We start from the raw sequence: 69,747 nt of genomic DNA on the forward strand, positions 1-69,747 counted from the left end.
GGCAAGGCCTGGTCCTCGGGTTTCTCCTCCTCTCTCCAGGCCACCAGCCACCCTGTCCAGGCAGGGCCCACGCAGACAGGTGTGTGGGGAGACACAGTACCCCTGCATGTGATCGCCTGCCCTGCCCACCGTGGACCACACGATGAGGCTCAGTCTGAAGGGATGATGGAGGGAAAGCCTGCAGAGCTGGGCTATGTGTGAAGTCCCTGACCAGACAGGCAGGCAGGTGCCTGGGCTCTGCACTAGACAGAATCCTCAGGAGCGTGGAGAGCCCCAGGCATCCAGGGTGTGCCAGGGTGGCTGCTCACTCCTCCTTGTGTGCCAGGCCTTTGTGCCAGCTGGCCTTTGTTGTGTGCCCAGTCCGGGCCAGGAAGGCCACTCAGCCTTGTGGCCACAGTGGCACACAGGCTGTCCACTGAGGGCTGCTGGCAGCATTTGGGAAGAGGGAATTTAAGACTGGAATTGAGGCTGCTCTCATGGTGATTAGTGTCCTCACTGGGCACCAAGTAAAGTAGCTAGCCCTGGCTTGTATTCACCACCCATGTATGCACTTAGCTGTTCAGCTTTGGGTACACCTGCACAGGCCAGAGTTTTCTTGATGATTTTGTAGAGAGGCTTCAGTTCCCAGCATGAGGACTGGGGCAAGCTGTCATATTCCCTGCAAGGAGGCACTGGCTTGTGACATCTAAGCTGAGCCCAGGACCCGTGAACAGAGGTGGCTGGCTCTCAAAGGGCCACCCAGGCCTTCCCTTCTCGCCTGCTCTGTGCCAGGCATCAGGCAAGGTTCTGGGAATGCAGCAGTGAACAGGACAGGCCCGGGCTGGCTTTGTGGGTCTTTCCAGTCCAGCTTTCTTCCCACATCTTATGTGGGTCAAACCTGGCAAAGCTGCTTCATTTGGAAGCCTCTGGATGCCTAGCAGAGTGATGATGGTGGCGATGGTTGGAGGGTGGAGTGATGGTGGGTGGTGATGGTGTAGGCATGGTCAGCAGTAGTGGTGAAGCTGGTGGGTGAAGGTGTGAGGTGATGGTTGTGGGGAGGGTGGTGATGGTGTCAGTAGTGGTTAGGGTGTGGGGATGATAATATAGTGGGGGGCTGGAGTTCAGGTGAAGTTAGTGATGGTGGTAGTGATGCTGTGTAGGTGAGGGGGGTGAAGGTGATGGTGCTTGTGGGGAGAGTGGTGATCATGGTAGTGGTAATGGTGTAGCTGGGGGTGGTGATTGTGGTTGGGTAATGGTGGTGATGGTGGTGATGGTTTTATGGCCACACACAGGAGGTACTGAGCATACCATCAGCCCCATTTATGGCCAAAGTGGGGCTGGCCTGCAGGGCCCTCTCTGCGCTCATAGGCACTGGTTCTCCTGACCTGTGCTTTTTTCCTAAAAAGCCAAAATTACATTACAATCCCTTGCAAAACCAGCCTCCATCTGGGACAAAAAATGGAGATCGTGGGGTGTGTGGAGCATCCTACAGGGTGACCCTGCCTGAGAGTGCACATGTGTGTGTGTGCATGTGTATGTCATTCTGCCTAATGTCTCCCAGTTGGCAGTGTTCCTCAGTTACCAGGCCATCATTTCCTGAGCCGTGGTCAGTGATTTTGTTCTTAGGTGTCCTCAGGGTTTCTTTGCTCAATGCCAACTCTGGCCTCACCCAGGCAGGTCGTGCACTAGAGAGTGCTGTGTGCCCCACGTGAGCCTCATGGGGTGGGGAGGGGCATCCGTGAGGCTCCATTGCACTCATCCTGCCACTGGCCACCCACCTGTGGCTCCCTGTGCCTGTCAGACCAAGCCAGGGGGTCTTGACCAAGGTGATATCACCCATCTCTCTGATACCCTGCCCCCTCTCCTATCCCAAAGTCTCACTGTTTTCCAAATGTGCCCAGCTGTTAACCTCCCGCCCACCTTCCCCCCGCCACTCTGTGCTTAAAACCATTTATGTATTAGTTTGTTCCTTCCTGGATTCCTTTGTTGTTTCACTCACTAGTTTGTTGTTTCAGACAGATTGTGACATGATCTGACTGACCCTGGCTGCTCTGGGGCAAGTGGCCTATGGGGTCAAGAGTGGTCTCAAGGAGGGACTTCCCTGGTGGTCCAGTGACTAAGACTCTGTGCTCCCAAAGCAGGGGGCCTGGCTTCAGTCCTGGTCCAGGAACTTAAATCTTGCATGCCACAACTAAGATCCAGTACAGCCAAAAAAAAAAAAAAGAGTGGGCTCAGGGAGGCTAGGTGGTCCTCTAAGCTGAACTGAGATGAGGGAGAGGATGGAGCGAGTTGGTACGGATGTCTCTGGTACTTGGGTGGAGGTCAGGGCTGGTGAACGTGGCATTCCTTGGCCCAGAGGCAGCCATTCGAGCTGTGGGACTGGCTGCCATTTGCTTAAGGACGCTCTGGAGAGAACACCTAGAAGATAAGCTGAGACGGAGGAAACCCACATGGGGGTGAGCAGGCTGGCTCATCAGAATGAAATAGGAAAGCACCAAACACAGGAGGTCCTGAAGCAACCAGAGAGAAGAGAGAACCAAGAAGGGAATCATCAGAATTGAGTACAGACCTCTCAGAAGCAGGACAGCAGAATCACGCTTTTGAAGGACAGAATAACTGTCCTGTAGAAGTCTCAGGGCTTCCCAAGTGGGCTTCCCAGTTGGCACAGTTGATAAAGGGTCTGCTTGCCAATGCAGGAGATGCAGATTCAATCCCTGGGTCGGGAAAATCCCCTGGAGGAGAAAATGGCAACTCCCTCCAGATATTCTTGCCTGGAAAATTCCATGGACAGAGGAGCCTGGCAGGCTACAGTCCATGGGGTCACAAAAGAGTTGGACATGACTGAACACTCACACACACAGAATTCTCTGCCCAGCAGAAGTGCCTTTCAAGAATAAGGTAAAAGTGTTTTAAAAAGAGGGGCAAGGGAAACAAAGACCCAGATTCATGTTTCTGTGAGTGTATGAGGTGGAAGGGGCGTGTGGGAGGGGCAGCACTGTTGCTAAACGTCCAGTTAAGTTGGCCACAGGTTCATGAGTGTTTGTTGCAGAACACTATTTTGACATAAATGTTCTGCAAAATATACTGCTTGTACATGTCAAATATTCAACTAGAATAAAGAGAAAATGTGAACAGGATATGAGAGGAGGGGCATGGGGTGGACGAGGAGAGGATAATGGTGCCAAAAGTTGCTGTCTGGGCGGTGGGGCTAGGGGGACCCTCCACAGGGACAGCTGGCCCTCAGGGAGAGGGGCAGTCCCTGGGGAGGAGTCCATGAGGTCTGCTTCCTGTTCCTGCAGAAGTGATGGCATTAGGAAACCACCGTCTGTTAAGGAGATTGTGCTGGGCCATAATAAAGCTGTCATCTGCAGGATCTGGTGCTCGTCACAGGCAGGAGCAGGGCTGCCCGGTGAGTGGATTCTGCGGGAAGGTACTGCCTTGCACACACATGTGGGCACTATTGTCACCCCACTCAGTTCTTAGATCAGACCATCTTGCCATGTGTTTTTTTCTTGAGAGCCCCAAATTCTGGCTTTTACATTGCAGTCCTAGGACATTGGTTGTCTGGGGCCTTGTGTGGGATGACCACGGTGACTGCCACTCACTCTAGTCAAGGGTGCCCAGTTAGGAAGCACCTGCCTGGATCTGGGTTGGTATGGTCAGACTGGCAGCACATCCTCAGTCGAGGGTAGCAAGGAGGTCAAAGGAACCTCAGGGGAGTTGTGCATGGCCTCTCATGGCCAGGGCTGACCAGGGGGCACTGGTGAGGTGAGCCTGCAGTTAGGACTGGGTAGGCTCGGTATGTCTCACTAAATGAGCAAGAAGATGGGGGAGGTGGGGGTGGGTCTGCAACAGTGTGAGAGAATGTGCATGTGACATGCTAAGTGTAAGAGAGATGTGTGTATCAGTCTGGGTCCAATCCAGAGACACCCACACAGCGACTGGACCAGAGGAGGTTAACATAAGAGTTGATCGGCAGTGATGAGTGTAAGAGAGCTGTGGGCCACCCTGAGGCAGAGGGCAGGAGCTTGGGGAAGGGGCTCCCTCCCCAGAGTGGGGTCACAGCTCACTGCATATTGAGAAGTTGGCTGGGTTGCAGGGGCCAGGACTGGTCTGCAGCCTCGGGGGCCAGCGGGAGGTGACCCTCCAGTACACGGGGGAGCTGAGGCTGGTGCACAAAGGCTGGTGATGGGTGCATCTGGGGGCTATGGGAGGTGATCGCGGGGCAAGGGCGTGGGCTACATTGGCGCCAAGGGGCTGCGTGCATTTGGCATGGACTGAGGCAGAGCATGCAGGATGTCCCCACAATGTGCTGCAGAAGTGAGGGATGACAACCAGAAACCCTCGTCCACCTGTGTGGTTCTCCACCGCACAGGAGGGCACTCACAGCTTCTGTGTGGGTCTGAGAATGTGTACGAGTATGACCAGTGTTCATGTGTGAGTGTTCACACAGGGCTGAGCTTGTGGACAGTTGAATGAGTGAAAGTGAAGTAGAGACTTGGGCCTGCTTCTCTCTGCATACAAATGTGAGTAAATGACACATCCAGCCAGGTGTGGAGCATTGAAGACTGCCTTTCCAGGATACAAAAAGGCTGGTGACTGCGTGTGCCGAATGAGACCATCCATGCCTGGTGGCTCTGCTTGTAAAGATGCTGGAGGAGGCCCTCCTTGGAACAGGACAGCCCGCTGTCCCCACTGAGTGTTAGTTGCACATCTTCTCCTGCAGGGGTGGGGCAGGGTGGGAGCATATGGGGCCTTGGGCCCACATGCCTGTCTCTGTTTCCATCTGCTGCATACCTGTGCATACACATTCATGCATATACACACACATGCCATGAAGGGGGCCTGGGGTCTCTGCAAATGCGAGCAGCAGCCAGGACCTTTGGCAGGTATGTCATGAGCAGTGTGGGACCCATCCCCACTCCTGTGAGAGCAAAGCCCAGCTCCTCACCCTCTGGTGTGATGCCAGGGCAACTTGAGGGGCCAGAACCCCACGTGGTGCTGGCAATATCTGTCGAGGCAGAAACGTGGGACTAGGTGTTGGGGGAGGACCCTGTCACCCAGCAGCATTCGGGGTGGAAGGTGTGGGTGGGGCAGGTTTTACAAGTCCTGCTGTGTCGACCTGCCCCAAGTTCCAGGGGAGACTCTCATCAGAGGTTGGTCAAAAAGCCCTTCCTGGCAAAACGGTGCCAGCAGGGAGGGGTGGTCAGCTGGCAAGGCCTGGGGCTTCCTGGTGGGGCCAGCATCTGCCTTGCTCCTGAGTCCCATCGCCGCTTTGTTAGTCATCGTCCAAACCCCAAGATGCCCACCCTCCAGCTGTTTGACCATGGGAAGTCTTCTCACCTCCCAGCCTCCGTGTTCTTACCTATTTAATGGGGCAGTGAAGAGGTTTGCCCAGTGATTATAAATCGGAAGTGTGAACTTCATACCGCGTGTACCTGTGCAAAGGTGAGGCCTATACCAGCTCCTCCTCTCCCCAGCCTGCCCTACTCTTGTTCACAGTCAGAGAAAGTGAGGCCCAGAGGAGGCTAGAACTTTACAGAGGCTGCACAGCCCCAGGAAACTGGACACCTCTGATGGCCCTTTCCGGGCTCTTCTCCTTCACCCTCTGGGGTTGGCCCCATCATCTGTAGGGCCCACCATAGAATGCAGATTGTTCTAGAATTATGAATTATTTTAGGACAATGACAGGAGAGCATTAAACCAAGTATGGGGAACTGTGGTCTCCCCAGGCTACACCCCCCTGAGGCCAGCCCTGCACCCACACCCTCGTTCCCTACCTTGGACCATGTGTTTTTCCATCTAAACGTGTCTGTGACAAGGAGGAGCATTAAGGCGGCCATGCCCTGAGTAGGGACCACCTGGGAAGCATTTTAAGTGCATTTAAGACTGTTTCTGCTCACAATCATCGCCCAACCCACAAATCACTTTTGGCAGCAACAGACCAGGCCCCACATGGATCCTGTAGGACCTGGCTCGGAGATGAGAGCAGGCAGTGCTCTCATCCTGCACGTGAAGTCTGTGTGGTGGTGACTGGACCAGCTCGGAGGTGGGGGCTCCCTGGAGGTCAAGGCACCTCCCAGCCCCTGGACCATTGAATGTACATGTGCTCAAGGGGGCCCCAGGGGAGGAGCCCTATTCTGGATCTGCTCCTCACTACCTGGTAGGTGGAGTGAGCATCTCGCCCCCGCTTAGAAGACCGATCTGCAAGCCCTACCCCCCATGGGTGGCTCCCAGGGCTGCCAGTTCTTGCACAGCTGACCGAGGCCACAGGGATTATATCCTGAGAGAATAAGAAGGCAAAAGTCGCGATATTCTGCTGATGTGGGTGCAGGCGTCCCACACCATCCTTGACAGTACTCCGGAGACCAGAATGCAGACCTCACTTCTCCACGGAGAGCTCTGGCACACCAAGGAGAGCTGGTGGCCAGGCAGGCTGGCAGACACAGGCTGCCCTTGGCTGTGTGCCATCTGGGGGACCCACCCACACCCACCCTGGGCTTTCCCCCTCCCCACCAACTGAGTCTCCTGCAGCTCTGGGGTTGGGGCCCTGAAGGCAGCATCTCAGATCGCTAGTGGTTGGCGCTCACCTTTCTGCCAGGATGAGAAGGAGGCTGGCAGCACAGAGCCCCCTTCCCATCCAGCATGGTGTCACAAGCCTGGACTGCCACCAGGTCACCACCCTGTCAAGCCACTGGGAAATCTCTCATTCTCTTTGTGGCCAGAAAGTCAACCTTCCCGAAAGATGGTGCACCCTCCGGGGCTGCTTTCTACTGCAGGCCAGTGTCCCTGACTTGCGGTCACTGCCCAGGACTTGGGGGGGGGGTGGAGGGTGGGCACAGTAACCGTGGGTTCTGGACCATGTGACATGGGGTTGAGCAGGCCGGTGAGGGCTATGCTGCTGGAAAGACAGCCCTCCAAATCCCAATCCCCTGGCTGGCTGCACATGTGCCCTCGAGCATACAAACAACTTTCTTTCTGTCCTGCCCAGGTGTCTGTTTGCAAAGCAGTGATCCCATCAGCAGCTCCATCTGGGGCTGCGAAGAAAATGCAGGGTCACCATGTGCCACGGGGCCTGGCCTCGTGCTGTGTGAGTCCACCTGGCCGTGCTCACCCCACTCTGCACCTTTGAGAGGCGGGGTGGGTGAATGCGGTGGGCCAGGTCCTCTGGAGAAGGTGGCAGTGGAGGGAAAAGCAAGCCACTCCTCTTGCTGTCCGCAGGGCTGTGAGCATCAGCTTCTGCGCTCCTTCCCCAGCCCCCCACAGCCCACCCCAGAGCTCCCCCTAGACTCTTTGACTTGCAACCTTCATGGAGTGTTGGAGGGAAAGGAAGCTGGGCTGCTGCTTATGAATCAGGCACTTGTTTTGGGGCAGCAGGGCTGTGTCTGGTGTTGACCCCCACTTTGAATCTGCCTTCCCAGACCCGGCCTTACTGGGGCAGGACAGGGGGCCACCGTGGGCTCGGAGCCCTTCTGATTTCTGTGAGGAGTGCAGACCCAGGTTTATTACTCTGCCAGGCAGTGCAGTGGGGCTTCAGTGCACTACAGGTGGGGAGCAGCTGCCCCTTCCCTCTCGTTGGCTGAGGAAACACCACAGGAACCCTCCTGCCTTTGTCACAAGAGCAGTATGAGCAGTGCTGTAGGGTCCTCTTTGGGACCCCGAACTGTGTACTTCTCAGGAAGCGTGAGCCAGTGGAGTGCATCCTAGCTGTGCAGGAGGATCTGTCAGCTGTGGCCTGTCACTCTGCCCAGCTTGTAAAAGGCCTGCTCCGAGCTAGTGCCATTGGCTGCCTTTTCACAGAAGCATCAAGGCCAGTCTTGAGGCCATTTGGGGCTGACACAGTTCTCTGAGCTGCCACCCATCCCTGCTAGGGTTGGCTACTAAATCCCGAAGAAATGAACACTCTGAGTGTATCTGAGAGGCAGTCCATGTCCTCGTGGCCAGTTGGGAGGCTGTGGGACAGGAGGGTGGCATCCAGCCATGTGTGGGTGGCTCCTGTCGTGGTCTCTACCAGTGAGACCCCCGGCAAGGGAAGTCAGGTCTCAGTGCTCCCTCCCCAGAGTTCCCCAGAGTGACTTCTTCCTAGGGCTCCTGGAGCTGCCACCCCCTTGGATGGCAGGCAGCATGATGCTCTGGGTGGATCCCTTCCCCCAAGAGGTGGCAGGGCAGGAAGGCCACACGCAGAGCCTGACTTGGGCACAGGGCCAGCTCCTTGGAGTTCAGCTGCCCTTCCCAGTACCTCACCTGCAGAGACCCAGTGATTCTGGGTCCCACTCCAGGGACAGCACTCCTAGGGAGCAGTTTTCCGAAGGTCTAATAAGTCAGCTCCGTACCTGCAGCCCCCTCCTTCCATCTCTGTCTTTAGTGCCGGGTGTGCAGTAGCCTTTGACTACTGGCCAGAGCATCTCTCCCCTCCATCCTCTCTGCCTTACTTACCTTTGTCCTTAGCCCCATTTGTCTTTTCCCTCCTTCCCTCTCTCTCCCTCTGTTTCTCTTCCTGTTCCCTCCCTCTCCTGCTGGCTCCGTGGTCCAGCCTGTTTGGCAGGGCAGCACCCACACTGGGTGGGTGGGACCCAATCAATGCACACTTCAAGTTGGCATTCCCAGCCGGGTTGCCTTTGAAGTCATCCTTGGGAAGCCTGGCACAGTGCTGGCAACCTTCCAGTTTTCTTCTGTTTCACCACTTTGGGATCCAAAAGGTCTTCACCAGTTCTCCTCACCTGACTCTAGTTGGCTCTTGATTGTTTCCCACACACAAGTGTGTCTTCAAGGACCCAGGCAGCCCCAGGGTATCTTCCACTGGTGTGGAGTGGACCAACCACTCATCTTGGTGGCTGCAAGAGAAGCAGAATGTAGGTGGAAACAAATTGATTGAAAAGAGAAATCGCTCACACACAAGTACAATGTTTCTCATGTTTGCTTTGTGTGTTAGTATTTTTTATGCTTTGTAGAGAATATTGGCAGGTTTTCAGTTTTTTTTTAAAGCATCACCTGCCCATTTATCCATCTTTTTAAAATTTCTTACTATTTAAAAATAACTGTTTATGATGCAAAATGTTGAACATACACCAAGTCAAGAGAGTAGTAGGATGAGTGCCCCATTGGTTCACCCAGCGTGGCCATGGTCAGCATCCCTCTTCCTCATGGCATTTACAGCTCTACCCACAGCCTCTCAGTGATAAATTTAGGCCACAATTACATACGTTGAAATGCACAAATCTTGGCTGTATGTTGTTGACAAATGGATGTCCCTGTGTGACCCACACCCCATCAAGATATGAAACATGTATGTTTCCCAGAATATGCCCCCTGCTTTTCCAGTCTATTACCTCCCCTACCCCCAGCTGGTACCCAGTTTGATTTCTGTCACCTAAAATCAGTCTGGAATGGTGCCATGTGATTCTTTTGTGCTGCTTCTTCCACTTAGCAGGATGTCTATGAGATGTGTCCAGGCTGTCGTGTGTATCAATAGTTTGTGCCCCATCCTAACTGCATAGGGTTCCATGGTGTGATGGACTGAGGTTTGTTATCTGATAACCTGCTGGAACACATCTGGGTTCTTCCCAGTTCTTGGCTCTGTGAATAACCCCAGCATTTGTGAACAAGTCACTAGACGGACATATGTTTTCATTTTTCTCAGATAAATGGAGTGGAATTTTTCGGTACTATGGTAGGAGCATGTTTGACTTTAGATGAAGATTTTGTTACTTACAGGGGCTTCCCAGGTGGAACTAGTGGTAAAGAACCCACCTGCCAATGCAGGAGGTGTAAGTGATGCAGGTTCAATCCTTGAGTCGGTAAGATCTCTTAGAGGAGGGCATGGCAACCCACTCCAGTATTCTTGTCTGGAGGATTCCAAGGACAGAGGAGACTGGAGGGCTATAGTGCATAGGGTTACAAAGAGTTGGACACGACTGAAGTGACTTAGCATGCACGAATGTTGTTACTTATAAAGTGCTCTAGTTCATCTTTGGGGACCCCTGCCTGCTCTGCTTGTCTGGCAGCGTCTTGTACACTTCAAAACTCTGGCTCCAGGTGATTTGCTCAGAAGCTTGGGTGAAAGCCGAGTGGTTTACGTGCTTATCTATCTCAGGTAATCGAGGATGATATTGCAACTGTTTATGCTTCCTCACTTCCTCCTCTTTCTGTTTTAAAGCAGTGTATTTGCAGCTAGTGTTTAGCTATACAGATAACTGTGTGTTGATGTTCTTAGGAATACAGATGAGAAAGACCTAAGTTTTCTTTTTTGGCCCACAAGGAAGCTATTACTAAAATGTGAAGTTAGGCCGCTGGGAAAGGTGATCTGCCTGGGAGGGCTGCTGGGCTCTGCACCGTGGTCGTCCCTCAGTCCCTCCTTCCCTCACGTGTTTCCCTGCCTCCCACAGCCCCGCTGGGACTCTACTTCTCCAGGGACGCTTACTGGGAGAAGCTATACGTGGACCAGCCGGCCGGCACGCCCCTGCTCTATGTCCATGCCCTGCAGGACGTGCCAGAGGAGATGCCCAGCTTCCGCCTGGGCTAGCACCTCTACAGCGCCTACCACACGCGGCTGCACGAGAATGACTGGGTCCGCATCCAGGAGGACACGGGGCTTCTCTACCTTAACCAGAGCCTGGACCACAGCTCCTGGGAGAAGCTCAACATCCGCAGTAAGGGGGCGGCCCTGACCCCACCCCCACATGCCTCATTACCCACCCCGCCCTGCCCTCACCTGGTCCTTCCTTAGAGCCCATCACACAGCTCCTACGACTCCTGCTGTGTAAGAGTGGAGCAAGTGAGATGGGGCTGGCCTGTCCTCTTTGTCCAGCCCGTGAGGGAGCCAGGATGAGCTTGAGGACCACTGATGACCCTCAGGCCTCCTGAGGCTGTTGGGATTTTGGAGAACTTATGTGGAGGACTTGAGGGGCTCTCTCCATGCTGGCTCCAAATGTCTTCCAGTTGGATTAACAGAGATGTGGGGTTGTGAGAGAAGAGTTAAGAAAGGCTAGAGACATCCCAAGATCTTGATTTAGTGGATGATCTGGAACTTGGTGGAGAAGCAGCTGTTTGCACAGAAAGCCCACCTTACCATCAGCAGCAGGCTGCTCTTGGCACCTGGTGAGGACTGGGGCCTGGTGCCGGGGAGGAAAGTGGAGCAGGAGGAAGGCCTGGACGGCTTCTCAGAGCAGGGGTCCAAGCTGGAGTGAAGGCCATGTGTGACCCTGGTACTGGGAGGAGGTTGTTTGTGGAGCAGAGTTCTGCCTTGTGGCACCAAATGGTGATCACAACCCCACCTCTTGCTCTATAGACATGGCCTCCCTGGGCCCTCACGCCAGCTCTGAGCTCCTGTGAGTGCTGAGAGGCAGACACTCTGCTGTGAACAGTACTGCCAGAGTGAAATTTGCCAAGGGTCTGAGTTTCATAGGAGGCCTGTTCTGTTCGTGATTGGAGAGCAGCCTCATGCACCTGCCAGCTCTAGTCAGGAGAGAAATCACAGTAATTAGAACAGAGAAAGTTTATACGGAGAATTATTAACCACAGCAGGGGACTGGAGCAACAGAGGACAGGCTAGTAAGAAGCAGAGAACTGATGAATATGGGAGGAGTAGATGTAGCAGGGGGACACTTACCTAGAGCTAAGATAGAAGGCCCAGGAAGAGCCCCCGCCCCAGCTGAGATCCAGATGGGTTGGACGGGGGTTGCTATGGTGCCTCCATGATGGAATTTGCCAGAAATCCCCTCTCTAGGTGCTGGGGAAGTCTGTGTCTCTGCAGGGGTGGCATGGAATTCCCTGGGGGTCCCGTGGTTAGGACTCTGAGCTTTCATTGTTGAGGTCTTGGGTTCAGTCCCTGGTCAGGGAACTAAGATCCCACAAGCAGCAACACTGGCAAAAATAGAATAGAATAAGTGTTTTATTTATTTTTAATTGAGGGATAATTACAGTATTGTGTTGGCTTCTGCCATACATCACAATGAATCAGCCATAGGTATACATATGTCCCCTCCCTCTTGAACCTCTCTCCCCCCTCCCACCCAATTCCACCCCTGTAGTGTTTTTAAAAGTGAGAAAAGAAAGAAAGTGGTTGGGGTAGTGGGTGAGGGAGGGAAGGGAGGTCACCTGAGGTGCCAAGAGCCTGCCTTGGGGAAGCACTCCATCTTAGACCCAGGGTTCAGCGCACCTCTCTGAGGAAGGGTATTTGAACTGAGATTTGGAATAATCAGAGAGATGGACCTGTGAGGCACCCCCCAGGATGAGGGAGCAGAGCCATAGGGCCCTGAGGCTGCCAGATCCCAAGTCCAGGGCCGTAGGGGGCAAGCAGGAGGTAGGGGGCAGGGCGGGGTTCCCAGCAGAGCCCTGCTAGCCTTGGTGAGGACTAGGCTTTGCACCAGCCCGGAGCTCCTGCCCTCTCCCCATTCAGATCCCAGCTGGGCAGGTGTGGCTGACACCCTGGCGGGGCCTGACTTGTCTCTGCAGAGGGCGGCTTCCCGCTGCTTACCATCTACCTGCGGGTCTTCCTGTCACCCACATCCCTACGTGAGGGCGAGTGCCAGTGGCCAGGCTGTGCCCGAGTGTACTTCTCCATCATCAATGCCTCCTTCCCAGCTTGCGGCACCCTCAAGCCCCGGGAGCTCTGCTTCCCTGAGTCAGGCCTGTCCTTCCGCATCCGGGAGAACAGGCCCCCTGGCACCTTCCACCAGTTCTGCCTGCTGCCCGTGCAGTTCCTCTGCCCCAACGTCAGTGTGGCCTACAGGCTCCTGGGAGGTGAGTGCCAGGCGCATGGAGCCTTCCTCGATGCCTGCCGAGTGCCAGGCATGGCCCTGCAGTTCCTCTACATGAGCCGTCCAAGTTGACTACACCACCCCATCATCCATTCATTCAGAGGTCCACGTGTATCTCATGTATGCTGGCCACAGGCCAGGCATGGTTCTAGGGACCAGGGATGAAACAGTGAACAAGTTCAGGCCCAAATCCTGCCTGTCTGGACCTTCAATGCCTGGGGCAGGTGGAGACCACACAGGCGCTAAGGACGTTGGGTGGCCTCTGAAGGGACCAGGTGGGAGGTAATGCTGAGAAGGCACGGACTGGTGGAGACCACTGTCCTAAATCAGGTGGCTGGAGCAAGGTAAAGGAGGGTGCCCAGCAAGCAGGGCGAGCTCATTCAAAAGTGCGGAGGGGGAGGTGCGGCTGGAGGGGAGGGCAGAGGCTGCTGAGGGCAGAAAAATGCAAGGGAGGGGGCAGGACTTCCTGATGAGGGGACTAGGGAGCCATAGAAGGTGTTTTCAGGAGTGGGGGGAGGGTGTCATTGACAGGATATAACTTACTTTAAAAGGTTAGTCGGGCTGATGTGTTCGAAATGATTTGGGGCGAGTGGTTTGGAGGAAGCAGGAAAACTATGAAGAGGCAGGAGACATCCTTGAGTGAGAGGATGAGGACTGGGGTTGAGGGTGAAAGCCTTTAGGCCACAAGAAGCAGGCAGATTCTGGGCATGTTTTTGCAGGAAGATCCAGCAAGATTTTCTGGGGAGTTGAATGTGGGGTGTTGAGAGATTCACAAGGGGACCAAGCATGGTTCCAGGATTCCGCCTGAGCCACTGTAAGGACAGTGGACCTTGTCACAAGATAGTCCTACCACACGATGGCCCTGGGGAAGCCACATGGATATGGGGTAGGGGAAGGGCACTGGATCCGAGTGGAGATGAGAGAAGGCAACTGAGCCGCTGTGTGTGAGGTGCCATTGGACAGTTTAAAGGGGACTTAAAGGGGACACTTTTATGCTGGATGGCTGGTAAGTGAAGCCTGGATTCCCCCCAGGTTGATGGCACCCACACATGGTCATAACGTTAAAGGAGCACTCAGTAGTGTAAGGAAAGTAGTCACTCACACTTCCACATCCCTTCATTTATCCTGCCACAGGGATGGATGTCTTTGTACAAAATTGTCCCCAAAGCATATGGTTTAGTGTGCTGCCTTTTTCGCTTAAAAAGAAAAGCCATTTTTGTAACCATAAGCAATACAGGGAAATGTGTAGTTCACATGTAATATGTGGCTCTGATGTGATTTTCCACCAAGTGGAGTTGACAGCCCTCCTGAGGTTGGCTATGGGGTGGTCACTGTTGACCTTCAAGCGTTCAGCTTTTCCCCCTTTCTGGGTCCTTTCTGGAGGATGAATTCGAGGACAGGCTTGGGTTGAAGAGTATATTGTTATTACTGGTCCTCCCCTCACCAGGTTGCAGTTAGTCATTGAACTTACAGCAGTGTCTGGCGATGAACACACACAGCATCTCATCTTCTGGGGCTTCCCTGGTGGCTCAGCTGATAGAAAATCTACCTGCAGTGTGGGAGACCTGGGTTCAATCCCTGGGTTGGGAAGACCCCCTTGGAAAAGGGAACGGCTACCCACTCCAATATTCTGGCCTACAGAATTCCATGAACTGTATAGTCCATGGGGTCGCAGAGTCAGACATGACTGAGCAACTCTCACTTCACTTCATCTTCTGGCGAGGAAGCTGAAGAACAGAGACAGAACCATCAGCCTCAGGCCACGCAGCCTGCAGGTGTATAGGGCAGGGATCCAAACCAGGCAGTCAGAAATATTTGTGTGTTAACATGAAATTACACCAGATGTCCCCAATGTTGGTTTTCAAGTGGTGGAATTGTGGCTTTTTTCTCACATTCTCTAAAATGAGCATGTCTTGCTTCCACAGTTAAGAAAATTCCTGACAGTTTTTCAGATACCAGCAAACGCTAGGAGCTGGATCTCTGGGCCTGCAGCGTGACTGGTGCCAGCCCTCGCCACAGAGGAGGCAGGCAGGGTGTGTGAAGGGGTGTGCCCTCCTAGGTGATTGGGTTGAGGACCTGAGGCAGACCTCCTGGTCCCTGCTCTTCCCTATCAGCACCAGTGCAGGCTGCAGGCACAGTGATGCTCAGAGCATAATCTCCACTGCAAACTCTGCTTGGAGGCTGTGCTCCACTGTGGAAGCTGAAGAGGGGCCATGGCCCAGGCCCAGCATGCACCCCAGCTCTGTCTCCTCTTGCACACTGCTCCCTGTGGGGCCCTGAGGAAGGCAGCTCACCCTCCCCTCAGCTCAGGGTCATCCTGGGGTTGCTGGTCTGTTTGGTGCTCAGGTGAGAGTCTGCCTTTCCGCTGCGATCTGGACAGCCTGGAGGTGAGCACGCGCTGGACCCTGGACCGTGAGCAGCGGGAGAAGTATGAGCTGGTGGCCGCGTGCACGGTTCGCATGGGCATGCGCGAGGAGGAGGTGATGGTGCCCTTCCCTGTGACCGTGTACGACGAGGACGACTCTGCGCCCACCTTCTTCGGGGGCGTCGACAGTGCCAGCGCGGTGGTGGAGTTCAAGCGGAAGGAGGTGCCTATGCGTTTGTCTGGTGCTTCTCTAGTGTCTGTCATCTCTTTGTTGTGCATCTGGGTCTCTCCATTCGTCATTTGTTCCTCGGTCTATTCAGCTGTCCATCTAGCCATCCAGACATGTGGCTGACCATCACTGTGGTTATTCGTCTTTCATTTGTCCATCAGTCTGTCTGTTGGGGTTTTGTTGGTTTCCAGGACAGCTGAGGAGGAGAGAGGACCAGCCCCGCTGGCCCCGAGCTGACCTCTGCCCTGGGAAGCGGGTGAGGGGAGGGGTTGGGGTGCCGGTGGGGTTGAGGGTAAGGGTGCCCAGCCTCTGACTCAACCATCAGGGCTCGCATCAGAGGGGCACAACTGTGGTACTGCAGAGGCGGGGCACACTGCCCCAAGGAGACGGAGAGGACATCTGCCAGGAGGGTGTTCCCTTCTTCGGGCTGTCAGCCCCTCAAGGGAGGGCCAGTGAGTTCAGGGAGGGTACCCCGGAGTGGAGGAAGACAGGCCAGTGGATCCGGCAGGGGTGTCCCTGCGCCGCCCCTCCCATCGGGGCCCCGCCTTCCTCTTGCCTGTGCAGGCGGAGCGTGACTGCCACCTGCTGGGCCCTGGGCTGTCCTGCAGCCGGCAGGCTGGCGGGAGCAAGGGGAGGGTCGGGGTCGGATATGCTGTGGTTGCCTGCTTCTCTGGACACCCAGGGAGCAGGTTTGGTGGATGGATGGGCAAGAGGAAAGCACATGGAGTAGGGAAGTGTCCCATGAGCCTGGCGGGGCAGCTCCATGGTAACACTGTGGAGCTTGGCCAGGAGTGAGAGCAGAGATGACATGTGGCTTTACTCAGAACCCCCCTCATGACCCCATCTAGCCTGGGGTACAGAAGAAGCTGTAGGAGAGCATTCTGGTGGACACTGTGCTTAGGTCCCAGCTCTGTCATCTGTCACTGCATGACATTGAGCTAACTTCTCCACTGTGCGGGGCCCAGCTTCCTGGAAGGAGAGTGGGGGTGCCCACTCTGCACTGTGGGGACCTGAATGAGGTCTTCCACAGAGCACCAGGGCATCTGTTCTAACCCATAATCATGGGAAGTCTGGAGATGCCATTGCACCTGTTGCAGAGGTGAGGTGCAGTGGCCCAGGAAGGGTGACAAGCAGGCTGGCTGGGGGCCCCTTGCAGCTTGAACCCTGGTCAGGCTGTCCCTGGAGCCAGCTCTGACCGCACACACCTGATCCACCTGCAGGGCACATGCCCTCCTATGGGCTCTGGCTTTCGGGGCCCTGACTGGCCCCCATATTCTTTGCAGGGCACAGTGGTAGCCACGTTACGTGTCTTCGATGCAGACGTGGTGCCAGCCTCTGGGGAGCTCCTGAGACGGTACACGAACACGCTGCTCTCTGGGGATGCCAAGGCCCTCCGGACCTTCCGAGTGGAGCACATGCCCAATGAGACCTTGGCCCAGGCCAACGGCAGCTTTGTGCGGGCAACCGTGCATGACTACAGTAAGAGGGGACCAGTGTGGCCTGACAGGGCCCCCTGGGGAACTGGCGACCTGCTTTCCTTGGGCAGGGCAGCACCCTGCACAAGTAGACACCTGTCCTGGCCCTCTCAGCCCCAGGTGGCCACCCCTTCCAACCCTCTTCCCAGCCTTTGTCTCTGCTGGGCTCACCTTGGCCACCTTGGTGGGTGTTTACAGGCTGTCCTTTCTCGCTGAACTGCCCCAAGGCCAAGGCTGACCCTGGCAGGACCCCCACCACACTACCCTGTGCTGACCACGCCAGGGCTCACCGCAACCTCCTAGGTGCCCAAGTGCCCAGGGATCCTTAACCACCCCCCCCCAGCAACTCTCCACTAACAGGAGTTGATGTCCAGTAGCAGCTCTGTGCCCTCAAATTGGAGGGTTCTGGGATGACTGTCCTGTCTGACTTCTGAAATGTGCCCACCCTCAGGGCTAAGCACCACGTGCCCCCAGGGCTCACCTGCAGGATTGGGTGTCCTCATCAGTTGCCAAACCTCCCCACCTCCCTCACCTGCTCTCCTGCCTATGTTTTGTAGGATCACCTTTCAAATATGCCACTTGTGCTTGGATCCTTGTTTGGAGGCCTGCTTCTGGGGAACCCAGGATCACTGGTGCCTTTACCCCTTTCTGCCTGACCTAATCCTATTTCCTGTCTTCTTCCTCACCAAGCTCTGATGACCTCTATTCTGTGCAAGGGAAAATGTCATCCTTGCCCCTGCACACTCACTCTGTATGCCATGTGCACCCAGAGATCCTCGCCTCCTTTGTACTCCACTAAATGGGGATCTTAGCCTTGGCACACGGTGACTGCTCAGGAGTGTGGAAGCTCCTGGGTGCTTGAGGCCTGTGGAATCTGAGGGTCCATAGGAGGCTGGTACTGTTGCGAGAAGTTCTCAGGGGCCAGGACGGTCTTTCTGGGACCTTGCTGGTGGTGGTGGTGGGTCTTTACCTGTGTGTCCTTGCCCTGACATGCATCTTTCTTATACACATGCACACACACACACCTCACTGAGGTTGCCTCCCAGCTGAGGAGGGTCTTCTGGGCTCAGCTCAGCACAGTGACTCACATTTAAAATATTTCAACCTTAGTGCCTACAGCCAGGTCTGTTGTCTGTGTACCGTGTGGGTAGAAGTACCTGTTGTCACACGTATGCCCATGTGTCCAGGGAATGCTTTGCAGGGGAGATGTGCAGCATCGTGGGGCAGTGGTCTCCACCCTGGGCAGGGCCCCTACCTATCATCACATGCCTCCACCTGCAGGGCTGGTTCTCAACCAGAGCCTCCCCATCTCGGAGAGCTGGGCTGTGCAGCTGGCCGTGCTGGTCAACGACTCAGACTTCCAGGGCCTGGGGGAGGGTGTCGTCCTCCTCCACTTCAATGTGTCCGTGCTGCCCATCAGCCTGAGCCTGCCCAGTGCCTACTCCTTCTCCGTGAGCCGGCGGGCCCACCGCTTTGCCCAGGTGAGCTCCTGGCCTCTTGCCAGCCTGGGGAGGGGAATGGAGGAGCAGGGACTCCCAGGATGGGGTCACATGGGGGACACCACCTCCCTGAGCACACAGAGTGGCCCTGGGGAGCAACAGGCACAAAGCCAAGGAGGCTAAGGCCGTGGGAGAAAGGAGTGGGGCTGGTGGGCTTTGTGGGCCCCTCTTTGCCCTCTCCCTTCTCAGCATGTTTACATTTTTTACTAATGAAAGAGCAGTGCCAGTTAAATCTATGCTGACTTGGAAAGACATTCCTGGTGAATGAAGTGGGAAAAGTAGTTTGCAGAAGTATTGGTCTTAGGTGGCTCCATATGTTCAAAACCAAGTCTTCATTGCCAGAAATTTCCAAGTGTGCAAACATAGGCATTAGTGGAGACCTCTGCAAGGAAAGACAGGAAGTGCTTCTATTTCCTACTTTCCTGCAAGTCTGTTTGCTAGAGCTTATTTTGCATTTGTCATCAGAAAATAGTGATTAGAAGTAGAAAAAAAGGGAAGTGGTAAGAATTCATCAAAAGGATATAAGGGATAGATAAGAGTGATCTCTTTTCCTCATATCAGCCAGTGTTTAACGTTTTGGTGCAATTCTTTCTAGAATGTTTCTCTGAAGCACTTTTTAAAGTTTACTTGCAGTTATGGCAGGCATGACTTAACATACTGCATTCTCCTAATGGCATAGCTGTGGCCATGTGCCCTTTAGAATATCCCATTTAGGGTCATCTCCTAATTAGGACAGTGGCTTTGCCAGTTTCTGTGGTTGGTTCCCATGCCACCTCCGCTCCTGGCAGCCACTTAGGACCCAGCACAAGAAGAGCCACATCCTTGGACGTGGCCAGGCCACCCCACTTGCCACCCCCGCCAGGCCTTTCCTGGAAGCAGAGGGCAAGGCTGGTGAGAGGTGACGAAGCAGGGGGCCCTGAGGGGTGTCCAGGGGGGCTGAGGCAGGCATAGGCATTGCCAGGGGTGTGTCAGCAGAGCCAGGCAGTGGGGAGGGTGATGAGGGCTGAGTGGGAGTGGGGTCTGAGAGGGCGGGCCCTGCCAGCCTCTGCAACACCGCCCACCCCTGACGACTAAGTCTTTCCCTGTGCCTGGACTCACGAGGGTGCAGAGACCCGAGTCTTGGCCCAGCCTTACACACACTGCTGTCTCTCACCAGCCCCCCCTTAGTATTCATGATTATAAATTGAAGGTGGTGATCTCAGGCAATTTTGAGGATCACAGGAGAAAGTGGAAGTGAACCTGCTCTGTACAAGGAAGTGCTCGGAGCCTAGGAGGTGGTTTTGTTGTGGTATGAGGAGTGGGCTTGGTGGAGCCTGGCTCTGCCCTGGGCCTGAGCAAGGCTGAGCAAGGGCCTGGCCTGTGGCTGCAAGCAGGGGGCCCTGTGCCATCACTGCCGCCAGGCCCGCAGCCCTCGACCTTGACTGGTCAGAGCTTCTGATCTCAAGCCCCAGCAGCCCTAACTCCACCTTGGGTGGTGAGGGAGGGAAAAGGAGAGTTCAGGCCCCAGTGACCACTGTGGCCATGAGGCATCCCTGGAGAAGTATCCCTTCTCTCCCAGGGGTTCCGGCCCAAGTCTCGGAGGAGGCTCCAGGACCTGGGTGGGACAGCAACCCTGCTGTGTGAATTATGGCCCGGGTGCTGTGCTCTGGCTGACCAGGCAGGTGACCCAGGCAGGACACTGAGGATGGACCCTAGTGGTGCCCAGAGCACGACGGCCCCTGCCCAGAGGGGAGGGAGGTGTGTGGGAGGCATCCAGGCTGCCTCTGTGCCCAAATGAGGGAGCAAGTGAGGGGTGAGCCGGGCAAGCCAGCAAGCGCCTCCCTGGAGGGCCAGTCCCTAAACCAAAGCCCGGCACCGTGTGTTCTTTTCACCTCCGGCTCCCAGGAGCAGGGATGAAGGGTGGTGTCACGGTCTGCGCAGGGCCAGGCCAGGCCAGGCAGGCAGATGGGTCTGCAGATTCCAGGGGCATGGAGGATGGGGAGATTGGGGGCCACCATCTCTGGGCTGAGTGGGAAACTGTCCTGGGACTCAGCTGGCATGGAGCCCCTCCAGCCACTGTCCCAGGTGGTCTACTCACCTGGCTAAGGGTTCCGTGATCCCATGCCTAGATTGGGAAAGTCTGCGTGGAAAACTGCCAGGAGTTCAGCGGCATCCAAGTGCAGTACAGGCTGCAGCCCTCCAGCGCCAACTGCAGCGCCCTGGGGATGGTCACCTCAGCTGAGGACACCTCGGGGACCCTGTTCGTGAATGACACGGAGGCCTTGCAGCGGCCCGAGTGTTCCCAGCTCCAGTACACAGTGGTGGCCACCGAGAAACCAACCCACCAGCAAGCCCAGGCCCTGCTGCTCGTTACCGTGGAAGGGATGTGTGAGTGCCCGGCTGCGGGAAGGGTCAGGGTGGATGGGGCGTGGCAGAGCCTCGGGCTGTTCCTGCAGAAGGGTGCCGTCCTATACCCCGTCACTGACCAGTGGGCTTTCTTGAGCCTCCTTCTCTGTAAGATGAGAAAACAGCGCACAGCTGCACTGGAAGGATGATGGGGGAGGTATGACACAGTTTAGTCCAGTGTGACAGCATTGTGGGTGGCCGCTGCTGCCCATCGCCTCTGTCAGCAGGACCTACCTGTGCACTTGTTTTAGGGCTGCCAGGTACAATATAGGACCCAGGTTGAGTGTGAATTTCAGGTAAACAACAAGCAATTATTGTGGTGTAAGTACATCTCGTGCAGCCTTTGCAGTGAATTAGAAGACAAACTCCCCTATGTCCCTGTGATATTAGGGCCATATTTACACAAAGCAGGTATTCACTGTTCTCTGAAGTTCAAGTTTAATTGGGTGTCCTGCGTGTCCCTGGATGAGTCTGGCCACCTCCCATCCCCACTCCATACTCAGCCCCTTAGCTGCCCCTGCTGTGTGACTATGATGCCACCCCTCCCCCAGCAGCCCCCTCACTACCCTGCACCCCCAGAGTTTAGTGACTGCCTCCTCTCTGGGCTCAACTCGGGACAGCTCCAGCCAGTGCTGCCTGCACCCATGGGTGCCCATGGCAGGCTGGCCCCCCATGACTGCTTTCTGCCACCCCTAGACATGCCTGAAGAGCCTGGCTGCCCCCTGTCCTGCGTGGTCAGCAAGAGGCAGCCCGAATGTGAGGAATGCGGTGGCCTGGGCTCTCTGACAGGCAGGTGCGAGTGGAGACAGGGAGATGGCAAAGGTAGGCCCTGGGCAGAGCCAGGCGGTGGGGAGTGTGATGGGGGCTGAGGGGGAGTAGGGTCTGTGCATGCAGGCCCTGCCAGCCTCTGTGACACCCCCCACCCCTGCCCATCTAGTCCTCCCCTGCGCTTGGTCCCTGCCGTGGCTCCTGATGCCAGGAGAGGGTGGTCACGAGCGCAGGGAACAGAGAACCTTCCAACTGTTTATCACCGATGGGATCACAGGTGCCTGAGACTGAGCTCGCTCTGGACTTGAGAAGGTCGGGGCCAAAGTTGAGATGTGTGTGTTTTCTTTTTACTTTATTTATTCTAAAATTCTGAATTTCTGTATTGGTGCCTAAACCAGATGGTAATTAACATGTATATATCCATTTCTCTACCCATATACACATAAATACATGTGCAGTTGTGAATGTGAAATTGAAAGTGTTAGTCGCTCACTCGTGTCTGACTCTTTGGGACTCTGTGGACTGTAGCCCACCAGGCTCCTCTGTCCATGGAATTCTCTGACAAGAATACTGGAGTGGTAGCCATTTCCTTCTCCAGGGACTGTCCCAAGCCAGAGATCAAACTCAGGTCTCCAGCATTACAGGCAGACGCTTTACTATCTGAGCCACTATATTCACCCAATGCCTTCTCTTTTTTTTTAACTTTTTATGTTATATTGGAGCATAGTTGATGAACAATGTTGTGTCAGTTTCCAGTGTACAGCATAGTGATTCAGGTATACATATACGTGTATATATTCTTTTTCGAATCCTTTTTCCGTTGAGGTTTTTATAGCATATTGAGCAGAGTTCCATGTGCTATACAGTAGGTTCTGGTTGGTTATTTTAAATATAGTGTGTATACATGTGTATCCCAAACTCCCTGACTATCCCTTCTCCCCACTCTTCCCCCATTCACCCAATGCTTTTAAACACATAGTTCACAGACACTTTTCGAAGATCTCTTGGTAATATTACTGTGCATCCAAGAAGTGGAGGAATTAAGGTAGACTACACTGTTGACATGTCATTTATGGTTGGCTTTACTTCATGAAAACACAAACCTTAAAATAATTCAAAATATCCAAAGTGGTCTTCAGAGAGGCTCTACCCAGGAGTTCCCAGCCCAGGGGACATGGACCCAAATAGGAGGGACCTGAGCAGCCTTGGGTGTGGACAGTAACTGGCTGCCAGCTGGGCCCACCAATCTGAGGGTCCCACCCACAGTGCAGCCTAGAGAGGGTCCCAGCCTCATCTGGTCTCTTCTGGCCTCTCTGATGTGAGCCTGGCACAGCTCTGGGACTGCCTGGCTCCTCTGGCCCCCACCATCCTGGCTGCCCTGTACCTCAGGGATGCCCTGCTGGTAGGGCTCTGTGTGTGATTCTTCTCTGCTCAGATCTCAGTTTGCTCTTCCTTGCAGGGGATGGGGTGGGGTACAGGGTTGACCTGGAAGGCCCTGGGGTATGACCCTCCTGGCTCTGCAGTCTGAACAGGGCAGCTGCTCCCTTGTGGTCATAACTGCCCACTCTGTGTTGTAGGGATAACCAGGAACTTCTCCACCTGCTCCCCCAGCATCAGGACCTGCCCCGATGGACACTGTGATGCCGTGGAGAGCAGAGACCCCAACATCTGCCCCAAGGACTGCCTCCGTAAGCAGCCCGATGAGCCTGCACCGTGACTCTGAGCGAGCAGGAGCCTGATTGGGTGGGGGGAGTAACAAGCTAAAGGGGCTTGGACTCTCACCTGCATTTCAGCCAGACCAGCCAAGCTTCTGGGTTTTGCGTGCTGAGCCCTTTCCTAACATTTTTTTTTAATAAAGGCGCTCCTCCCCCCAAATTAGAGCTTGCTGGCTTGACCCACACCCTTCCAGTGTTGCTCTAGCCAACTCATGGGGCACGACTCCCTGTCCCCCGTTTTGCTGACTGCCAGCTGCCCCCTCTGCCCCTTTTCTGCTTCTGAAAAGTAACCAAGTGTGGACCTTGACCTGGGCCCAGGGCAGCCTGTGGGTTCCTCCTCTCACCTGCTGCAGCCAGGGAGCTGGTTTGGGGGCTCATCATGCTGCAACTGGGGCTTCCCAGATGGCGCTAGTGGTAAAGAAACCCACCTGCCAATGTAGGAGATGCGCAGGTTTGATCTCTGGATTGGGAAGATCCCCTGAAGAAGGGCCTGGTGACCCACTCCAGTATTTTTGCCTGGAGAATCTCATGGACAGAGGAGCTTGGTGGGCTACAGTCCACAGTGTTGCAAAGAGTCGACCTGACTGAAGCGACTTAGCACACATGCATGCATGCTGAGGCTCTTGCCTGGGGTGACCTAGACTTCTGATCTCACTGTGCTCCCTGGGCGTGAGAGTGCTGACATCAGGTGGGGAGGGGCCTCTCATGATCCTGTCTGGTGGTCCTGGCTGGCCAGGTCCCCCTGGAGGCTGAGAGTGGGCTGCTGAGTGGGTGGTGTCTGTCCTCAGGGGGCGGCAGCATCATTGGTGGGCACGAACCTGGGGAGCGCCGGGGGATTAAAGCTGGCTTCGGTATCTGCAACTGCTTCCCTGAGAAGAAGAAGTGCTTCTGCGAGCCGGAGGATAGCCAAGGTGCATTGGGGGTGGGGGGGTGGGGGGCACAGCTGGCCGGGATCCCCACACCTCCCTGAGCCTCCAGGGAGCAAGGGAGAAGATTGCAGGAAGGAAGAGAAACCTAGGAGATCTTCCTCCTTCCCTGGGGTCTTGGTTCCCCCATGTGTGCAGACAAGGAGCTGGCTCAAGGCTACTAAGACTGCCTTGTGGCCCGAAGTTCCTTTTTTTTTTTTTGGCAAGGCTTATGGGATCTTAGGTGCCCAACCAGGGATTGAATCTTGGCCACAGCCGTGAAAGCTCCTTGTCCTAACTGCTGGACCACCAAAGAATTCCCTGGCCTCAAGTTCTATAATAAAGATTGGGCTGGAAAACTAGTTATTCCACCAAATAGCTCAGCATCTCCTCAGACTGTGCCTGTGTAGAGCCTTTCCTGGGCCTGTGGCATTGGCCAGCTGGGTCCCCCCTCCCAGCACCCTCCAGGTGCTTCTTCTAGAACAGGGGGGCCCCACTGAACACATGGGGAGCTTTTCTGGCATTTGGGTGGTCATTGCATGGCCCAGATCCTGGGCCACTTGTCTTTCCTCTCCACTATATATTGAACATGAAGAAAATACAGAAGATATTAGGAATGCAGGAGAAGAACTTCTCCCACCCCCCGGGCCCCTGGGCCTCTGGCTTCAGTGCAACGTTCCAGGGTGGGGGAGGTGCAGGGGTGCACAACCTCTGGTGTGTGACCTCAGGCAGGATGTTTATAAATGCTCATTCCTTCCAGAAAAGGGCAATAATAGTCTCTTGTAGCAAAAACATACAGAACAGTACCTGCCATGGGTCAGGAGTGTTGGCAGGCAGCTCACAGTCGGTCACAGCAGCCACTTCCTGGCTGTCACAGGTGTGGCTCTGTTGGGTATTGGGGGTCCCCCTTGTGGGGTGTCTACTCTCACAGCCCCTACTCGCCCGCAGACACCCTGCGTGATGACCTCTGCTGCACAGTGATCACGGCAGCTGTGGTCTTCTCCATCGTATCTGTGCTGCTGTCTGTGCTGCTGTCCACCTTCTGCATCCACCGCTACCGCAAGAATGCCCACAAGCCGCCCATTGCCTCGGCTGAGATGACCTTCTGTCGACCCGCCCAAGCTTTTCCGGTCAGCTACTCCTCATCTGGTGCCTGCCGGCCCTCTCTGGACTCCATGGAGAACCAGGTCTCAGTGGACACCTTCAAGTTCCCGGTGAGGTTCTCCATGTGGCAGCAGGGCCAGGGAGGCAGCCCTTCCAGGTAGCCATGTGGGTAGCCTCTGGTCTAGGGCAGCTGGGGAAGGGGGGGGGGACAGAAGGGGCAGGGCCCTTGGGGTTGTTGCATCCTTGCCTGCCAGGAGGACCTCGTGAGCTTCCAGCTGTCTTCTAACCTCCACCGAGATGTCTTTCAGGGAGGGCAGAAGGCAGGGGTGGGGCAGAGAGCGTGAATCAGTGTGGAAAAGGATGGGTGTGGATTTAAATGACTGAGATCTGGGCCATTAGGCTCCAAGGAGAGGGCAGGCCATGCTGTACCCACCTAAGATATCTCCTACGGAGGCCCCAAGTGCTGGAGGATGCAGCCTTGGGGGAGGCCCTGAGGAGGAGTGTGTGGGTTTTATTCTCAGAAGGTAGGACCACCCTAGGGCTGGAGGCTGATGTTCTGCCTTCATTTCCACGGGTCGCTCTGCTGGGGAGTCTGTTGGGTAGGAGCCCCATGATGAAACACTGTCCCCATCCAGGCGAGAGAGACTGGCAGGTGGGGGGCCTGGCCGCAGCCAGGAGGGGATTCTGTCTGTGGCTTGGAGAGTGGGGTTGCTGAGAGGCCTCTCAGGCACCATCAGGGGAGCCTGGCCCCAGGACTCTGTGACTGGCCTGCCAAGAGGGGAGAATCAGCCCAAGCCTCCTCCTCCTCCATGACATGGTCTGGGCCTGCAGTTAGTGTGGGAGGCTCAGACACCACCTCCTGCCCGGCCAGGCTGCTCCTCCGCCTGTCTGCCCTCCAGTGTTTTTGCTGAGGAGACTGAAATACTATGGGGACTGGGGGCTGGAGACCTCCCACCTGCTGAGTGTTTGGAACCAGCAAAGTCAGGAAGGAGGCCTCTGTGGCCACCACATCTGGGAATGGCCCTCGTGGCCCAGGGACGAGCCATTTGATTCCCTTATATGCCCTGACGGTTTGTGCTGAGACACACAATGAGAGAGGTTCTTCTGTGGGGGGGGGGGGCCACGGACCACTTTCAGCCTCTAGCCCAGAGTGCAGAGAAGCCAGAGCTGGGCCGGAGGCCCAGGACCACACTGACCAGCTCTGAGGTCTTAGACACATTATTCGACCCTTTGGCCTTAGTTCTGTCTTACATAAAGTGGGGAGGACACTTTGGGGTTTTAGCACTTTTAAAGAGAAACAAATGAGAGATATCCCCTCTTAGCCCAGTCTTTATGTGCAGTCAGCTGTTATCCAGTGCAGTGTGGACACCAGGGTGGTGGTGACTCTGTTGTCACCTTTGAGCCTGACTATGGATTCTTGGTAGAGGAGGAAATGGCAACCCACTCCAGTATTCTTGACTGGAGAATCTCATGGACAGAGGAGCCTGGCTACAGTCCATGGGAGTCAGACACGACTGCCTCTTTTGCAACTTAAAGAACAAACAACATGGGTTATTGGGGAAGCTGAGACACCAGGACACCTGGGGAGCTGGCTGGAAGGCGCCCCTGGCCGTGGTGCTTAGAGGAGCCTGCCTCTGCTCCCAGACGTAAGAACACAGGGTTCTGGTCCCTGGGGGGGGGGCAGTGGGTCACCAGTGTGTGTCTGTGGGTTAGGCGAGCCTGCCAGGCACATCATAAGCAGCCCCTGGAGCCATGCCCACACCCAGCCACAGCAAGACTTGGGGACCTGGGCATCCAGTGCTGACGGGAAGGCAGGTTCCAGACAGGCTTCAGCATCCCCAGAGTTCAGGTCTTCGAGCCAGTCTTGGGGTCTGGGAAGACCCCACCCCAGAGGGGTCTTCAGTGGGCATGGTGTGTTGGGAAGGCCGGTGTGTGCAAGTTCTGGCCAGTGGCTGGGCTGTGGGAGGAGCAGACTCTTCCACACATTGTCAGGGAGGGATGGGGGGGTACCTGAGGGGCACAGTGGTAACTTTCTAGAGGCTGCCACACCAGGAAGGTGTTCTTGACACCCCATCCTGTAGCTGGGAGTGCAGGGCTGGTAGGCAACTGGGGCCACAGCTGCCACTTGAGTTCTCTTGGAAGTCCTGGAGCCTGGGCCACTGTCAGTGCCTGGTGTCCAAAACAGAGGTGGTGCCATGAGGCTTGGGCCTGAGTCCCAGGGAAGAGGCTGTGGTCCCCCTGTGAGCACCTGTGGGTGCTGAGTAAACCCTGACTCTCTCACTGGAGATACCAGGCCCTGGGCCTGAGGTGGCCCAGGGCATCTATAGTAGATGGAGGCCAGTGAGGGTATGAGCATACGGAGTCCAGCCAGTCTGTGGCAACACCTGCCTTCCTGTGGGGGGACGCATCTTGTCATGGCACCTCAGGGCCTGACTGTGGGGTCTTGCCCTTGGACATGGTGACTGTCACCTGTCACTTCAGGTGACAGTCGGCCGTCTGCACATGGAGCTTGTCCGCCGGCTCTTGCCTTCTTCCTTTCTTCTTACCTTCGCCATCTCTCTTCCCTCTCTTTTTCCTTCAAACCCAATGTAGGAGGATCCCAAGTGGGAATTCCCACGGAAGAACTTGGTGCTTGGAAAAACTCTGGGAGAAGGTGAATTTGGAAAAGTGGTCAAGGCCACAGCCTTTCGGCTGAAAGGCAAAGCAGGGTACACGACTGTGGCTGTGAAGATGCTGAAAGGTACGTGCCCAGGCAGTACACAGGGGGCTCTGCCACTCACACCTGCGGGGGCCCCAGTGGGTGGATGAAGCCCTTATGACAGCCAGGACTCTGGCAATCAGCCTGCTGCCTCCTGAAGAACCAATACGCCTCCCCTGCTCTTCTTGAGTGGCTGCAGTCTAGGGACCTCCACCATGGATGATGTGGGCTGGTGTGGTCCCTGGAGAAGCAGGGTAAGACATTCCTCCCTTGAAAGCTTTCAGAGCCATGTTGCTTGTGTATCAATGTTGGGTAAAGATCCGAGTTTAAATTAAAAGCCCTTAAGTTCAAAACCGACAGCTCTCCCCACCTCAGTCTGCCCCATTAATTTCTTTCGCCAAGCGTCCACTGAGGTCCTGGTGAAGAGACCACCTGTAAGGACTGGCCCCTGTCCCCCAGGTCCCTGCCTTTCCCAGTCCCCATCCCCCCCAGCCCTTAGTGGGCCAGCACTGCCCCAGTCTTAGCACATGCTGGGTATCCTCACTGCTGCTTCTCAGCAGGGACTGGGTAGACAGTCCTCTGCCATGGCTGAGTTCTGCCTCAGCTTGACCAACTGAGGGCCCAGTGGCCATGTGATGGGCACATTTTAGGCTGATGCACTCTGATGTTCAGCAGTCGGGGAGCCATGCAGTGCCGGGTACTTTTGTGTACTTACCCAGGCCCTCAGACTGGGGTTGCCCCTTGTCTATGAGACCCCAGGCCCTAAGAGGGCACAGTGAGACTGGCCCTGGGTCACTCATGTGTGGTCCAAAGGGTTCCAATGCCCCATCTTGCAGCTGTCTTCTCATTTCCAGACAAGTCTACAGCCAGAGGCAGTGGCACAACTGGGCAGTGGGATGTGGGGCCATGACCCAGGAGGACAGTTGGCCAGGAGACCTCCACACCCAAGCTCCTGAGCACAACTATCTCTGCCCTTGGAAAACACACACTCAGCATGGCAAGACGACTTCTGTGAAGTCTCATGGCCTTCACCTTTCTCCAGGGCCTCACCCCCCTTTGCCAAGTGCTTGGTTGGCAGGTGTTTGGGGACACCAGGGAGTCCCTTTACCTCCCCAGAAGGGTTAATGAAGGGTTAACGCCACTGTCTTTGAGAGATGGTGATTGCAGGGAAATAATGCCATTTGCATGCATAGCCCAGCCCAGAAGGCTTTCCATGGAAAGACTCTGCTCACATGGAAGTGCGCTCCTCTGGTTCTTACTCCCTGTAGGCAATTGAGGCCGCTGTTGACCCTCCCATGGGCTGAGAGTAGCTCCAAGCAGTGAGGTCCTGGCAGGCCTCAGTCTGAACCTGAGTAGGATGTCTGGGAAGGAGACAAGTCTGTGTAGACCCCTCGTTTGCGCCTGTGACCCAGCATGGTGGTAGCAGGGACTTTGTGACCTGCTTTGTTTCTGTGCATTTCAGAGAATGCCTCCCCAAGCGAGCTGTGGGACCTGCTATCAGAGTTCAACCTCCTGAAGCAGGTCAACCACCCGCAAGTCATCAAGCTGTACGGGGCCTGCAGCCAGGATGGTAAGACCAGCCGGGGACTAGCAGCTGCTGGGCACAAGCCAGGGGCTCTGGGCTGCTCCATTCTGCATTCTCCCTCATCCCCATCCTTTTCTTCTCTGGCACCTGTCCTCTCTCTTCCTGGAAGCATGGTTTCTCTGGCTCTTGCCTGAAACTTGTGTGTCAGTGGACCATGAGGGCTGCCACAGGAGTGTTCCCTGGGGTCTCTGGCGACATCCTGGTTGTCAGCACCCTGCCCCAGGCTGAGCCCTTAAGACAGGGAAGTCCAGAGATGAGCAGTGTCTCCTGGGCACCTACTAGATATGCCATAACCTCCAGGTGATCTCAACCCCACCCCAGCCTGGGGTGGCAAAGGCAATGGCAGATCATTTTTCACATAAGAGCATTTTGCTCTATTAGTCTTCCAAAACTGCTTTGCCACCCTGGGGGCCTCCCACTTTGTGTGTGTGTGTGTGTGTGTGTGTGTGTGTGCATGTGCGCGTGGGTGCATGTGTATTTCGGGTGTGAGGGAGATGGGAGGCCGACAGGGAGAGAGCAGCAGGGGCACCAGTAGCACTCAGGGCCGGGCCTCGGGGAGGACTGTGGCCTGAGAGCAGGCAGGGCAGGGAGAGGGTGGCCAGGGGCAGTCCAGAACCTCTGCCTCCATCAGCTGTCCCCAGGCCATACTGTGGCAAGACCAGGGGTACAGAAAGTTCCTGACATCCGAGCAGCAGTGGTTATCTCCCAGGGCAGCTTCAAATGCAGTGACTGCTTGCCCTGGACACCCAGGAAAGAGGTTGTGGTCAACTGTCCAGGCAGCTGGCTTTGGAATCCAAAGCCCCTGCAAGATGGAGGAGCTTCCCAAGTGGCACTAGTGATAAAGAACCTGCCTGCCAATGCAGGAGATGTAAAAGACTTGGGTTCAATCCCTGAGTCAGGAAGATCCCTTGGAGGGGGACATGACAACCTACTCCACTCTTCTTGCCTGGAAAATCCCATGGACAGAGGAGCTTGGCAGGCTACAGTCTATAGGGTCGCAAAGAGTCAGACATGACTGAAGTAACATAGTGCTGCAAGGTGGAGAGCAGAGTGATGGGAGAGTGAGCTGAGGCTTGAGTCCTCAGGCTGCTGGAAGCGATTGCCCCGTGCTGGCCCAACTTCTGCCTGCCCAGGGTCACCTAAGCAGCCAGCCCACGTACCTACTGCTCTGCCCCTAGGGCCACTGCTCCTCATCGTGGAGTATGCCAAGTACGGCTCCCTGCGGGGCTTCCTCCGAGAGAGCCGCAAGGCGGGACCTGGCTACGTGGGCAGCGGGGGCAGCCGCAACTCCAGTTACCTGGACAACCTGGAGGAGCAGGCCCTGACCATGGGCGACCTTGTCTCCTTTGCCTGGCAGATCTCACAAGGGATCCAGTACCTGGCTGAGATGAAGGTGCGTGCCGCCCCAGCCCCGCGCCCCCTCCGCCAGCGATTGGCCCGGGGTTCAGGGGTCCCTGCTGTTGTCTTTTCCACAGCTTGTCCATCGGGACTTGGCAGCCAGAAACATCCTGGTAGCCGAGGGCCACAGGATGAAAATCTCAGATTTTGGTCTGTCCCGAGATGTTTATGAAGAGGATTCCTACGTGAAGAGGAGCAAGGTACCAGGCTCTGGGGTGTGATGGCCTGAGGGCAGAGGGCATGGTCAGGGAGCCCACAGGGTGGGGACAGATTTTGATCTGAGGAAGATAAAGCGGGTTTTTAGAGTGCAAACTTCCAGTCCTCATCCCCGAACTCTTTCCTAGTCCTGGGTCCCCAGAGACCCAGAGCAGGACTCAGTCTTGAGCCTGTTCCTTCTCTTCCTCACAGCCACACGTGCTGTTTTGGAGCTCCCTGCTGGGAGTGGGGTTCCTGCAGCTTCTCTCACTTTTCATCACTATCACTTCTAAAGGTCACCCACCACTGCAGAAATAACAATCTTCTTGTCTGCAGTTGCTCCTCTCACTGCTGCAGAGTGAAGGTCACTGTTTTACTTTCTGTGTAACTTTAGTCCTTTGCTTGGGGAAAAGAAATGAATTAAACCCAAGCTTGCTAGTCATTCTTTACAGAAAGGATTGAACCACTTTACAGCAGGGTATGCTCCTGGTCCAAGGGCCTAGGAATGGCTGACTAAGTGAGTTTGGAAGGCAATCAGGAGGATCCTGGAGACAAAGTCCAGAGTTACAGTGTAGAGATTTGGGAAGCTTTTTCCAAGTCACTAAAACAGGTGGTTCGGGGACCTTCTTGGGAAACCTGGTTCCCTGGTATGGTCCCCTTCCCTGTGACATTGGTCTTGACTTTCTTGGTGCTGCTATCCTCCCAACCCCTTTCTAGTAGCCTCCCTGTGACAGACTAGACAGGGAAGATCACAGGCCCCCTCAAGACACACAGCTAAGCTGGCATTCAGAACAGATGCTGCTCAAAAAGAAAAACACAGAAAGCCACGACATACACTTCAGCTTTGCTCTGAGGGGCGAGTGAAGCCCAGGTGCTCCTGGGGCTGTGAGGATGACATTTGATTTCTTGTGGGGTTTCTGTTGTGACAGCACATCTTAGAAGTGCTGAAGGGGAAGTGGAGAGGGGTGCTCCCTACCCCGTGGAGGGGGCTGGATGGAACTTCCTGTTGATGCACTGGTCCTCGGGAAGGCCCTGTGTCACCCAGCAAGGAAGCACAAGGTGCCCAAGCTCGGCCCCTGAGAGCACAGCCTGCAGGTTGCATTGTTAGAAACACACACCCTCGAAGCAGTCACACTTCATGTAGGGTATGAATCCTAAATAGTACTTTAAAAAAAAAAAAAGAAGTACAATAAATGCATTAAAATCCAAAGCAAATGCCTTTTTTTTAATTGATTGTGCCTTGATGCTGACCTGTTTGTTGTTGTTTAATCGATCAGTCGTGTCTGACTCTTTGCGACCCATGGACTGTAGCCCAGCAGGATCCTCTGTCTATGGAATTCCCCAGGCAAGAATACTGGAGTGGGTTGCCATTTCCTCCTCCAGGGTATCTTCCTGACCCATGGATCAAACCCGCATCTCCTGCACTGCAGGTGGATTCTTTACCACTGAGCCACCAGGAAAGCCCGCTGATCTATTTGTACCAAAAAGCTATTTCTTAAGTTGCATTAGAAAGGATTTGTTAGGTTGAACTCCAGCCTCTCCATGGTGGAGGACAGTCTTTTAGAGGATGCTAAAAGGGCCCTGGGATAAAATAAGGGAAAAATCAGACTCAAGACACTCACATTGATTTCTTCGCTCAGAGCTTCTTAGAAAGGCCTTTAGTGTGTTCATTTGTGTCAGAAATTCCCAAGATGGAAACACTGGATGTTGGCTTCCCAGACCCCTTCACCCTCAGAAATCAGGGGAGATCTTGATGGAAGTGCTTCCAGCCTACCCACTGGGCAGCACCCAGGGTGCAGTGCCCCTGATCTCCCGAGAAGTGACCACAGTGGGGCCTGGCTTGCACTTAGCATCAATTCCTTGCGATGTGGTGCATGACCAGCACACCTTGTATAGCTGTGGGCAGGCCGACTGACTCCCTCGGGGGTCTCAGCCAAGCCTAGGAAGGCGGGGCTAGGACTCCAGCACCTGTGAGGCTGGGCTGCTGGCCTCTACCCAGGAACACACTGGAGTCATTACTCAGTGTTCCCTAAGAGCTGAAAGAGCCTGAGATGTGTCCCCCACACACACCAGTTCCTAGGATCTCAGAGCAACGTTAATGCCTTTCTTTCACTCCTTCCTTAGGGTCGGATCCCAGTCAAGTGGATGGCCATTGAGTCCCTCTTTGATCATATCTACACCACCCAGAGTGATGTGTGAGTCTGGGTGTTGCCTTCCTGGGGTGGAGGTTACATGTATGCACCTGTCTGGGCAGCTCTGCTGGGGAACAGAGTTGCCCTGAGTCCCTGTCAGCTCATTCCAGCCGTCCAGAGTGACCTCCCCAAACTGGGGGGCTGTGGATGGGGAAGCTTTGTGTACTCACACAGCAAATGGCAAAGGCCCAGGCAGTAGTTCTGAGTGCCACGGTGGAATGCATGAGGATGTGAGCCATAGCTGCAGCCCCCTTGCCTCCCCCACCTCCCCTGCCCTCTCTTTGGACATCTCAGTGACACACAGTCCCAGCTGAACAGTTCCCTCTCTGTGAGCCTGAGTGTGAGCGGGCTTCAAGCAGGTCCCTGGAGACTGGTCCCCACCCAGAGACAGGTTTAGGGTGGAGTGACCTTGAATGGGTTTCCGGTACCCAAACTGCTCCAAGACCAAAACTCAAGTCTTCCAAGTCCAACTGCATTCTCAATTGTTTTGAAAACCACAACAGACTTGTTTCCAAATGTTCTGCTGTAAACAGCCTTGCATGTTTTAAATAAAGTAGGCTGTGAAAAGGCAATTCTTAAACAGTTTTAACAGCTGTGTTCTGATTACCAAGTGGACTGTAAAACAACTGGAAATGCAGGGGAAAGCATAATGAGACTAAAAGTCAATGGGGCCCCACCATCCCAAAATAACTACGGCCAGCACTCACAGGCCTTGCCTAGAGTTGTCCGTGGCATGCAGGCATTCTTTATTACTGTAAACGGGCTTGTGTGATAATGCTGTTTTGTGATGATTTTGTCCCCACTTGACAGTAAATTTTCCCTCACACTTGATATTTTCCCATTGCAGTGTTTTTTCCTTTTAACATCTTATGAAAATTTCCAGGCACACAGAAAAGGTGAAGGGGTTTTGCAGAGTGCCCTGGTGCCCTGTGGCCTCAGTTTGACCTGCTTTTCACTGTGCTCATTTGCATTCCCTGTGCCGTCTCTGATGCTACAGAGCTTCACCTCAGGGGTCAGCCACCTGCCCTTTTTGGATATGGGGGCTGAGCTTGGGCAGCAGCTTGCCAGGGGGTTGGGGCAGGGCAGGCAGACACCTGGTCCCGCCTCCATTCCACTTCCATCTGTCTGGTCAGCCTAGGCTGAAACTGTGGGCACTTGGACCACTCTCTGTACAGGGAACTCGGGTCCTGTTGCTGCCCAGGGGGAGGATATCTGGGGCGCTGAGGATGCCACAGACTCAGTGCAGTCGCTCATTGGCCCTCTGGTTCTGCAGGTGGTCCTTTGGTGTCCTGCTGTGGGAGATTGTGACCCTGGGCGGCAACCCCTACCCTGGGATTCCTCCAGAGCGGCTCTTCAACCTTCTGAAGACAGACTATCGGATGGAGAGGCCAGACAACTGCAGCGAGGAGATGTGAGCATGCTTTCTCTGGTCCAGCCTCCCCAGCCACTGACACTCCAGGTTTTGGAGGGGTGGGGTCATGCACACTCATCCTTTCCCACTGCTGGGCAGCCCTGGGTGCCAGCCCTAGGCGAGCTGGGCAGCTGGAAGCAACGGGCTAAGACAAAGGCACAGATGACAGAGAACCACCCTTGGGCATGATGGCAGATGCTGGGGACCCAGATTCCACTGGGGGCTGGGTGGGCCTCCTGGGGGGACTTACAAGCTGAGGGGGAGCAGGACCCCAGGAGAGGTGGTGGAAGGATGAGGGAGCAGCTTCAGTCTAAGGCTAGAGACCTGTCCCAGGATGCTTGGGGAGGGGCAGGTAATTCAGAATGGCCCCAGGGGTACATACAGGGGAGCGCCCAAGTGGAGACACCAAGGCAGACAAAGAGCAGGCAGATGGCACCTGGACTTCAGCTTGAGGGCACCAGAATCTTCTCATCAAATGGTGGTTCCATCAGATGATCCTTGGAGAACAGGTTGAGAACACATGAGAAGGGGGTCATCCATAGTTAGACACACACTGGTCCATTCATTCTACAAAGTCTGTCATGCACCTGCCATGTGCCTGGCTCAGGGCTGTGGGAGTGCAAGGGTGAGTAGGTGCTGCCTCCCTGGGCACCCTAGACTGGCAGGCACAGGCCCAGCACTCACCCACAAGGTGGCCCCTGCAGCCCTGCCAGAGCCCCAGGGGAGGGAGGGAGGGAGGTGCAAGACAGAGTGTGCTTGGCAGGTTTTTGTGTTCATACACAGTTCATCCTTCATAAGAGTTTTAAGGACTGGCATTTCTGCGTTAGCTGCCATAACAAGCATGGCTGGACCACAGCGCCAGACACTGTGAGCCCCTGCTGACCCATCATACCCTGGCCCAACTCAGAGAAGGATGTCAGTGACACAGGAACAGCTTTGGGATTTTGGACCAGAGCCTCTGGGGCCCAGGTGCACTGTACTGGGTGTGGTGGTTGTGACTGGGCAATCCTTGCTGGATTGTCACCACCCACCTGTTTGTCTCACCAGGTACAGTCTAATGCTGCAGTGCTGGAAGCGGGAACCAGACAAGAGGCCAGTGTTTGCCGACATCAGCAAAGACCTAGATATCTAAGATGATGGTTAAGAGCAGAGTGAGTACCCGGAGCCAATCCCTGGTGCCACTTCCCTCACCCCAGTTCATGGAATTCCCAATACAAAGGCAGAGTGCGGCTGTGCAGAGTGAGATGGTCATGTCGTCTCCTGGTAGGGGGCAGGGCAGACTGGGGGCAGGGGGCGGGGCGGGCACGAACCTTTATCCTTAATCCAGGCCTCTTGGACTTCTTGAAATTAGGGAGAAACCAGGATTTTTACCTTGACACTTAGGAAGAGCCCTCCACAGACAGGGGTGGGAAGAAGATATGCCAAAGCCAAACAAAATTATTTTCAATAATGGAACTTGAGGAAGTAAAGTTGGAATGAATGTGTCCTAAATTCAGATTCTATGAAGGGTCTGGCTAGGGGTGGGAAGTGAAGGGAGCAGTGGAAACTGTGACAAATAGTAACCTACCAGCTGGCTCTGAAGGACCTGTTACCATAGACAATGTAACCTGTAGGAATAAGAGTGCCAGCATGCCAGGGCTTTTTAAGGGATGTTTATGTTTCCCAGTTTTTATAGCAATTTCCAAAAGCTCAGTGTGGGCCAAACAACATATCTGTGTGCCTCCAGTTTACAACTCTAGGTGATAGAGGAAATCAACACAGTTTTCACTAATATTGATTGGGCAATGGGCTGCCTCCTGTATTCTGCCTTAGATGCTGGGGATGCAAGTAAAGAAAATAGACACAGACCTTGCTTGCCCTCTGGTGGTTTCATCCTTAAATTGACACAGTTACTGAAAGTTGTCATTTCTCCAAACATGGAAGGCAAGATGCATGGACTGGGCCCCTTGGAATAAAACCCAACCTTGGTGTATCGTTTGGGCACATCCTATGATTTGCCCTAAACAGAGGTAATAGCTGATGCCTACAAACAGCTTTCCTAGAACAGTGCTGAGAACCAGCCAGAAACACACTGGAAGCATTCTTGACACCTTTAACCAGGGCAGTGGAAGTAGCCGGTCCTCACAAATCATCCTGCTTGGGAGCTGAAGCCTCTAGCAGCATCTTATGCAAAACCCACACCGATGACTCAGATTTCTTGGTCCTGACTTGATATTGGAGATGGCAGGAGTGCCTGGAGGGAAGCCAGAAAGTGTGGAGCAGATGGGGAATGTGTCTTGGCCTTCCCACATGAGTCACGGGACTGCAATCCCAGAGCCTCAGGTTTTATAAACAGGCCTGTTCTCCAGTGCTGGGCCTGGTGCCCCTAGCGCTGCAGAGAGAGGACCAGAACAATGAGGGAACACATTTCTGCCTCCAAGAGGTGATTTTCTGTGATGAGGACCAGAGGCTGGGGGAACTCATGCTGACAGACCTGGCCAGGGGCTCAGATCTGGCGAGAGGTTGATAGGTGCGGGGTGGGACTCGGCTGGGGCTTCTGCTATCAGGCAGGGCGGGGGTGGGGAGGGGTGGGCATGTCCAGCAATGACCTGCTCCAGGAGTGACCAGGTCTCTCTCCCTTCCAGGACTACTTGGACCTGGCCGTGTCCACCCCATCCGACTCACTGTTGTATGATGATGGCCTGTCAGAGGAGGAGACACCCCTGGGGGACTGTAATAATGTTCCCCTCCCTCGCACCCTCCCCTCCACATGGATTGAAAACAAACTCTATGGTAGAATTTCACATGCATTTACTAGATTCTAGCCACGTTGTTCCTGCTCTCTGCACTGTCCTTACTCTCTGTAATGCTTTTTAAGAGTGTTTCTGGTTTGAATGAAACCAAAGTCTGCTCTGAACCTTTTTGTTTGTAAATGTCTGACTTTGCATCCATTTACATTTAGGCATTTTTTTTAAAACTATGTTTTTTTTAAAGGATGTGAAAATATGTGTGATGATCACATTGCCCAGCAGCTTAAGATGATAGAGGAGAGGGCGGGGCAGAACTCTCAGGGGATTTTTTTTTTTTTGGCTCCTCGCATTTTTCACACCTTTTCATGCTCCTCGCATTTTTCACACCTTTTCATGCTCCTCGTCTTTTTTTTTTTTTTTTGCTCCTCGTATTTTTCTCCCCTTTTCCTGCTCCTGGGATTTTTCACACTTTTCTTGCTCCTCGTATTTTCACACTTTTGATGCTCCTGTTATTTTTCACACTTTTCTGCTCCTCGTATTTTTCTGTTTTTTTTTTTTTTTTTGCTCTTCGTATTTTTCTCCCCTTTTCCTGCTCCTGGGATTTTTCACACTTTTCTTGCTCCTCGTATTTCCACACTTTTGATCCTCCTCTTATTTTCCCCCCTTGTCTGCTCCTCGTATTTTTCTTTTTTTTTGCTCCTCGTATTCTTCTCCCCTTTTTCTTCTCCTCGTGTTTTTCCCGCTTTTCTTGCTCCTCGTATTTCCACACTTTTGATCCTCCTCTTATTTTCCCCCCTTGTCTGCTCCTCGTATTTTTCTTTTTCTTTTTTTTTTTTTTGCTCCTCGTATTCTTCTCCCTTTTTTCTTCGCCTCGGGTTTTTCAAACCTTTCTTGTTCCTCGTATTTCCACACTTTTGATCCTCCTCTTATTTTTCCCCCTTTTCTGCTCCTCGTATTTTTCTTTTTTTTTTTTTTTCGCTCCTCGTATTGTTCTCCCCTTTTTCTTCTCCTCGTGTTTTTCCCACTTTTCCTGCTCCTCGTATTTCCACACTTTTGATCCACCTCTTATTTTCCCCCCTTTTCTGCTCCTCGTATTTTTCTTTTTTTTTTTGCTCCTCGTATTGTTCTCCCCCTTTTTCTTCTCCTCGTGTTTTTCCCACTTTTCTTGCTCCTCGTATTTCCACACTTTTGATCCTCCTCTTATTTTCCCCCCTTGTCTGCTCCTCGTATTTTTCTTTTTCTTTTTGCTCCTCGTATTGTTCTCCCCTTTTTCTTCTCCTCGTGTTTTTCCCACTTTTCGTGCTCCTCGTATTTCCACACTTTTGATCCTCCTCTTATTTTTCCCCCTTGTCTGCTCCTCGAATTTTTCTTTTCTTTTTTTTTTTGCTCCTCGTATTGTTCTCCCCTTTTTCTTCTCCTCGTGTTTTTCCCACTTTTCTTGCTCCTCGTATTTCCACACTTTTGATCCTCCTCTTATTTTTCCCCCTTGTCTGCTCCTTGACTTTTTCTTTTCTTTTTTTTTTTGCTCCTCGTATTGTTCTCCCCTTTTTCTTCTCCTCGTGTTTTTCCCACTTTTCTTGCTCCTCGTATCTCCACACTTTTGATCCTCCTCTTATTTTCCCCCATTGTCTGCTCCTCGTATTTTTCTTTTTTTTTTTTTGCTCCTCGTATTGTTCTCCCCTTTTTCTTCTCCTCGTGTTTTTCCCACTTTTCTTGCTCCTCGTATTTCCACACTTTTGATCCTCCTCTTATTTTCCCCCCTTGTCTGCTCCTCGTATTTGTCTTTTATTTTTATTTTTTTGCTCCTCGTATTGTTCTCCACTTTTTCTTCTCCTCGTGTTTTTCACACTTTTCTTGCTCCTCGTATCTCCACACTTTTGATCCTCCTCTTACTTTCCCCCCTTGTCTGCTCCTCAAATTTTTCTTTTCTTTTTTTTTTTGCTCCTCGTATTGTTCTCCACTTTTTCTTCTCCTCGTGTTTTTCCCACTTTTCTTGCTCCTCGTATTTCCACACTTTTGATCCTCCTCTTATTTTTCCCCCTTGTCTGCTCCACGTATTTTTCTTTTTCTTTTTTTTTTTTGCTCCTCGTATTGTTCTCCCCTTTTTCTTCGCCTCGGGTTTTTCACACCTTTCTTGTTCCTCGTATTTCCACACTTTTGATCCTCCTCTGATTTTCCCCCGTTGTCTGCTCCTCGTTTTTGTCTTTTGCTTTTTTTTTCTTGCTCCTCTTATTCTTCTCCCCTGTTTCATTGCCTCGGGTTTTTCACACTACTCTTGCTCCTCATAGTGCCACACTTTTGATCCTCCTCTGATTTTCCCCCCTTGTCTGCTCCTCATTTTTGTATTTTGCTTTTTTTTTCTTGCTCCTCCTATTCTTCTCCCCTGTTTCTTCACCTCGGGTTTTTCACACTGCTCTTGCTCCTCGTAGTGGCATACTTTTCATCCTCCTCTGATTTTCCCCCCTTGTCTGCTCCTCGTTTTTGTCTTTTGCTTTTTTTTTCTTGCTCCGCGTATTCTTCTCCCCTGTTTCTTCGCCTCGGGTGTTTCACAATGCTATTGCTCCTCGTAGTGGCGTACTGTTGATCCTCCTCTGATTTTCGCCCCTTGTGTTCTCCTCGTTTTTGTATTTTGCTTTTTTTTTCTTGCTCCCCGTATTCTTCTCCCCTGTTTCTTCGCGTCGGGTTTTTCACACTGCTCTTGCTCCTTGTAGTGCCACACTTTTGATCCTCCTCTGAGAGATTTTCGCCCCTTGTGTTCTCCTCGTTTTTGTATTTTGCTTTTTTTTTCTTGCTCCCCGTATTCTTCTCCCCTGTTTCTTCGCATCAGCGTTTTCACACTTCTCTTGCTCCGGGTAGTGCCACACTTTTGATCCTCCTCTGATTTTCGCCCCTTGTGTTCTCCTCGTTTTTGTATTTTGCTTTTTTTTTCTTGCTCCTCGTATTCTTCTCCCCTGTTTCTTCACGTCGGGTTTTTCACACTTCTCTTGCTCCTCGTAGTGACATACTGTTGATCCTCCTCTGATTTTCGCCCCTTGTGTTCTCCTCGTTTTTGTATTTTGCTTTTTTTTTCTTGCTCCTCGTATTCTTCTCCCCTGTTTGTTCGCCTCGAGTTTTTCACACTTCTCTTACTCCACGTAGTGGCATACTGTTGATCCTCCTCTGATTTTCGCCCCTTGTGTTCTCCTCGTTTTTGTATTTTGCTTTTTTTTTCTTGCTCCTCGTATTCTTCTCCCCTGTTTCTTCGCATCAGCATTTTCACACTTCTCTTACTCCACGTAGTGGCATACTGTTGATCCTCCTCTGATTTTCGCCCCTTGTGTTCTCCTCGTTTTTGTATTTTGCTTTTTTTTTCTTGCTCCTCGTATTCTTCTCCCCTGTTTCTTCGCCTCGGGTTTTTCACACTTCTCTTGCTCCTCGTAGTGGCATACTGTTGATCCTCCTCTGATTTTCGCCCCTTGTGTTCTCCTCGTTTTTGTATTTTGCTTTTTTTTTCTTGCTCCTCGTATTCTTCTCCCCTGTTTCTTCGCCTCGGGTTTTTCACACTTCTATTACTCCACGTAGTGCCACACTTTGGATCCTCCGCTGATTTTCGCCCCTTGTGTTCTCCTCGTTTTTGTATTTTGCTTTTTTTTTCTTGCTCCTCGTATTCTTCTCCCCTGTTTCTTCGCCTCAGATTTTTCTCACTTCTCTTACTCCACGTAGTGGCATACTGTTGATCCTCCTCTGATTTTCACCCCTTGTGTTCTCCTCGTTTTTGTATTTTGCTTTTTTTTTCTTGCTCCTCGTATTCTTCTCCCCTGTTTCTTCACCTCGGGTTTTTCACACTTCTCTTACTCCACGTAGTGGCATACTGTTGATCCTCCTCTGATTTTCGCCCCTTGTGTTCTCCTCGTTTTTGTATTTTGCTTTTTTTTTCTTGCTCCTCGTATTCTTCTCCCCTGTTTCTTCGCCTCGGCTTTTTCACACTTCTCTTACTCCACGTAGTGCCACGCTTTTGATCCTCCTCTGATTTTCGCCCCTTGTGTTCTCCTCATTTTTGTATTTTGCTTTTTTTTTCTTGCTCCTCGTATTCTTCTCCCCTGTTTCTTCGCCTCGGGTTTTTCACACTTCTCTTACTCCACGTAGTGGCATACTGTTGATCCTCCTCTGATTTTCGCCCCTTGTGTTCTCCTCGTTTTTGTATTTTGCTTTTTTTTTCTTGCTCCTCGTATTCTTCTCCCCTGTTTCTTCGCCTCGGGTTTTTCACACTTCTCTTACTCCACGTAGTGGCATACTGTTGATCCTCCTCTGATTTTCGCCTCTTGTGTTCTCCTCCTTTTTGTAATTTGCTTTTTTTTTCTTGCTCCTCGTATTCTTCTCCCCTGTTTCTTCGTCTCGGGTTTTTCACACTTCTCTTACTCCACGTAGTGCCACACTTTTGATCCTCCTCTGATTTTCGCCCCTTGTGTGCTCCTCGTTTTTGTATTTTGCTTTTTTTTTCTTGCTCCTCGTATTCTTCTCCCCTGTTTCTTCGCCTCGGGTTTTTCACACTTCTCTTACTCCACGTATTGCCACACTGTTGATCCTCCTCTGATTTTCGCCCCTTGTGTTCTCCTCGTTTTTGTATTTTGCTTTTTTTTTCTTGCTCCTCGTATTCTTCTCCCCTGTTTCTTCGCCTCGGGTTTTTCACACTTCTCTTACTCCACGTAGTGCCACACTTTTGATCCTCCTCTGATTTTCGCCCCTTGTGTTCTCCTCGTTTTTGTATTTTGCTTTTTTTTTCTTGCTCCTCGTATTCTTCTCCCCTGTTTCTTCGCCTCGGGTTTTTCACACTTCTCTTACTCCACGTAGTGGCATACTGTTGATCCTCCTCTGATTTTCGCCCCTTGTGTTCTCCTCGTTTTTGTATTTTGCTTTTTTTTTCTTGCTCCTCGTATTCTTCTCCCCTGTTTCTTCGCCTCGCGTTTTTCACACTTCTCTTACTCCACGTAGTGGCATACTGTTGATCCTCCTCTGATTTTCGCCCCTTGTGTTCTCCTCGTTTTTGTATTTTGCTTTTTTTTTCTTGCTCCTCGTATTCTTCTCCCCTGTTTCTTCGCCTCGCGTTTTTCACACTTCTCTTACTCCACGTAGTGGCATACTGTTGATCCTCCTCTGATTTTCGCCCCTTGTGTTCTCCTCGTTTTTGTATTTTGCTTTTTTTTTCTTGCTCCTCGTATTCTTCTCCCCTGTTTCTTCGCCTCGGGTTTTTCACACTTCTCTTACTCCACGTAGTGGCATACTGTTGATCCTCCTCTGATTTTCGCCCCTTGTGTTCTCCTCGTTTTTGTATTTTGCTTTTTTTTTCTTGCTCCTCGTATTCTTCTCCCCTGTTTGTTCGCCTCGAGTTTTTCACACTTCTCTTACTCCACGTAGTGGCATACTGTTGATCCTCCTCTGATTTTCGCCCCTTGTGTTCTCCTCGTTTTTGTATTTTGCTTTTTTTTTCTTGCTCCTCGTATTCTTCTCCCCTGTTTGTTCGCCTCGAGTTTTTCACACTTCTCTTACTCCACGTAGTGGCATACTGTTGATCCTCCTCTGATTTTCGCCCCTTGTGTTCTCCTCGTTTTTGTATTTTGCTTTTTTTTTCTTGCTCCTCGTATTCTTCTCCCCTGTTTCTTCGCATCAGCATTTTCACACTTCTCTTACTCCACGTAGTGGCATACTGTTGATCCTCCTCTGATTTTCGCCCCTTGTGTTCTCCTCGTTTTTGTATTTTGCTTTTTTTTTCTTGCTGCTCGTATTCTTCTCCCCTATTTCTTCGCGTCGGCTTTTTCACACTTCTCTTACTCCACGTAGTGCCACGCTTTTGATCCTCCTCTGATTTTCGCCCCTTGTGTTCTCCTCATTTTTGTATTTTGCTTTTTTTTTCTTGCTCCTCGTATTCTTCTCCCCTGTTTCTTCGCCTCGGATTTTTCACACTTCTCTTACTCCACGTAGTGGCATACTGTTGATCCTCCTCTGATTTTCGCCCCTTGTGTTCTCCTCGTTTTTGTATTTTGCTTTTTTTTTCTTGCTCCTCGTATTCTTCTCCCCTGTTTCTTCGCCTCGGGTTTTTCACACTTCTCTTACTCCACGTAGTGGCATACTGTTGATCCTCCTCTGATTTTCGCCCCTTGTGTTCTCCTCGTTTTTGTATTTTGCTTTTTTTTTCTTGCTCCTCGTATTCTTCTCCCCTGTTTCTTCGCATCAGCATTTTCACACTTCTCTTACTCCACGTAGTGGCATACTGTTGATCCTCCTCTGATTTTCGCCCCTTGTGTTCTCCTCGTTTTTGTATTTTGCTTTTTTTTTCTTGCTCCTCGTATTCTTCTCCCCTGTTTCTTCCCCTCGGGTTTTTCACACTTCTCTTACTCCACGTAGTGGCATACTGTTGATCCTCCTCTGATTTTCGCCCCTTGTGTTCTCCTCGTTTTTGTATTTTGCTTTTTTTTTCTTGCTCCTCGTATTCGTCTCCCCTGTTTCTTCGCCTCGCGTTTTTCACACTTCTCTTACTCCACGTAGTGGCATACTGTTGATCCTCCTCTGATTTTCGCCCCTTGTGTTCGCCTCGTTTTTGTATTTTGCTTTTTTTTTCTTGCTCCTCGTATTCTTCTCCCCTGTTTCTTCGCATCAGCATTTTCACACTTCTCTTACTCCACGTAGTGGCATACTGTTGATCCTCCTCTGATTTTCGCCCCTTGTGTTCTCCTCGTTTTTGTATTTTGCTTTTTTTTTTCTTGCTCCTCGTATTCTTCTCCCCTGTTTCTTCGCCTCGGGTTTTTCACACTTCTCTTACTCCACGTAGTGGCATACTGTTGATCCTCCTCTGATTTTCGCCCCTTGTGTTCTCCTCGTTTTTGTATTTTGCTTTTTTTTTCTTGCTCCTCGTATTCTTCTCCCCTGTTTCTTCGCATCAGCATTTTCACACTTCTCTTACTCCACGTAGTGGCATACTGTAGATCCTCCTCTGATTTTCGCCCCTTGTGTTCTCCTCGTTTTTGTATTTTGCTTTTTTTTTCTTGCTCCTCGTATTCTTCTCCCCTGTTTCTTCGCCTCGGGTTTTTCACACTACTCTTACTCCACGTAGTGGCATACTGTTGATCCTCCTCTGATTTTCGCCCCTTGTGTTCTCCTCGTTTTTGTATTTTGCTTTTTTTTTCTTGCTCCTCGTATTCTTCTCCCCTGTTTCTTCGCCTCGGGTTTTTCACACTTCTCTTACTCCACGTAGTGGCATACTGTTGATCCTCCTCTGATTTTCGCCCCTTGTGTTCTCCTCGTTTTTGTATTTTGCTTTTTTTTTCTTGCTCCTCGTATTCTTCTCCCCTGTTTCTTCGCATCAGCATTTTCACACTTCTCTTACTCCACGTAGTGGCATACTGTTGATCCTCCTCTGATTTTCGCCCCTTGTGTTCTCCTCGTTTTTGTATTTTGCTTTTTTTTTCTTGCTCCTCGTATTCTTCTCCCCTGTTTCTTCGCCTCGGGTTTTTCACACTTCTCTTACTCCACGTAGTGGCATACTGTTGATCCTCCTCTGATTTTCGCCCCTTGTGTTCTCCTCGTTTTTGTATTTTGCTTTTTTTTTCTTGCTCCTCGTATTCTTCTCCCCTGTTTCTTCACCTCGGGTTTTTCACACTTCTCTTACTCCACGTAGTGGCATACTGTTGATCCTCCTCTGATTTTCGCCCCTTGTGTTCTCCTCGTTTTTGTATTTTGCTTTTTTTTTCTTGCTCCTCGTATTCTTCTCCCCTGTTTCTTCGCCTCGGGTTTTTCACACTTCTCTTACTCCACGTAGTGGCATACTGTTGATCCTCCTCTGATTTTCGCCCCTTGTGTTCTCCTCGTTTTTGTATTTTGCTTTTTTTTTCTTGCTCGTATTCTTCTCCCCTGTTTCTTCGCCACGGGTTTTTCACACTTCTCTTACTCCACGTAGTGGCATACTGTTGATCCTCCTCTGATTTTCGCCCCTTGTGTTCTCCTCGTTTTTGTATTTTGCTTTTTTTTTCTTGCTCCTCGTATTCTTCTCCCCTGTTTCTTCACCTCGGGTTTTTCACACTTCTCTTACTCCACGTAGTGGCATACTGTTGATCCTCCTCTGATTTTCGCCCCTTGTGTTCTCCTCGTTTTTGTATTTTGCTTTTTTTTCCTTGCTCCTCGTATTCTTCTCCCCTGTTTCTTCGCATCAGCATTTTCACACTTCTCTTACTCCACGTAGTGGCATACTGTTGATCCTCCTCTGATTTTCGCCCCTTGTGTTCTCCTCGTTTTTGTATTTTGCTTTTTTTTCTTGCTCCTCGTATTCTTCTCCCCTGTTTCTTCGCCTCGGGTTTTTCACACTTCTCTTACTCCACGTAGTGGCATACTGTTGATCCTCCTCTGATTTTCGCCCCTTGTGTTCTCCTCGTTTTTGTATTTTGCTTTTTTTTTCTTGCTCCTCGTATTCTTCTCCCCTGTTTCTTCGCCTCGGGTTTTTCACACTTCTCTTACTCCACGTAGTGGCATACTGTTGATCCTCCTCTGATTTTCGCCCCTTGTGTTCTCCTCGTTTTTGTATTTTGCTTTTTTTTTCTTGCTCCTCGTATTCTTCTCCCCTGTTTCTTCGCATCAGCATTTTCACACTTCTCTTACTCCACGTAGTGGCATACTGTTGATCCTCCTCTGATTTTCGCCCCTTGTGTTCTCCTCGTTTTTGTATTTTGCTTTTTTTTTCTTGCTCCTCGTATTCTTCTCCCCTGTTTCTTCGCCTCGGGTTTTTCACACTTCTCTTACTCCAGGTAGTGGCATACTGTTGATCCTCCTCTGATTTTCGCCCCTTGTGTTCTCCTCGTTTTTGTATTTTGCTTTTTTTTGCTTGCTCCTCGTATTCTTCTCCCCTGTTTCTTCACATCAGCATTTTCACACTTCTCTTACTCCACGTAGTGGCATACTGTTGATCCTCCTCTGATTTTCGCCCCTTGTGTTCTCCTCGTTTTTGTATTTTGCTTTTTTTTTCTTGCTCCTCGTATTCTTCTCCCCTGTTTCTTCGCCTCGGGTTTTTCACACTTCTCTTACTCCACGTAGTGGCATACTGTTGATCCTCCTCTGATTTTCGCCCCTTGTGTTCTCCTCGTTTTTGTATTTTTCTTTTTTTTTCTTGCTCCTCGTATTCTTCTCCCCTGTTTCTTCGCCTCGGGTTTTTCACACTTCTCTTACTCCACGTAGTGGCATACTGTTGATCCTCCTCTGATTTTCGCCCCTTGTGTTCTCCTCGTTTTTGTATTTTGCTTTTTTTTTCTTGCTCCTCGTATTCTTCTCCCCTGTTTCTTCGCCTCGGGTTTTTCACACTTCTCTTACTCCACGTAGTGGCATACTGTTGATCCTCCTCTGATTTTCGCCCCTTGTGTTCTCCTCGTTTTTGTATTTTGCTTTTTTTTTCTTGCTCCTCGTATTCTTCTCCCCTGTTTCTTCGCCTCGGGTTTTTCACACTTCTCTTACTCCACGTAGTGCCACACTTTTGATCCTCCTCTGATTTTCGCCCCTTGTGTTCTCCTCGTTTTTGTATTTTGCTTTTTTTTTCTTGCTCCTCGTATTCTTCTCCCCTGTTTCTTCGCCTCGGGTTTTTCACACTTCTCTTACTCCACGTAGTGGCATACTGTTGATCCTCCTCTGATTTTCGCCCCTTGTGTTCTCCTCGTTTATGTATTTTGCTTTTTTTTTCTTGCTCCTCGTATTCTTCTCCCCTGTTTCTTCGCCTCGGGTTTTTCACACTTCTCTTACTCCACGTAGTGGCATACTGTTGATCCTCCTCTGATTTTCGCCCCTTGTGTTCTCCTCGTTTTTGTATTTTGCTTTTTTTTTCTTGCTCCTCGTATTCTTCTCCCCTGTTTCTTCGCCTCGGGTTTTTCACACTTCTCTTACTCCACGTAGTGGCATACTGTTGATCCTCCTCTGATTTTCGCCCCTTGTGTTCTCCTCGTTTTTGTATTTTGCTTTTTTTTTCTTGCTCCTCGTATTCTTCTCCCCTGTTTCTTCGCCTCGGGTTTTTCACACTTCTCTTACTCCACGTAGTGGCATACTGTTGATCCTCCTCTGATTTTCGCCCCTTGTGTTCTCCTCGTTTTTGTATTTTGCTTTTTTTTTCTTGCTCCTCGTATTCTTCTCCCCTGTTTCTTCGCATCAGCATTTTCACACTTCTCTTACTCCACGTAGTGGCATACTGTTGATCCTCCTCTGATTTTCGCCCCTTGTGTTCTCCTCGTTTTTGTATTTTGCTTTTTTTTTCTTGCTCCTCGTATTCTTCTCCCCTGTTTCTTCGCATCAGCATTTTCACACTTCTCTTACTCCACGTAGTGGCATACTGTTGATCCTCCTCTGATTTTCGCCCCTTGTGTTCTCCTCGTTTTTGTATTTTGCTTTTTTTTTTTTGCTCCTCGTTTTCTTCTCCCCTGTTTCTTCGCCTCGGGTTTTTCACACTTCTCTTACTCCAGGTAGTGGCATACTGTTGATCCTCCTCTGATTTTCGCCCCTTGTGTTCTCCTCGTTTTTGTATTTTGCTTTTTTTTTCTTGCTCCTCGTATTCTTCTCCCCTGTTTCTTCGCCTCGGGTTTTTCACACTTCTCTTACTCCACGTAGTGGCATACTGTTGATCCTCCTCTGATTTTCGCCCCTTGTGTTCTCCTCGTTTTTGAATTTTGCTTTTTTTTTCTTGCTCCTCGTATTCTTCTCCCCTGTTTTTTCGCTTCGGGTTTTTCACACTTCTCTTACTCCACGTAGTGGCATCCTGTTGATCCTCCTCTGATTTTCGCCCCTTGTGTTCTCCTCGTTTTTGTATTTTGCTTTTTTTTTCTTGCTCCTCGTATTCTTCTCCCCTGTTTCTTCGCCTCGGGTTTTTCACACTTCTCTTACTCCACGTAGTGCCACACTTTTGATCCTCCTCTGATTTTCGCCCCTTGTGTTCTCCTCGTTTTTGTATTTTGCTTTTTTTTTCTTGCTCCTCGTATTCTTCTCCCCTGTTTCTTCGCCTCGGGTTTTTCACACTTCTCTTACTCCACGTAGTGGCATACTGTTGATCCTCCTCTGATTTTCGCCCCTTGTGTTCTCCTCGTTTATGTATTTTGCTTTTTTTTTCTTGCTCCTCGTATTCTTCTCCCCTGTTTCTTCGCCTCGGGTTTTTCACACTTCTCTTACTCCACGTAGTGGCATACTGTTGATCCTCCTCTGATTTTCGCCCCTTGTGTTCTCCTCGTTTTTGTATTTTGCTTTTTTTTTCTTGCTCCTCGTATTCTTCTCCCCTGTTTCTTCGCCTCGGGTTTTTCACACTTCTCTTACTCCACGTAGTGGCATACTGTTGATCCTCCTCTGATTTTCGCCCCTTGTGTTCTCCTCGTTTTTGTATTTTGCTTTTTTTTTCTTGCTCCTCGTATTCTTCTCCCCTGTTTCTTCGCCTCGGGTTTTTCACACTTCTCTTACTCCACGTAGTGGCATACTGTTGATCCTCCTCTGATTTTCGCCCCTTGTGTTCTCCTCGTTTTTGTATTTTGCTTTTTTTTTCTTGCTCCTCGTATTCTTCTCCCCTGTTTCTTCGCATCAGCATTTTCACACTTCTCTTACTCCACGTAGTGGCATACTGTTGATCCTCCTCTGATTTTCGCCCCTTGTGTTCTCCTCGTTTTTATATTTTGCTTTTTTTTTTCTTGCTCCTCGTATTCTTCTCCCCTGTTTCTTCGCCTCGGGTTTTTCACACTTCTCTTACTCCACGTAGTGGCATACTGTTGATCCTCCTCTGATTTTCGCCCCTTGTGTTCTCCTCGTTTTTGTATTTTGCTTTTTTTTTCTTGCTCCTCGTATTCTTCTCCCCTGTTTCTTCGCCTCGGGTTTTTCACACTTCTCTTACTCCACGTAGTGGCATACTGTTGATCCTCCTCTGATTTTCGCCCCTTGTGTTCTCCTCGTTTTTGTATTTTGCTTTTTTTTTCTTGCTCCTCGTATTCTTCTCCCCTGTTTCTTCGCCTCGGGTTTTTCACACTTCTCTTACTCCACGTAGTGGCATACTGTTGATCCTCCTCTGATTTTCGCCCCTTGTGTTCTCCTCGTTTTTGTATTTTGCTTTTTTTTTCTTGCTCCTCGTATTCTTCTCCCCTGTTTCTTCGCCTCGGGTTTTTCACACTTCTCTTACTCCACGTAGTGGCATACTGTTGATCCTCCTCTGATTTTCGCCCCTTGTGTTCTCCTCGTTTTTGTATTTTGCTTTTTTTTTCTTGCTCCTCGTATTCTTCTCCCCTGTTTCTTCGCCTCGGGTGTTTCACACTTCTCTTACTCCACGTAGTGGCATACTGTTGATCCTCCTCTGATTTTCGCCCCTTGTGTTCTCCTCGTTTTTGTATTTTGCTTTTTTTTTCTTGCTCCTCGTATTCTTCTCCCCTGTTTCTTCGCATCAGCATTTTCACACTTCTCTTACTCCACGTAGTGGCATACTGTTGATCCTCCTCTGATTTTCGCCCCTTGTGTTCTCCTCGTTTTTGTATTTTGCTTTTTTTTTCTTGCTCCTCGTATTCTTCTCCCCTGTTTCTTCGCCTCGGGTTTTTCACACTTCTCTTACTCCAGGTAGTGGCATACTGTTGATCCTCCTCTGATTTTCGCCCCTTGTGTTCTCCTCGTTTTTGTATTTTGCTTTTTTTTTCTTGCTCCTCGTATTCTTCTCCCCTGTTTCTTCGCCTCGGGTTTTTCACACTTCTCTTACTCCACGTAGTGGCATACTGTTGATCCTCCTCTGATTTTCGCCCCTTGTGTTCTCCTCGTTTTTGTATTTTGCTTTTTTTTTCTTGCTCCTCGTATTCTTCTCCCCTGTTTCTTCGCCTCGGGTTTTTCACACTTCTCTTACTCCACGTAGTGGCATACTGTTGATCCTCCTCTGATTTTCGCCCCTTGTGTTCTCCTCGTTTTTGTATTTTGCTTTTTTTTTCTTGCTCCTCGTATTCTTCTCCCCTGTTTCTTCGCCTCGGGTGTTTCACACTTCTCTTACTCCACGTAGTGGCATACTGTTGATCCTCCTCTGATTTTCGCCCCTTGTGTTCTCCTCGTTTTTGTATTTTGCTTTTTTTTTCTTGCTCCTCGTATTCTTCTCCCCTGTTTCTTCGCATCAGCATTTTCACACTTCTCTTACTCCACGTAGTGGCATACTGTTGATCCTCCTCTGATTTTCGCCCCTTGTGTTCTCCTCGTTTTTGTATTTTGCTTTTTTTTTCTTGCTCCTCGTATTCTTCTCCCCTGTTTCTTCGCCTCGGGTTTTTCACACTTCTCTTACTCCAGGTAGTGGCATACTGTTGATCCTCCTCTGGTTTTCGCCCCTTGTGTTCTCCTCGTTTTTGTATTTTGCTTTTTTTTTCTTGCTCCTCGTATTCTTCTCCCCTGTTTCTTCACATCAGCATTTTCACACTTCTCTTACTCCACGTAGTGGCATACTGTTGATCCTCCTCTGATTTTCGCCCCTTGTGTTCTCCTCGTTTTTGTATTTTGCTTTTTTTTTCTTGCTCCTCGTATTCTTCTCCCCTGTTTCTTCGCCTCGGGTTTTTCACACTTCTCTTACTCCACGTAGTGGCATACTGTTGATCCTCCTCTGATTTTCGCCCCTTGTGTTCTCCTCGTTTTTGTATTTTTCTTTTTTTTTCTTGCTCCTCGTATTCTTCTCCCCTGTTTCTTCGCCTCGGGTTTTTCACACTTCTCTTACTCCACGTAGTGGCATACTGTTGATCCTCCTCTGATTTTCGCCCCTTGTGTTCTCCTCGTTTTTGTATTTTGCTTTTTTTTTCTTGCTCCTCGTATTCTTCTCCCCTGTTTCTTCGCCTCGGGTTTTTCACACTTCTCTTACTCCACGTAGTGGCATACTGTTGATCCTCCTCTGATTTTCGCCCCTTGTGTTCTCCTCGTTTTTGTATTTTTCTTTTTTTTTCTTGCTCCTCGTATTCTTCTCCCCTGTTTCTTCGCCTCGGGTTTTTCACACTTCTCTTACTCCACGTAGTGGCATACTGTTGATCCTCCTCTGATTTTCGCCCCTTGTGTTCTCCTCGTTTTTGTATTTTGCTTTTTTTTTCTTGCTCCTCGTATTCTTCTCCCCTGTTTCTTCGCCTCGGGTGTTTCACACTTCTCTTACTCCACGTAGTGCCACACTTTTGATCCTCCTCTGATTTTCGCCCCTTGTGTTCTCCTCGTTTTTGTATTTTGCTTTTTTTTTCTTGCTCCTCGTATTCTTCTCCCCTGTTTCTTCGCCTCGGGTTTTTCACACTTCTCTTACTCCACGTAGTGGCATACTGTTGATCCTCCTCTGATTTTCGCCCCTTGTGTTCTCCTCGTTTATGTATTTTGCTTTTTTTTTCTTGCTCCTCGTATTCTTTTCCCCTGTTTCTTCGCCTCGGGTTTTTCACACTTCTCTTACTCCACGTAGTGGCATACTGTTGATCCTCCTCTGATTTTCGCCCCTTGTGTTCTCCTCGTTTTTGTATTTTGCTTTTTTTTTCTTGCTCCTCGTATTCTTCTCCCCTGTTTCTTCGCCTCGGGTTTTTCACACTTCTCTTACTCCACGTAGTGGCATACTGTTGATCCTCCTCTGATTTTCGCCCCTTGTGTTCTCCTCGTTTTTGTATTTTGCTTTTTTTTTCTTGCTCCTCGTATTCTTCTCCCCTGTTTCTTCACATCAGCATTTTCACACTTCTCTTACTCCACGTAGTGGCATACTGTTGATCCTCCTCTGATTTTCGCCCCTTGTGTTCTCCTCGTTTTTGTATTTTGCTTTTTTTTTCTTGCTCCTCGTATTCTTCTCCCCTGTTTCTTCGCCTCGGGTTTTTCACACTTCTCTTACTCCACGTAGTGGCATACTGTTGATCCTCCTCTGATTTTCGCCCCTTGTGTTCTCCTCGTTTTTGTATTTTTCTTTTTTTTTCTTGCTCCTCGTATTCTTCTCCCCTGTTTCTTCGCCTCGGGTTTTTCACACTTCTCTTACTCCACGTAGTGGCATACTGTTGATCCTCCTCTGATTTTCGCCCCTTGTGTTCTCCTCGTTTTTGTATTTTGCTTTTTTTTTCTTGCTCCTCGTATTCTTCTCCCCTGTTTCTTCGCCTCGGGTTTTTCACACTTCTCTTACTCCACGTAGTGGCATACTGTTGATCCTCCTCTGATTTTCGCCCCTTGTGTTCTCCTCGTTTTTGTATTTTGCTTTTTTTTTCTTGCTCCTCGTATTCTTCTCCCCTGTTTCTTCGCCTCGGGTTTTTCACACTTCTCTTACTCCACGTAGTGGCATACTGTTGATCCTCCTCTGATTTTCGCCCCTTGTGTTCTCCTCGTTTTTGTATTTTGCTTTTTTTTTCTTGCTCCTCGTATTCTTCTCCCCTGTTTCTTCGCCTCGGGTTTTTCACACTTCTCTTACTCCACGTAGTGCCACACTTTTGATCCTCCTCTGATTTTCGCCCCTTGTGTTCTCCTCGTTTTTGTATTTTGCTTTTTTTTTCTTGCTCCTCGTATTCTTCTCCCCTGTTTCTTCGCCTCGGGTTTTTCACACTTCTCTTACTCCACGTAGTGGCATACTGTTGATCCTCCTCTGATTTTCGCCCCTTGTGTTCTCCTCGTTTATGTATTTTGCTTTTTTTTTCTTGCTCCTCGTATTCTTCTCCCCTGTTTCTTCGCCTCGGGTTTTTCACACTTCTCTTACTCCACGTAGTGGCATACTGTTGATCCTCCTCTGATTTTCGCCCCTTGTGTTCTCCTCGTTTTTGTATTTTGCTTTTTTTTTCTTGCTCCTCGTATTCTTCTCCCCTGTTTCTTCGCCTCGGGTTTTTCACACTTCTCTTACTCCACGTAGTGGCATACTGTTGATCCTCCTCTGATTTTCGCCCCTTGTGTTCTCCTCGTTTTTGTATTTTGCTTTTTTTTTCTTGCTCCTCGTATTCTTCTCCCCTGTTTCTTCGCCTCGGGTTTTTCACACTTCTCTTACTCCACGTAGTGGCATACTGTTGATCCTCCTCTGATTTTCGCCCCTTGTGTTCTCCTCGTTTTTGTATTTTGCTTTTTTTTTCTTGCTCCTCGTATTCTTCTCCCCTGTTTCTTCGCCTCGGGTTTTTCACACTTCTCTTACTCCACGTAGTGGCATACTGATGATCCTCCTCTGATTTTCGCCCCTTGTGTTCTCCTCGTTTTTGTATTTTGCTTTTTTTTTCTTGCTCCTCGTATTCTTCTCCCCTGTTTCTTCGCCTCGGGTTTTTCACACTTCTCTTACTCCACGTAGTGGCATACTGTTGATCCTCCTCTGATTTTCGCCCCTTGTGTTCTCCTCGTTTTTGTATTTTGCTTTTTTTTTCTTGCTCCTCGTATTCTTCTCCCCTGTTTCTTCGCATCAGCATTTTCACACTTCTCTTACTCCACGTAGTGGCATACTGATGATCCTCCTCTGATTTTCGCCCCTTATGTTCTCCTCGTTTTTGTATTTTGCTTTTTTTTTCTTGCTCCTCGTATTCTTCTCCCCTGTTTCTTCGCATCAGCATTTTCAAACTTCTCTTACTCCACGTAGTGGCATACTGTTGATCCTCCTCTGATTTTCGCCCCTTGTGTTCTCCTCGTTTTTGTATTTTGCTTTTTTTTTCTTGCTCCTCGTATTCTTCTCCCCTGTTTCTTCGCCTCGGGTTTTTCACACTTCTCTTACTCCACGTAGTGGCATACTGTTGATCCTCCTCTGATTTTCGCCCCTTGTGTTCTCCTCGTTTTTGTATTTTGCTTTTTTTTTCTTGCTCCTCGTATTCTTCTCCCCTGTTTCTTCGCCTCGGGTTTTTCACACTTCTCTTACTCCACGTAGTGGCATACTGTTGATCCTCCTCTGATTTTCGCCCCTTGTGTTCTCCTCGTTTTTGTATTTTGCTTTTTTTTTCTTGCTCCTCGTATTCTTCTCCCCTGTTTCTTCGCATCAGCATTTTCACACTTCTCTTACTCCACGTAGTGGCATACTGTTGATCCTCCTCTGATTTTCGCCCCTTGTGTTCTCCTCGTTTTTGTATTTTGCTTTTTTTTTCTTGCTCCTCGTATTCTTCTCCCCTGTTTCTTCGCCTCGGGTTTTTCACACTTCTCTTACTCCAGGTAGTGGCATACTGTTGATCCTCCTCTGATTTTCGCCCCTTGTGTTCTCCTCGTTTTTGTATTTTGCTTTTTTTTTCTTGCTCCTCGTATTCTTCTCCCCTGTTTCTTCGCCTCGGGTTTTTCACACTTCTCTTACTCCACGTAGTGGCATACTGTTGATCCTCCTCTGATTTTCGCCCCTTGTGTTCTCCTCGTTTTTGATTTTTGCTTTTTTTTTCTTGCTCCTCGTATTCTTCTCCCCTGTTTCTTCGCCTCGGGTTTTTCACACTTCTCTTACTCCACGTAGTGGCATACTGTTGATCCTCCTCTGATTTTCGCCCCTTGTGTTCTCCTCGTTTTTGTATTTTGCTTTTTTTTTCTTGCTCCTCGTATTCTTCTCCCCTGTTTCTTCGCCTCGGGTTTTTCACACTTCTCTTACTCCACGTAGTGCCACACTTTTGATCCTCCTCTGATTTTCGCCCCTTGTGTTCTCCTCGTTTTTGTATTTTGCTTTTTTTTTCTTGCTCCTCGTATTCTTCTCCCCTGTTTCTTCGCCTCGGGTTTTTCACACTTCTCTTACTCCACGTAGTGGCATACTGTTGATCCTCCTCTGATTTTCGCCCCTTGTGTTCTCCTCGTTTATGTATTTTGCTTTTTTTTTCTTGCTCCTCGTATTCTTCTCCCCTGTTTCTTCGCCTCGGGTTTTTCACACTTCTCTTACTCCACGTAGTGGCATACTGTTGATCCTCCTCTGATTTTCGCCCCTTGTGTTCTCCTCGTTTTTGTATTTTGTTTTTTTTTTCTTGCTCCTCGTATTCTTCTCCCCTGTTTCTTCGCCTCGGGTTTTTCACACTTCTCTTACTCCACGTAGTGGCATACTGTTGATCCTCCTCTGATTTTCGCCCCTTGTGTTCTCCTCGTTTTTGTATTTTGCTTTTTTTTTCTTGCTCCTCGTATTCTTCTCCCCTGTTTCTTCGCCTCGGGTTTTTCACACTTCTCTTACTCCACGTAGTGGCATACTGTTGATCCTCCTCTGATTTTCGCCCCTTGTGTTCTCCTCGTTTTTGTATTTTGCTTTTTTTTTCTTGCTCCTCGTATTCTTCTCCCCTGTTTCTTCGCATCAGCATTTTCACACTTCTCTTACTCCACGTAGTGGCATACTGTTGATCCTCCTCTGATTTTCGCCCCTTGTGTTCTCCTCGTTTTTATATTTTGCTTTTTTTTTTCTTGCTCCTCGTATTCTTCTCCCCTGTTTCTTCGCCTCGGGTTTTTCACACTTCTCTTACTCCACGTAGTGGCATACTGTTGATCCTCCTCTGATTTTCGCCCCTTGTGTTCTCCTCGTTTTTGTATTTTGCTTTTTTTTTCTTGCTCCTCGTATTCTTCTCCCCTGTTTCTTCGCCTCGGGTTTTTCACACTTCTCTTACTCCACGTAGTGGCATACTGTTGATCCTCCTCTGATTTTCGCCCCTTGTGTTCTCCTCGTTTTTGTATTTTGCTTTTTTTTTCTTGCTCCTCGTATTCTTCTCCCCTGTTTCTTCGCCTCGGGTTTTTCACACTTCTCTTACTCCACGTAGTGGCATACTGTTGATCCTCCTCTGATTTTCGCCCCTTGTGTTCTCCTCGTTTTTGTATTTTGCTTTTTTTTTCTTGCTCCTCGTATTCTTCTCCCCTGTTTCTTCGCCTCGGGTTTTTCACACTTCTCTTACTCCACGTAGTGGCATACTGTTGATCCTCCTCTGATTTTCGCCCCTTGTGTTCTCCTCGTTTTTGTATTTTGCTTTTTTTTTCTTGCTCCTCGTATTCTTCTCCCCTGTTTCTTCGCCTCGGGTGTTTCACACTTCTCTTACTCCACGTAGTGGCATACTGTTGATCCTCCTCTGATTTTCGCCCCTTGTGTTCTCCTCGTTTTTGTATTTTGCTTTTTTTTTCTTGCTCCTCGTATTCTTCTCCCCTGTTTCTTCGCATCAGCATTTTCACACTTCTCTTACTCCACGTAGTGGCATACTGTTGATCCTCCTCTGATTTTCGCCCCTTGTGTTCTCCTCGTTTTTGTATTTTGCTTTTTTTTTCTTGCTCCTCGTATTCTTCTCCCCTGTTTCTTCGCCTCGGGTTTTTCACACTTCTCTTACTCCACGTAGTGGCATACTGTTGATCCTCCTCTGATTTTCGCCCCTTGTGTTCTCCTCGTTTTTGTATTTTGCTTTTTTTTTCTTGCTCCTCGTATTCTTCTCCCCTGTTTCTTCACATCAGCATTTTCACACTTCTCTTACTCCACGTAGTGGCATACTGTTGATCCTCCTCTGATTTTCGCCCCTTGTGTTCTCCTCGTTTTTGTATTTTGCTTTTTTTTTCTTGCTCCTCGTATTCTTCTCCCCTGTTTCTTCGCCTCGGGTTTTTCACACTTCTCTTACTCCACGTAGTGGCATACTGTTGATCCTCCTCTGATTTTCGCCCCTTGTGTTCTCCTCGTTTTTGTATTTTTCTTTTTTTTTCTTGCTCCTCGTATTCTTCTCCCCTGTTTCTTCGCCTCGGGTTTTTCACACTTCTCTTACTCCACGTAGTGGCATACTGTTGATCCTCCTCTGATTTTCGCCCCTTGTGTTCTCCTCGTTTTTGTATTTTGCTTTTTTTTTCTTGCTCCTCGTATTCTTCTCCCCTGTTTCTTCGCCTCGGGTTTTTCACACTTCTCTTACTCCACGTAGTGGCATACTGTTGATCCTCCTCTGATTTTCGCCCCTTGTGTTCTCCTCGTTTTTGTATTTTGCTTTTTTTTTCTTGCTCCTCGTATTCTTCTCCCCTGTTTCTTCGCCTCGGGTTTTTCACACTTCTCTTACTCCACGTAGTGGCATACTGTTGATCCTCCTCTGATTTTCGCCCCTTGTGTTCTCCTCGTTTTTGTATTTTGCTTTTTTTTTCTTGCTCCTCGTATTCTTCTCCCCTGTTTCTTCGCCTCGGGTTTTTCACACTTCTCTTACTCCACGTAGTGCCACACTTTTGATCCTCCTCTGATTTTCGCCCCTTGTGTTCTCCTCGTTTTTGTATTTTGCTTTTTTTTTCTTGCTCCTCGTATTCTTCTCCCCTGTTTCTTCGCCTCGGGTTTTTCACACTTCTCTTACTCCACGTAGTGGCATACTGTTGATCCTCCTCTGATTTTCGCCCCTTGTGTTCTCCTCGTTTATGTATTTTGCTTTTTTTTTCTTGCTCCTCGTATTCTTTTCCCCTGTTTCTTCGCCTCGGGTTTTTCACACTTCTCTTACTCCACGTAGTGGCATACTGTTGATCCTCCTCTGATTTTCGCCCCTTGTGTTCTCCTCGTTTTTGTATTTTGCTTTTTTTTTCTTGCTCCTCGTATTCTTCTCCCCTGTTTCTTCGCCTCGGGTTTTTCACACTTCTCTTACTCCACGTAGTGGCATACTGTTGATCCTCCTCTGATTTTCGCCCCTTGTGTTCTCCTCGTTTTTGTATTTTGCTTTTTTTTTCTTGCTCCTCGTATTCTTCTCCCCTGTTTCTTCACATCAGCATTTTCACACTTCTCTTACTCCACGTAGTGGCATACTGTTGATCCTCCTCTGATTTTCGCCCCTTGTGTTCTCCTCGTTTTTGTATTTTGCTTTTTTTTTCTTGCTCCTCGTATTCTTCTCCCCTGTTTCTTCGCCTCGGGTTTTTCACACTTCTCTTACTCCACGTAGTGGCATACTGTTGATCCTCCTCTGATTTTCGCCCCTTGTGTTCTCCTCGTTTTTGTATTTTGCTTTTTTTTTCTTGCTCCTCGTATTCTTCTCCCCTGTTTCTTCGCCTCGGGTTTTTCACACTTCTCTTACTCCACGTAGTGGCATACTGTTGATCCTCCTCTGATTTTCGCCCCTTGTGTTCTCCTCGTTTTTGTATTTTGCTTTTTTTTTCTTGCTCCTCGTATTCTTCTCCCCTGTTTCTTCGCCTCGGGTTTTTCACACTTCTCTTACTCCACGTAGTGGCATACTGTTGATCCTCCTCTGATTTTCGCCCCTTGTGTTCTCCTCGTTTTTGTATTTTGCTTTTTTTTTCTTGCTCCTCGTATTCTTCTCCCCTGTTTCTTCGCCTCGGGTTTTTCACACTTCTCTTACTCCACGTAGTGGCATACTGTTGATCCTCCTCTGATTTTCGCCCCTTGTGTTCTCCTCGTTTTTGTATTTTGCTTTTTTTTTCTTGCTCCTCGTATTCTTCTCCCCTGTTTCTTCGCCTCGGGTTTTTCACACTTCTCTTACTCCACGTAGTGCCACACTTTTGATCCTCCTCTGATTTTCGCCCCTTGTGTTCTCCTCGTTTTTGTATTTTGCTTTTTTTTTCTTGCTCCTCGTATTCTTCTCCCCTGTTTCTTCGCCTCGGGTTTTTCACACTTCTCTTACTCCACGTAGTGGCATACTGTTGATCCTCCTCTGATTTTCGCCCCTTGTGTTCTCCTCGTTTATGTATTTTGCTTTTTTTTTCTTGCTCCTCGTATTCTTCTCCCCTGTTTCTTCGCCTCTGGTTTTTCACACTTCTCTTACTCCACGTAGTGGCATACTGTTGATCCTCCTCTGATTTTCGCCCCTTGTGTTCTCCTCGTTTTTGTATTTTGCTTTTTTTTTCTTGCTCCTCGTATTCTTCTCCCCTGTTTCTTCGCCTCGGGTTTTTCACACTTCTCTTACTCCACGTAGTGGCATACTGTTGATCCTCCTCTGATTTTCGCCCCTTGTGTTCTCCTCGTTTTTGTATTTTGCTTTTTTTTTCTTGCTCCTCGTATTCTTCTCCCCTGTTTCTTCGCCTCGGGTTTTTCACACTTCTCTTACTCCACGTAGTGGCATACTGTTGATCCTCCTCTGATTTTCGCCCCTTGTGTTCTCCTCGTTTTTGTATTTTGCTTTTTTTTTCTTGCTCCTCGTATTCTTCTCCCCTGTTTCTTCGCCTCGGGTTTTTCACACTTCTCTTACTCCACGTAGTGCCACACTTTTGATCCTCCTCTGATTTTCGCCCCTTGTGTTCTCCTCGTTTTTGTATTTTGCTTTTTTTTTCTTGCTCCTCGTATTCTTCTCCCCTGTTTCTTCGCCTCGGGTTTTTCACACTTCTCTTACTCCACGTAGTGGCATACTGTTGATCCTCCTCTGATTTTCGCCCCTTGTGTTCTCCTCGTTTATGTATTTTGCTTTTTTTTTCTTGCTCCTCGTATTCTTCTCCCCTGTTTCTTCGCCTCGGGTTTTTCACACTTCTCTTACTCCACGTAGTGGCATACTGTTGATCCTCCTCTGATTTTCGCCCCTTGTGTTCTCCTCGTTTTTGTATTTTGCTTTTTTTTTCTTGCTCCTCGTATTCTTCTCCCCTGTTTCTTCGCCTCGGGTTTTTCACACTTCTCTTACTCCACGTAGTGGCATACTGTTGATCCTCCTCTGATTTTCGCCCCTTGTGTTCTCCTCGTTTTTGTATTTTGCTTTTTTTTTCTTGCTCCTCGTATTCTTCTCCCCTGTTTCTTCGCCTCGGGTTTTTCACACTTCTCTTACTCCACGTAGTGGCATACTGTTGATCCTCCTCTGATTTTCGCCCCTTGTGTTCTCCTCGTTTTTGTATTTTGCTTTTTTTTTCTTGCTCCTCGTATTCTTCTCCCCTGTTTCTTCGCCTCGGGTTTTTCACACTTCTCTTACTCCACGTAGTGGCATACTGTTGATCCTCCTCTGATTTTCGCCCCTTGTGTTCTCCTCGTTTTTGTATTTTGCTTTTTTTTTCTTGCTCCTCGTATTCTTCTCCCCTGTTTCTTCGCCTCGGGTTTTTCACACTTCTCTTACTCCACGTAGTGGCATACTGTTGATCCTCCTCTGATTTTCGCCCCTTGTGTTCTCCTCGTTTTTGTATTTTGCTTTTTTTTTCTTGCTCCTCGTATTCTTCTCCCCTGTTTCTTCGCCTCGGGTTTTTCACACTTCTCTTACTCCACGTAGTGGCATACTGTTGATCCTCCTCTGATTTTCGCCCCTTGTGTTCTCCTCGTTTTTGTATTTTGCTTTTTTTTTCTTGCTCCTCGTATTCTTCTCCCCTGTTTCTTCGCATCAGCATTTTCACACTTCTCTTACTCCACGTAGTGGCATACTGTTGATCCTCCTCTGATTTTCGCCCCTTGTGTTCTCCTCGTTTTTGTATTTTGCTTTTTTTTTCTTGCTCCTCGTATTCTTCTCCCCTGTTTCTTCGCATCAGCATTTTCAAACTTCTCTTACTCCACGTAGTGGCATACTGTTGATCCTCCTCTGATTTTCGCCCCTTGTGTTCTCCTCGTTTTTGTATTTTGCTTTTTTTTTCTTGCTCCTCGTATTCTTCTCCCCTGTTTCTTCGCCTCGGGTTTTTCACACTTCTCTTACTCCACGTAGTGGCATACTGTTGATCCTCCTCTGATTTTCGCCCCTTGTGTTCTCCTCGTTTTTGTATTTTGCTTTTTTTTTCTTGCTCCTCGTATTCTTCTCCCCTGTTTCTTCGCCTCGGGTTTTTCACACTTCTCTTACTCCACGTAGTGCCACACTTTTGATCCTCCTCTGATTTTCGCCCCTTGTGTTCTCCTCGTTTTTGTATTTTGCTTTTTTTCCCTTGCTCCTCGTATTCTTCTCCCATGTTTCTTCGCCTCGGGTTTTTCACACTTCTCTTACTCCACGTAGTGCCACACTTTTGATCCTCCTCTGATTTTCGCCCCTTGTGTTCTCCTCGTTTTTGTATTTTGCTTTTTTTTTCTTGCTCCTCGTATTCTTCTCCCCTGTTTCTTCGCCTCGGGTTTTTCACACGTCTCTTACTCCACGTAGTGCCACACTTTTGATCCTCCTCTGATTTTCGCCCCTTGTGTTCTCCTCGTTTTTGTATTTTGCTTTTTTTTTCTTGCTCCTCTTATTCTTCTCCCCTGTTTCTTCGCCTCGGGTTTTTCACACTTCTCTTACTCCACGTAGTGCCACACTTTTGATCCTCCTCTGATTTTCGCCCCTTGTGTTCTCCTCGTTTTTGTATTTTGCTTTTTTTTTCTTGCTCCTCGTATTCTTCTCCCCTGTTTCTTCGCCTCGGGTTTTTCACACTTCTCTTACTCCACGTAGTGCCACACTTTTGATCCTCCTCTGATTTTCGCCCCTTGTGTTCTCCTCGTTTTTGTATTTTGCTTTTTTTTTCTTGCTCCTCTTATTCTTCTCCCCTGTTTCTTCGCCTCGGGTTTTTCACACTTCTCTTACTCCACGTAGTGCCACACTTTTGATCCTCCTCTGATTTTCGCCCCTTGTCTTCTCCTCGTTTTTGTATTTTGCTTTTTTTTTCTTGCTCCTCGTATTCTTCTCCCCTGTTTCTTCGCCTCGGGTTTTTCACACTTCTCTTACTCCACGTAGTGCCACACTTTTGATCCTCCTCTGATTTTCGCCCCTTGTGTTCTCCTCGTTTTTGTATTTTGCTTTTTTTTCCTTGCTCCTCGTATTCTTCTCCCCTGTTTCTTCGCCTCGGGTTTTTCACACTTCTCTTACTCCACGTAGTGCCAAACTTTTGATCCTCCTCTGATTTTCGCCCCTTGTGTTCTCCTCGTTTTTGTATTTTGCTTTTTTTTTCTTGCTCCTCCTATTCTTCTCCCCTGTTTCTTCGCCTCGCGTTTTTCACAATTCTCTTACTCCACGTAGTGGCATACTGTTGATCCTCCTCTGATTTTCGCCCCTTGTGTTCTCCTCGTTTTTGTATTTTGCTTTTTTTTTCTTGCTCCTCGTATTCTTCTCCCCTGTTTCTTCGCATCAGCATTTTCACACTTCTCTTACTCCACGTAGTGGCATACTGTTGATCCTCCTCTGATTTTCGCCCCTTGTGTTCTCCTCGTTTTTGTATTTTGCTTTTTTTTTCTTGCTCCTCGTATTCTTCTCCCCTGTTTCTTCGCATCAGCATTTTCACACTTCTCTTACTCCACGTAGTGGCATGCTGTTGATCCTCCTCTGATTTTCGCCCCTTGTGTTCTCCTCGTTTTTGTATTTTGCTTTTTTTTTCTTGCTCCTCCTATTCTTCTCCCCTGTTTCTTCGCCTCGGGTTTTTCACACTTCTCTTACTCCACGTAGTGCCACACTTTTGATCCTCCTCTGATTTTCGCCCCTTGTGTTCTCCTCGTTTTTGTATTTTGCTTTTTTTTTCTTGCTCCTCGTATTCTTCTCCCCTGTTTCTTCGCCTCGGGTTTTTCACACTTCTCTTACTCCACGTAGTGGCATACTGTTGATCCTCCTCTGATTTTCGCCCCTTGTGTTCTCCTCGTTTTTGTATTTTGCTTTTTTTTTCTTGCTCCTCGTATTCTTCTCCCCTGTTTCTTCGCATCAGCATTTTCACACTTCTCTTACTCCACGTAGTGGCATACTGTTGATCCTCCTCTGATTTTCGCCCCTTGTGTTCTCTTCGTTTTTGTATTTTGCTTTTTTTTTCTTGCTCCTCGTATTCTTCTCCCCTGTTTCTTCGCCTCGGGTTTTTCACACTTCTCTTACTCCACGTAGTGGCATACTGTTGATCCTCCTCTGATTTTCGCCCCTTGTGTTCTCTTCGTTTTTGTATTTTGCTTTTTTTTTCTTGCTCCTCGTATTCTTCTCCCCTGTTTCTTCGCCTCGGGTTTTTCACACTTCTCTTACTCCACGTAGTGGCATACTGTTGATCCTCCTCTGATTTTCGCCCCTTGTGTTCTCCTCGTTTTTGTATTTTGCTTTTTTTTTCTTGCTCCTCGTATTCTTCTCCCCTGTTTCTTCGCCTCGGGTTTTTCACACTTCTCTTACTCCACGTAGTGCCACACTTTTGATCCTCCTCTGATTTTCGCCCCTTGTGTTCTCCTCGTTTTTGTATTTTGCTTTTTTTTTCTTGCTCCTCGTATTCTTCTCCCCTGTTTCTTCGCCTCGCGTTTTTCACACTTCTCTTACTCCACGTAGTGGCATACTGTTGATCCTCCTCTGATTTTCGCCCCTTGTGTTCTCCTCGTTTTTGTATTTTGCTTTTTTTTTCTTGCTCCTCGTATTCTTCTCCCCTGTTTCTTCGCATCAGCATTTTCACACTTCTCTTACTCCACGTAGTGGCATACTGTTGATCCTCCTCTGATTTTCGCCCCTTGTGTTCTCCTCGTTTTTGTATTTTGCTTTTTTTTTCTTGCTCCTCGTATTCTTCTCCCCTGTTTCTTCACCTCGGGTTTTTCACACTTCTCTTACTCCACGTAGTGCCACACTTTTGATCCTCCTCTGATTTTCGCCCCTTGTGTTCTCCTCGTTTTTGTATTTTGCTTTTTTTTTCTTGCTCCTCGTATTCTTCTCCCCTGTTTCTTCGCCTCGGGTTTTTCACACTTCTCTTACTCCACGTAGTGGCATACTGTTGATCCTCCTCTGATTTTCGCCCCTTGTGTTCTCCTCGTTTTTGTATTTTGCTTTTTTTTCTTGCTCCTCGTATTCTTCTCCCCTGTTTCTTCGCATCAGCATTTTCACACTTCTCTTACTCCACGTAGTGGCATACTGTTGATCCTCCTCTGATTTTCGCCCCTTGTGTTCTCCTCGTTTTTGTATTTTGCTTTTTTTTTCTTGCTCCTCGTATTCTTCTCCCCTGTTTCTTCGCCTCGGGTTTTTCACACTTCTCTTACTCCACGTAGTGGCATACTGTTGATCCTCCTCTGATTTTCGCCCCTTGTGTTCTCCTCGTTTTTGTATTTTTCTTTTTTTTTTCTTGCTCCTCGTATTCTTCTCCCCTGTTTCTTCGCCTCGGGTTTTTCACACTTCTCTTACTCCACGTAGTGGCATACTGTTGATCCTCCTCTGATTTTCGCCCCTTGTGTTCTCCTCGTTTTTGTATTTTGCTTTTTTTTTCTTGCTCCTCGTATTCTTCTCCCCTGTTTCTTCGCCTCGGGTTTTTCACACTTCTCTTACTCCACGTAGTGGCATACTGTTGATCCTCCTCTGATTTTCGCCCCTTGTGTTCTCCTCGTTTTTGTATTTTGCTTTTTTTTTCTTGCTCCTCGTATTCTTCTCCCCTGTTTCTTCGCCTCGGGTTTTTCACACTTCTCTTACTCCACGTAGTGGCATACTGTTGATCCTCCTCTGATTTTCGCCCCTTGTGTTCTCCTCGTTTTTGTATTTTGCTTTTTTTTTCTTGCTCTTCGTATTCTTCTCCCCTGTTTCTTCGCCTCGGGTTTTTCACACTTCTCTTACTCCACGTAGTGCCACACTTTTCATCCTCCTCTGATTTTCGCCCCTTGTGTTCTCCTCGTTTTTGTATTTTGCTTTTTTTTTCTTGCTCCTCGTATTCTTCTCCCCTGTTTCTTCGCCTCGGGTTTTTCACACTTCTCTTACTCCACGTAGTGGCATACTGTTGATCCTCCTCTGATTTTCGCCCCTTGTGTTCTCCTCGTTTTTGTATTTTGCTTTTTTTTTCTTGCTCCTCGTATTCTTCTCCCCTGTTTCTTCGCCTCGGGTTTTTCACACTTCTCTTACTCCACGTAGTGGCATACTGTTGATCCTCCTCTGATTTTCGCCCCTTGTGTTCTCCTCGTTTTTGTATTTTGCTTTTTTTTTCTTGCTCCTCGTATTCTTCTCCCCTGTTTCTTCGCCTCGGGTTTTTCACACTTCTCTTACTCCACGTAGTGGCATACTGTTGATCCTCCTCTGATTTTCGCCCCTTGTGTTCTCCTCGTTTTTGTATTTTGCTTTTTTTTTCTTGCTCCTCGTATTCTTCTCCCCTGTTTCTTCGCCTCGGGTTTTTCACACTTCTCTTACTCCACGTAGTGGCATACTGTTGATCCTCCTCTGATTTTCGCCCCTTGTGTTCTCCTCGTTTTTGTATTTTGCTTTTTTTTTCTTGCTCCTCGTATTCTTCTCCCCTGTTTCTTCGCATCAGCATTTTCACACTTCTCTTACTCCACGTAGTGGCATACTGTTGATCCTCCTCTGATTTTCGCCCCTTGTGTTCTCCTCGTTTTTTTATTTTGCTTTTTTTTTTCTTGCTCCTCGTATTCTTCTCCCCTGTTTCTTCGCCTCGGGTTTTTCACACTTCTCTTACTCCACGTAGTGGCATACTGTTGATCCTCCTCTGATTTTCGCCCCTTGTGTTCTCCTCGTTTTTGTATTTTGCTTTTTTTTTCTTGCTCCTCGTATTCTTCTCCCCTGTTTCTTCGCCTCGGGTTTTTCACACTTCTCTTACTCCACGTAGTGGCATACTGTTGATCCTCCTCTGATTTTCGCCCCTTGTGTTCTCCTCGTTTTTGTATTTTGCTTTTTTTTTCTTGCTCCTCGTATTCTTCTCCCCTGTTTCTTCGCCTCGGGTTTTTCACACTTCTCTTACTCCACGTAGTGGCATACTGTTGATCCTCCTCTGATTTTCGCCCCTTGTGTTCTCCTCGTTTTTGTATTTTGCTTTTTTTTTCTTGCTCCTCGTATTCTTCTCCCCTGTTTCTTCGCCTCGGGTTTTTCACACTTCTCTTACTCCACGTAGTGGCATACTGTTGATCCTCCTCTGATTTTCGCCCCTTGTGTTCTCCTCGTTTTTGTATTTTGCTTTTTTTTTCTTGCTCCTCGTATTCTTCTCCCCTGTTTCTTCGCCTCGGGTGTTTCACACTTCTCTTACTCCACGTAGTGGCATACTGTTGATCCTCCTCTGATTTTCGCCCCTTGTGTTCTCCTCGTTTTTGTATTTTGCTTTTTTTTTCTTGCTCCTCGTATTCTTCTCCCCTGTTTCTTCGCATCAGCATTTTCACACTTCTCTTACTCCACGTAGTGGCATACTGTTGATCCTCCTCTGATTTTCGCCCCTTGTGTTCTCCTCGTTTTTGTATTTTGCTTTTTTTTTCTTGCTCCTCGTATTCTTCTCCCCTATTTCTTCACATCAGCCTTTTCACACTTCTCTTACTCCACGTAGTGGCATACTGTTGATCCTCCTCTGATTTTCGCCCCTTGTGTTCTCCTCGTTTTTGTATTTTGCTTTTTTTTTCTTGCTCCTCGTATTCTTCTCCCCTGTTTCTTCGCCTCGGGTTTTTCACACTTCTCTTACTCCACGTAGTGGCATACTGTTGATCCTCCTCTGATTTTCGCCCCTTGTGTTCTCCTCGTTTTTGTATTTTTCTTTTTTTTTCTTGCTCCTCGTATTCTTCTCCCCTGTTTCTTCGCCTCGGGTTTTTCACACTTCTCTTACTCCACGTAGTGGCATACTGTTGATCCTCCTCTGATTTTCGCCCCTTGTGTTCTCCTCGTTTTTGTATTTTGCTTTTTTTTTCTTGCTCCTCGTATTCTTCTCCCCTGTTTCTTCGCCTCGGGTTTTTCACACTTCTCTTACTCCACGTAGTGCCACACTTTTGATCCTCCTCTGATTTTCGCCCCTTGTGTTCTCCTCGTTTTTGTATTTTGCTTTTTTTTTCTTGCTCCTCGTATTCTTCTCCCCTGTTTCTTCGCCTCGGGTTTTTCACACTTCTCTTACTCCACGTAGTGGCATACTGTTGATCCTCCTCTGATTTTCGCCCCTTGTGTTCTCCTCGTTTTTGTATTTTGCTTTTTTTTTCTTGCTCCTCGTATTCTTCTCCCCTGTTTCTTCGCCTCGGGTTTTTCACACTTCTCTTACTCCACGTAGTGCCACACTTTTGATCCTCCTCTGATTTTCGCCCCTTGTGTTCTCCTCGTTTTTGTATTTTGCTTTTTTTTTCTTGCTCCTCGTATTCTTCTCCCCTGTTTCTTCGCCTCGGGTTTTTCACACTTCTCTTACTCCACGTAGTGGCATACTGTTGATCCTCCTCTGATTTTCGCCCCTTGTGTTCTCCTCGTTTTTGTATTTTGCTTTTTTTTTCTTGCTCCTCGTATTCTTCTCCCCTGTTTCTTCGCCTCGGGTTTTTCACACTTCTCTTACTCCACGTAGTGGCATACTGTTGATCCTCCTCTGATTTTCGCCCCTTGTGTTCTCCTCGTTTTTGTATTTTGCTTTTTTTTTCTTGCTCCTCGTATTCTTCTCCCCTGTTTCTTCGCCTCGGGTTTTTCACACTTCTCTTACTCCACGTAGTGGCATACTGTTGATCCTCCTCTGATTTTCGCCCCTTGTGTTCTCCTCGTTTTTGTATTTTGCTTTTTTTTTCTTGCTCCTCGTATTCTTCTCCCCTGTTTCTTCACATCAGCATTTTCACACTTCTCTTACTCCACGTAGTGGCATACTGTTGATCCTCCTCTGATTTTCGCCCCTTGTGTTCTCCTCGTTTTTGTATTTTGCTTTTTTTTTCTTGCTCCTCGTATTCTTCTCCCCTGTTTCTTCGCCTCGGGTTTTTCACACTTCTCTTACTCCACGTAGTGGCATACTGTTGATCCTCCTCTGATTTTCGCCCCTTGTGTTCTCCTCGTTTTTGTATTTTGCTTTTTTTTTCTTGCTCCTCGTATTCTTCTCCCCTGTTTCTTCGCCTCGGGTTTTTCACACTTCTCTTACTCCACGTAGTGGCATACTGTTGATCCTCCTCTGATTTTCGCCCCTTGTGTTCTCCTCGTTTTTGTATTTTGCTTTTTTTTTCTTGCTCCTCGTATTCTTCTCCCCTGTTTCTTCGCCTCGGGTTTTTCACACTTCTCTTACTCCACGTAGTGGCATACTGTTGATCCTCCTCTGATTTTCGCCCCTTGTGTTCTCCTCGTTTTTGTATTTTGCTTTTTTTTTCTTGCTCCTCGTATTCTTCTCCCCTGTTTCTTCGCCTCGGGTTTTTCACACTTCTCTTACTCCACGTAGTGGCATACTGTTGATCCTCCTCTGATTTTCGCCCCTTGTGTTCTCCTCGTTTTTGTATTTTGCTTTTTTTTTCTTGCTCCTCGTATTCTTCTCCCCTGTTTCTTCGCCTCGGGTTTTTCACACTTCTCTTACTCCACGTAGTGGCATACTGTTGATCCTCCTCTGATTTTCGCCCCTTGTGTTCTCCTCGTTTTTGTATTTTGCTTTTTTTTTCTTGCTCCTCGTATTCTTCTCCCCTGTTTCTTCGCCTCGGGTTTTTCACACTTCTCTTACTCCACGTAGTGGCATACTGTTGATCCTCCTCTGATTTTCGCCCCTTGTGTTCTCCTCGTTTTTGTATTTTGCTTTTTTTTTCTTGCTCCTCGTATTCTTCTCCCCTGTTTCTTCGCCTCGGGTTTTTCACACTTCTCTTACTCCACGTAGTGCCACACTTTTGATCCTCCTCTGATTTTCGCCCCTTGTGTTCTCCTCGTTTTTGTATTTTGCTTTTTTTTTCTTGCTCCTCGTATTCTTCTCCCCTGTTTCTTCGCCTCGGGTTTTTCACACTTCTCTTACTCCACGTAGTGGCATACTGTTGATCCTCCTCTGATTTTCGCCCCTTGTGTTCTCCTCGTTTATGTATTTTGCTTTTTTTTTCTTGCTCCTCGTATTCTTCTCCCCTGTTTCTTCGCCTCGGGTTTTTCACACTTCTCTTACTCCACGTAGTGGCATACTGTTGATCCTCCTCTGATTTTCGCCCCTTGTGTTCTCCTCGTTTTTGTATTTTGCTTTTTTTTTCTTGCTCCTCGTATTCTTCTCCCCTGTTTCTTCGCCTCGGGTTTTTCACACTTCTCTTACTCCACGTACTGGCATACTGTTGATCCTCCTCTGATTTTCGCCCCTTGTGTTCTCCTCGTTTTTGTATTTTGCTTTTTTTTTCTTGCTCCTCGTATTCTTCTCCCCTGTTTCTTCGCCTCGGGTTTTTCACACTTCTCTTACTCCACGTAGTGGCATACTGTTGATCCTCCTCTGATTTTCGCCCCTTGTGTTCTCCTCGTTTTTGTATTTTGCTTTTTTTTTCTTGCTCCTCGTATTCTTCTCCCCTGTTTCTTCGCCTCGGTTTTTCACACTTCTCTTACTCCACGTAGTGGCATACTGTTGATCCTCCTCTGATTTTCGCCCCTTGTGTTCTCCTCGTTTTTGTATTTTGCTTTTTTTTTCTTGCTCCTCGTATTCTTCTCCCCTGTTTCTTCGCCTCGGGTTTTTCACACTTCTCTTACTCCACGTAGTGGCATACTGTTGATCCTCCTCTGATTTTCGCCCCTTGTGTTCTCCTCGTTTTTGTATTTTGCTTTTTTTTTCTTGCTCCTCGTATTCTTCTCCCCTGTTTCTTCGCATCAGCATTTTCACACTTCTCTTACTCCACGTAGTGGCATACTGTTGATCCTCCTCTGATTTTCGCCCCTTGTGTTCTCCTCGTTTTTGTATTTTGCTTTTTTTTTCTTGCTCCTCGTATTCTTCTCCCCTGTTTCTTCGCATCAGCATTTTCAAACTTCTCTTACTCCACGTAGTGGCATACTGTTGATCCTCCTCTGATTTTCGCC

The 69,747-nt window shown here is 49.6% G+C and overlaps 1 protein-coding gene across 1 annotated transcript; it reads left to right on the forward strand.

Moving 5' to 3' along the window:
* Positions 1 to 3,237: 3,237 nt before the first annotated feature.
* LOC122691282 (proto-oncogene tyrosine-protein kinase receptor Ret-like) lies at positions 3,238 to 37,557 on the forward strand. The gene is given in 20 exon segments (XM_043897924.1): positions 3,238 to 3,388; positions 10,365 to 10,628; positions 12,433 to 12,720; positions 15,084 to 15,325; positions 16,615 to 16,810; positions 18,088 to 18,287; positions 20,414 to 20,672; positions 21,387 to 21,512; positions 23,036 to 23,146; positions 23,962 to 24,084; positions 25,027 to 25,292; positions 27,775 to 27,922; positions 29,343 to 29,450; positions 30,644 to 30,858; positions 30,941 to 31,063; positions 33,183 to 33,253; positions 34,524 to 34,661; positions 35,709 to 35,787; positions 35,789 to 35,812; positions 37,286 to 37,557. Coding segments are annotated over 20 exon segments (3,297 nt in total). The 5' UTR covers positions 3,238 to 3,252; the 3' UTR covers positions 37,466 to 37,557.
* Positions 37,558 to 69,747: the final 32,190 nt, after the last annotated feature.

Source organism: Cervus elaphus, unplaced genomic scaffold (genome assembly GCF_910594005.1).
Source record: "Cervus elaphus unplaced genomic scaffold, mCerEla1.1, whole genome shotgun sequence".
Lineage (NCBI taxonomy): Eukaryota > Metazoa > Chordata > Mammalia > Artiodactyla > Cervidae > Cervus > Cervus elaphus.